This window comes from Anthonomus grandis, chromosome 22 (genome assembly GCF_022605725.1).
Source record: "Anthonomus grandis grandis chromosome 22, icAntGran1.3, whole genome shotgun sequence".
Classification (NCBI taxonomy): domain Eukaryota; kingdom Metazoa; phylum Arthropoda; class Insecta; order Coleoptera; family Curculionidae; genus Anthonomus; species Anthonomus grandis.
The window spans coordinates 9,416,162-9,470,498 of NC_065567.1; the positions used below are offsets into that span (position 1 = coordinate 9,416,162).

Here is a 54,337-nt window from a genome sequence, read left to right on the forward strand (position 1 = left end):
ACCTTATTTGGACACTGTACATTAGAGGGATAAAAATTTGTACACGGGGATTTTTGGTAATGCTGATTAAGATTCCGTTGTCATTTTTTTTCTAAAGAAAGACCTAATATGTTTTTCTAAACTTTGACCACCTTTGAAGCCTCATAATTACCCATAAATAAGACATTAGAACTATTTTGATATATGCCCTAAAAAGTGTTTGTCAAGCCCTATCAAACAAACATTTGTTTGAAAATCGGTTAAAAATAAAAAAAATTTCGATGCGTGGTGACACTTTAGAGTGATATAAAAAAATTGTTAAATATTTTTGTTGACCAGATACCATTGCATCCATAGAACCTATTTTTTTTTCTAATAAATAATATTTGGTGGCCAGAGATAGGTAAGCTGTGTCTACTAAAAAATCGTTCATTAAAATTAAATAAATAGGGATTTGGATAGCCTAGCATCATATTTCAATGACATTAAATGTAAAAAAAACCCAATTTAAACAAAAATTGGCGACAGAAATATATGATTAACACAATCGAGTAGAAATGTCTACTGTATTCCCCAGATAATTAGTTTCTTTGATATACCTACATAGATATATATTTGTTTTATTTTACCATTTAAGAATTATATTTCATTTACTATCTAATTTTTTTAAACTTTTACAAAGATATCAATTTTGTTTATTTTTTGTTTTAAATAATAAAGTTACACACATATAAAATTGGCATTTGCATTTTCGGGCGTTTTTGTCCCGAGTCGCAAACATAGCTGCCGAATTTGGTATTCAGTAAAAATTTGGGGACAAAGAAGGGGTGGCTTCAAAAGCTCTAAATGTGAGGGTGATTTTTTCTCTCAAGTATTGGTTATATATTTTAAACTTAATTTATAATTTTTCTACGTGTCTTAAAAAATTCAAGGTTTATACTCAGGGTAGCAACTCAAATCCAGGGATTTTTGTGATTCTCAAGAGAAAATTCATTCTCAAGCGCAACACCAGAATACTACCCAAATTTTAATAAATGTCCAACCCTCTGAAGCACTATAGTATACACATACAAGAGTTCTCTAAATATTATCGTTTTCGGTAAAGTACTGTAACTCGTAAAAGTTTTATAACTCGAAAATATATTTGATAGGTATGATATGAAATCCTATGCTATATCAGAATAAAATATCAAAAAATATATAAAAAATCTGTATTTTATTGGAAAAAATATTATGTACTTCTTAAATTAATGTTTCCCGTCGTTTAAAATATATTTTTTTTAACCTGGGGTGGATAGTAATAGTGATTTCAATTTTGATTTTTGAAGCTTTACTTTACGCATTTAAAATCCATTGAATTGATTATTACTTGAAAAACCTTTCACAAATATGGAAATAATCGGCATCGTCGATTTTGGCGCTCGTATGAAATGAGGAGTCCGAGTTACTGTTTTACATCTTCCAATACTAGCTACCGCAATATAATAAGACTGATAATTAGAGTGACCGTAAACCTATTTACATAACTTTTCAGAGAAATTTTCCAAACGATTTTGTCTCATAAATAAATAAATGTCTAATGCTAAGCAAACACACAGATACTATAAACGGATTGAAAAAAATCCTTTATTGATTTCAACAAAGTATTATACATATTGATTAAAATTCCAGACTTTTTACTAACACTGTAGTAACAGAACCTAACTACAGAAACACAAAGCAGTAGGTTTATGTACAGACAGGGCCAAGTACTGGGATGAAAACAACTTTTAACAATAATTTCGTTCACACATTACATTATTTATTTTTCAAAAACAAATATAAAAGTGCAGGCTATTTTTATAGAAGCACAGCATAATCTATAATGAACAAAGGGAAACGAAACGGGTATTTTGATTATAATTTGAAATGAAAAAACTAACAAATTCAAGCAAGGTTCTCACAGCGTGAAAATATGACTATCACAAGAAATTTGAAGCCTAGGATAAAAGATCTTCATCAGGATCGGAGTTTTGGTCTTTCTTTTTACGATTGGCTTCTGCTCGCCTTTTAGCATTTTGGATATCTTGCCTAGCTCTTCCTCTCAGAGTTGTGCTACTAGGACGTTGTAGAGATTTCATATCTTCCTCGGCTTCTTCTTCTTCACCAGTTGGATCTACTTTGGCAGTCCGGCTAAATTCAGTCAGCTTATTAAACTTTGTTTCACAGGTCTCCTCGTCAGACATGAGTGACATGGTTGACAACAGCAGCTCTTGAACAAATGCACAACGCTCTTGACGCTCTTCGCCACTTATAGAGCTAAGTGACATTTCTTCTAGGAGCCCTTAAAATATAAAAAAATATTACAATGAGAAAATTTTCAAAGTAGAATGGGTTGCCCAAATTTAAGTTGCAAGTATTTTAAATTAAGCAAATGTATTACTTTTGAGAAAATCTTTTTGAATATTATATTTTTTTAGAAATATCCACGTTAAGCCTAATCAAAGTCAACAAGGTGTCGAAACCCTATTTTAACTGTTTTTCTCAGAGAATCAGAGATTACCAAGAAGTAGTAACCTCAAAAATTTATATTATTAATAAATATTTATTAGTAGTTTTATACAAGTGTTACTGAAAATACTATTAAGTAACAGTTCCTGGTTAAGATATTTGCCTTGAAAAAATTACTACAACCTACTGAAGCAGAACTGTCCTACACAGCAAGTATTATTAAAGAGTACTTGCAGTCGACTTGCACCTATTTGAATGGATTTTGATATATTGAAAAAAAATTTTACTATTAAGAACCATATTTTTAGCATTTTTTGCAATTATTATCTATTATCTAAAATATAGAAGGTTGGGAAGGGCAGGAAGACTTTTCTCCACAAATCATTTGTGACTGAACTTGAAAAAATGAACTTCTACTTACAAATAATAATATCTGAGACCCAAACAAAACCCAAAATGTGATAAAAACAATATATTATTAGTATACATTAAAATAACTATTTACATTGTGTTTTTCCCTGTTAGGCGAGCGGCAACTGGCTGAGAATTATAGTATAAATATATTTAATCAGAGGTAATTGAACAATGTGTGTAAACAAGATATACAAGGCGACCATCTGGATTCCTATAACGTTAAAATAGTCTTATTTAAATTATTGGGAGGGAAAGTTAAAACAATGCTTTAGCTAAACTTCTTCCACAAAGCTATATTTAAGACACTAGCTTTACTTTACAAATCGCTTTAAGTCATTTCTATAATACAAAATTAAAATGATTCTTTGATATACTCTTTTCTGAAGTTACCTAATTGACAGGTTTCGCTTAAAAAATAATATGAAGCAACCAAATGATATAAATGGCATAAATGCCTTTTTTATAGACTAATATTTGAAGCAAGAAATGGCAATAAATAACGGATTCTTAAAATGTTTAGAATTGTTAAAGGTGCATATCCAACCACAATAGAATGAAATTTAAAAAACGGTGAAAAAAGAATCATCTTAATATTTTTTTAATAGGGCAACAACTACTACATTTTTATTGTATAGTTGGAAAATATTGTTCAAATTCTTAAAAAGCTTTAAAACGAACTACACTTTAGAAATAATAACATAATTTACTAATAAATTAAAATAGTTTTAGAAATACTGACTCGTCCAAGTTAACAATATATTGATAGATCCATTAATAAACATCCAATATATAAAATCCGCTATATGTATAAACTTGAATGCGATTAATTGACGTTATATATAAATATATAGGGTGGGTGTGCAGAATTTAATAGTGTATTTATTAAATTAAATTACTAGTAGCGAGAAAGCTGCTTTTATTTTTAATATATGTCAAACAAAACATTCTAAAAGAAGTGTGTTTTAATACGGTCGCTCTGAATAACACAAATCATCTACCGATAATTTCTCTGGTACTTATTACCATCCTAAGGGCATTGCATCGAATACACTTACCGGATAGCAAAAATTGCGAGTTATAACCCTGATGTGGTACGGGAGGTGAGTTAGTTGAGGGCTGCACTAACACAGGGGATGCATTGAGCAAAATTGTGGAGGTACCAAAATTGGACGTGTGCTCTCTCAACGTTTGGTTTTGGGCTGGGCGTCTCGGAAATCGCTCCATATTCTGTCTAGCAGCATTCACCTGCTGGCGCTCGAGCTGCAGCTGCATTTGAAGTTGCTGCAGCTGAGTTGCCGCTGGCGTGTTGCTGGAAGTGCTTGTCGAACGGCGAACTCCTGAAAATATTTAATGTTCAATAATATATTATTTTAAGGCAGACATCCATAGAATTATTACATTTTGTCGTTTTTACTATGTTGCGAAATCCTATTATAATTTACCATCTAGTAATATATTTTAAGACTTGTTCAGCTTTCAGTTAATCCTAAATTACATTTTTCGTTTTTTTTTTTGTGTAAGTGAATTTTTACAACAACAACTGTATTAGAGGTTATGCAAATGCTGGGTCTTATTAAGAGGTGCAACAGAGATTTCCAGGACATTGCTTCTATTAAGCTTCTTTACTGTGCACTAGTTAGTCCTTACCTAGAGTATGGTTCATGTATTTGGCCACCTCATTATAAGAATCACATTCAGATGATTTTGAACAGGTTCAGCACAAATTTTTAAGATACATTGCCTTCAAAAGGAAAGTTCCACTTCCTATTATCTCCCACGAGTTTAAGTCTGAACTTAATATCCATACTCTCCAAACCTGTCGTAAACATCGTGACCTGTCAGTCTTCTATGACATTCATTATTCTTGCTGCCCAGACAAACTCGTAAAATTGGTCTATATGTTTTTTATAGGCAGACCCGTCAGACACCCGCATTCCATATGCCATCCCACCGAACCAATTATGGAAATAATTCCTTCGTTACCAGGGCAGGAAAACTTGCTAACCAGTACTCGGATCAGTAGGATTGTTTTACTAATAGAACAGAATTTTAAAGACTGTTGAAAGCCAATGTTCGGTAAATTTATTTTGTGATGTGAAAATATTTGAGTTAAATTGTACGCTATCTATTTTTAAGGTTTTTATCAGGTATCATTATGATTTTTGTGCAATGTGTAGTGTAGGTTAGGTTTTTCTTCTCTTGTAAAATTGTTGTAAATTGGGCAATTGCTCGTTGTAAGAGAAATAAATAAATAAATAAACTTCAGAAGGGGACCAACTAAAGTAATAAATTATAACTATAATTCTTGTGCCAAATCTATAGCGTGAAGCTAATTATTTATAACATTCTTGGAATTTATTACATATTCTTTTTTAGTTCATACTTTCATGACTTTGCCTGCCTCGACCATGCTGTCATCTTTCTCCCTTCGTGTGTGTGTGTGTGTGTGTAACCACTTTCAACAACGTTTGTGATGCCAATTTATTTTCATTTCCTTAATTCTTTTATTATCATTATTATTTATTTTTCTGTTAATATTAACTAGATGTTATTTTATAGGATAACTGCCTCTCTTTCTTTGAGATCCTTTTTCCCTCGTTCTACATGTAATTGGAATTGAATTTTTTTTAGGAAAATATTTTGAATTTGAATATTTTTTGCAAGTCAAAAAAAAAGATTTTCCAACGGACTGGATATATAATGTCCAAATTATATGCCAACTTATATGAGAACATGCTTGAGACCATATGCATTTTTAATAACTATTAATAAAACATATGTTGTAAATCTCTAACCTCTCTCTTTATTTCGCCGCTTCAATGTAAAATTAATTTCTTTCTTTTTTTTATGATGCCTCAAAAAGGCAAGTTTAGAGTCGTATTGCGTATCTTAAGGAAAAATATTGCCAACTGCAAAATATTGACTCAAATCTGTCTGTTCCATTTTTTTTTACTTAAAAACAATGAGAAAGTCATTTAATATTGGCAAGGAATAGTACAAGTGCATACAAAACAGTAACGATGGTTTTAACGAAAAAGTGGCGCCCGATAGCTATAACAAAATACATAAAAAAATACAAAAATTTGCCGCCAACCCATATTATTTTTATTTTGAAAGTAATATGAAAATCAAAATTTTCTTAGCATTTGGAAACGATAGTCCTGTCAATCACACGACACTATGTGGTTATTTATATACGTACATTTATACATTTAATGATTCGTGAATAAATTTTTAACCATTTCGGATTTCTATCATGTATAGCTCCAACCAGAGAAAAATCATGCCTTGATCACATTTTTCATAGAAATAAAACATAAACGAAACACTTTTATATTAAACATGGACTTAACTGATCACGATCCAGTTATGTTAAATATTGGTAAAATACAACCTATTAGTAAAGATAAAAAAAATATTAAGCAAAATACCCTTAGAAATAATAAATGAAAAATTGTTTCACAATTCAATACAAGAGCAAAATTGGAATATAGTTCTAGAATCGTCAAATATTACGGAAGCAACAGATGCTTTTTATCAATTAATAAACAAAATGCTTTGACAAGCTACAGTTATTAGGACAATTAAGAAGCGTTTTGATAAACGTCAGCCTTGGATCACAAATGGTATTATTCAAAGCATTATAACTAGGGATAAAATGAAAAAAGATCTAAATCTAAATTTTAATAAAACAGCTAACCAAAACTTTAAAAATTATAGAAATAACCTGAAAAAAATTATTGCAAAACGAAAAAATTACTATTATAAAATTAAAGTTCATGAAGCAGGTTATGACCTAAAAAAGGTTTATAAATTAGTCTCAGAAGCTACCAACAATGATGTAGAAAAAACTAACACTGTCCCACCAATACTAAACAATGACTCAAATGAATTTAAAAATATGAAAGACTTGTCAAATCATTGTAATGAGTTTTTTAATAATATAGGGGTACCAGTGTTGAAGAAAATCCCGAAACCTGATAATGAGTTTATAACAAGCAGTAATCAATTAAATTTACTATACCTACGGCCAGTAAATAAAAGTGAAATTATAGAAAAGATTCATTCTTTGAAAACCAATGGTAGTCCTGGTATTGATAAAATTAGCGTAAAACTAATAATAAATAATCACATGTTTTTACTTGACCCTCTGAAACACATAATCAATTTAATTTTTAGAAATGGTATTGTACCCGATCAATTTAAAATATCTGTTATTACCCCGATATATACAGTAGTGGCCAAAAGTATATAGACAAAATATTATTTTCATATAATTGTTTAAAGATTTACCCACAGGTCCCCTAGATTTTAAATTATTGTTATTTGTAAGGCGGTCTATAAAAAGATACCAATAAATTTCAGTTAAATATTTTGCTTGCTATCAGATAAAGCAATAATATAAATATAGCTGGTCAAAAGTAGTTAGACAAAAACAATTTTGGAATTATTTTTTTGTCTAGATATTTATAAAATAAAATTCGTATAGTATTGCTTCTCTTTAACTCAAGGTGCAACATGCTACGCGGAATTAGATTCTCTCTTGATTTAAGACAACGCATTATTAATGCATATTGATATTGCTCGTAGATTTGATGTTAAAAGAAAAGCTGTTTGGGCAATTATCAAAAGATATGAAAGGACAGGATCATTAGAGCCAAAAAATAAATCTGGTCGACCAAAAAAAATGGACGTTAGAGCTGTACGCAAATTAAAACAAATTAGTCAGAATAACCCTTTCATGACTTCTCGTCTAATTCAGATAGAATTACAGGCTCTAGGGATTTGTAATGTGTCCTCAAGGACTGTAAGACGAAGGTTGGTAGAAGAAAATCTATTTGCACGTAGGCCAGCAAAAAAACCATTACTTTCAAAAAAGAATCGCTTAGCCCGATTGGAATTTGCCCGTCAGCATATATACTGGACAAAGCATGAATAAAAGCATGTTTGCTGGAGCGACGAATCGAAGTTAAATTTGTTTAATTCCGATGAAATTCAATATGTTAGACGTCCTTCTGGCCAGCGTTTGAATCCCAAGTACACAAAACCCACAGTTAAGCATGGAGGTGGATCAGTGATGGTTTGGGGTTGCTTCTCAGGTTATGGAATGGGCCCGTTACATCGCATAGAGGGCATAATGGACAGGTTTATGTACAGGGATATTCTCACAGATGTTATGTTGCCCTATGTTGAAGACAATTTACCATCGAGATTCCAATTCCAGCAAGATAACCCGAAGCATTCCTCCAAAATTATGAAGCAATTTTTCGAAGAAAAAATACCAGTTTTAAAATGGCCATCCCAGTCACCCGACCTTATAATCCCATCGAAAATGTATGGGAAATTGTAGATCGTGATATTAAGGATACAAACTATTCAAATAAAGGTGAATTATTCGAACGGTTGCAGCAGAAATGTAAAAATATTGGTTTTAAACTCATAGACAATCTTATTGAATCAATGCCACGTAGATGTCAGGCTGTAACAGACAATAATGGGTATTTTACAAAATACTAATATTGTAGATGGTTTAGTTTATAATTAAGAAAAAATACTTCGAAAAAAAAAAGAGTATTGGTTATTTTTTAAATTTGTCTATCTACTTTTGGCCATTACTGTAAATCAGATATTAAGACAAAAATTAACAATTATAGACCCATTAATTTAATTAATAATTTTACCAAAATTTTTGAAAAATGCTGTAAGGACAGATTACTTGATTTTTTACAATCAAACTCAATTTTGTCTAATAAACAGTTTGGCTTTTTAAAAAACTTGAGTACGTCAAATGCTCTTTACCATCTCACAAAGCAGATTACTGGCCGTATGGATAACAATGAAAAATGTATAGTTGTGTTTTTAGATTTAGCAAAGACATTTGACAGTTCCACATGACCTGCTTTTAAAAACTCTCGAGAAGAATGGGATCAGAGGTGTCGTGTTGGATGTCTTTAAAAGCTATTTATATGAAAAAATCCAATATGTTAAAATAGGAGAAAGGTTAAGTGATCCATTACAAATGAGAATAGGTGTACCACAAGGCAGTGTTGGGTCCAATATTGTTTTTAACAAATATAAATGCCCTAACTAACTTAAAACTCAAAAATGGCTCAATAATATCTTACGCAGATGACACGGCTTTAATCTTTTCGGCAAAATCTTGGAATGAAGCCAAACGAAATGTGATAGATGGACTAACAGTGGTACAAAATTGGTTAAATACTTTTAAATTGACTTTAAATCTAAACAAAACAAATTACATGGCATTCTCTATAACATTGGCAAACCGTCCGGCTTTTAACAGCATAAAAGTGGAAAACTCAAATCAAGAAATTAAAGAGGTTTCAAAAATAAAATACTTGAGCATCATTATGGATAGACATCTGAAATAGGAAACTCAGGTAGAAAAACTAACATCATATATTAGAAAAATAATTTATAAGTTTTATGTCTTAAAAAACATTTTAAATAAAAACCTTTTGTTATCTGTATATAAATCTTTTGTAGAATGCTTATAAGATATGGTATTGTTGTATGGGGTGGTATGTATAAGAGTACATTGAGTTCGTAATGTTGTACAAAATTACTTACTTAAAGTAATTTATAGAAAAAATAGGCTTTACCCTACGAGGTTGTTAAACTCTAAGACTATTTTTGATGTATGGTCTTTATACATCTTCGAGATAAGTATTTTTTGTATATAAAAATTGTGAATTGAAAAAATATGTAAATCATAAATATAAAACAAGAAATAAAACCAATAATTTTATAGAATTACCTAAAAGTAATACTAATGCAAATTTGAGATTTGTTAATAATTTTGCACCCAAAATAAATAATCTTATTCCCCTTGAAATTAAAAATTGCCAAAAAATTGATGTTTTTAAGAAAAAATTTCGATCTTCAAAGTTTTAAAAAACTCTTTTAGATGTGAGTTTAAGTGTTAATTAAGTATAGGTATGCAAATTTAAAGCCTGGTGGTTTTAGAAATTATTTTTATATAACTTGTGTATATTATTAGGTATTTAATTTAAATTTGATTAAATTTTTATTGGAAATCGTGATATTTCTTATAATTTTATTTTATTTATTGTTTATTAGATAACAGTACTACATATACAGGTGCTAAGTCATCTAGGTGAGTCGCTGTTATTTATTAGTTTAAAATATTGTAAATTTGTCTGGGTATTAAATGTCGCATAGTAAATTTTTTGATTGGGATAAACACTTTGGATATATTAGTTTAGTTAAGCTTTAATTTTTTTTCTTTTGTGTCTATATTATATACTTAGATAATAAATGGGGTAGATACAGGGTTACTGTACCTACAAAAATTATTATTATTATTATTATTATTATTATTATTATTATTATTATTATTATTATTATTATTATTATTATAAAAATGTCTGTAATTTTTAAGGTATGTCAATTATGCATATAAATGTTGATACTACAAAAAGGCACAGACACAGAGAATGGAGGGGAGGCTACAGCCCTGAGCAAACGTTAGTCGAAAAACATCGCATTTTTAATCAAAAATTAAAACTACTTATATCACAAAAGAACCCTAATTACACAAAGACATTTCAATTTACGGATATCTTATTTACATGCAGGATATTTAGAATATCTCATTAATATTCTGTAAACTTCTACAAAGTTTCTGAGATATTCCAGGTAAAACCCGAGTCATCAAAATTCCTGGAATGTTGTACCAATAAATTCCCAGAATATATCCAGATACCTACCTATAAAATGTAAAAACACCTGTACAACCCATAAAAAAACTAATTAAGTTTTTGAGTCATAAGACCAGAACTTATTATTTTCATAAAATTGAAATTCATATCCAAATATCACAAAACAATAAACAAACGTAACAATGAAATCCAGAATTCTCTTTAATATAAAAAAGAAATGAATAAATAGGTAAATGTGCCACCTGTATATAGTAATTATCCAATAAACAGTTTTTTTATTTAAAGAACGCGGTAGTACTTATATAAAATAAATCACCAATATACTTACTGACCATGGAAACCTTTATGGGATATTGGTGGGAAATAAATGGGGAGTTCTTATCCATAGATATTCTTGGTATTTCCCACCAATATCCCATAAAGGTTTCCATGGTCAGTTTATATAATTATACATATATAATTGTATACCCAACAAGGCTGTTCTCGAAAACCGTTCCGCGTATGACTTGGCGGTTAAAAAAATTATAGGGGTAAATCGGTCATAAAGAATCGCTTGAAAATATTTTCAAGTTCTAAAAATGACCACCAAAGGGCGTAACTGCCATCTTAAATTTTAAAATTGCATTTTCTTCAAATTTAGCATAAAAAGAATAAAAAATTCACATTTTTAAAGAGGATCAATCTATCATTTTCGTGAAAAAAAATCAGGTATTTAAAAAATAAAGATGGTGCTGGGCATTCAATTATTTTTGCAATAACCTGCTTCAACTTCTTATGCGTTTGATTGTTGAAAAGAGCAAAATATAGTTAATTTAGTTGAATCCTTCTCCGCCAGGGGGCTAATTTTGACGCCATGGCCCAAAAGCCTAAAAAATTCTAAAAAGCCAAATGGAATGATATGACTTTTTCTTTATGAAAAAGTAGCTAAATAAGATCCAAAAAAGCCAGGGACAACCGTTTTTCAAAATCTAGTTCCTAACCTCAAACATTGGCAATATGATCAAGGCCAAGGATCGCGCGGATATCGCAAAATTTCTTAAAACTATTAAAAAATTTAGCTACAAAATTAATAAGATGCGATAAAAGAGGGAATTGTGAGTCTAACAAATATAAATCATTAAAAAATTTATATCATCAGAACATTCATGTTGCTCCAAAGGGATTAAACGCATCCTGAATTACTTAATAATTAAGTCACTTTAATATTATAGATATAATCGAGGGTATATTATAGTTAGTTTACTAAATTCTTTTTTACACTTTATATAAGTTAATTTTAGAGTTATAAACAATACTATATCACCGATAGAAAAGAAATTAAAGGTAAATTATAGATTCAAAAAACTACTTACTTCCACGTTCACGGCTTTGGCGTCCACGACCGAAAAACATCTTGGATAGCAAAAGCAAAAATCAAACTTTAAGTTAACAAGAATAAAATTAAATCCAAAAATTGAATCAAATAATTTAAACGCCACAAACAAGAAAGAAGGGGGAAGGAACTGACGTTTTCGAACAGTTAACAAAAGTTAGTAATAGAGTGGTGCCAATCAGCTAAGCGCTAATTAGGGTTGAACCATTAGATCGATATCGATTTTAAGGATCGATAAAGGATATTCCTATGGACAAGACTTTAGAGAGCCGCATCTATTTTTTCATTTTGGCTTCCGCATGCGTATACGACATTTCATAGATTAGTGAAGTCAGACATAACCTTACGACTTACGAGTCATGTTTATTGTTTGTTTTGTTTATTTGGGAGTTGTTGAAGTTATTTTGTTTGTTTATTTATAGGTAATTTCATAAAAATGTCAAATACCTTATGTGGCGTGTGCAATAAAAATTTTTCAAAAAGTTTCAACTAACGAATTCATGAGAACAGATTTCATCCAGATGAGTAAACTCAACATTACTAAACAGGTTTGAAAATTTCTACATTCCTATGCCTAGGTCTTGCTTTAATATTATATTTATAATTGCTTTGCATTTGATTAACATGCGGCGCCATGTACATATTAAATTTTCAGAGAGAATAAATGAAATTTCCCCGAAAAAAAGCCTTTAATGTTTCTGAGATTTGTCCGATATGTTCAAAAATCTTCTCGAGATATTCTAGCTACAAAACTCATGTCCTAAAATATCATAATGGTAAATATAAGATATAAGAAGTATGAAATATTATATATTTAACAACCTGATTTTAGAGGAAAGCGAGTCCCTGGAAAGGCTTCATTGGTTAACAAGACAAAATCTATTTAATATTGAACAAAATTACAATTTAAATTGGACTTCGGTTTGACATAAAAATGATGCAGTAAGTGTAGCGTCATGTATGAATTATTGAAATGGAAAAAAGTGGATATATTTTATATTATAAATCACAATATACAATGTGTATTAAACATGAATTCCTAAAAAAAGAAGACTTTGTTTTGATAATTATGACTAATGGACAGTTAGAAATGTTGAAAGTTTGAAAGACATTTTCAATAAAGGAAAAGTGTCAGGAAAAGTTAAAAACCTCCAAGCAAGGCATCAAACTAGTCAGAAATTAAATGCTGACATGGTGATGATAACAGAAAATGGATGGCAAATTCCATCATCCTCTAAAAATTAAATATATGAAAAACAAATCTCTTTCGCTTTTTCTGTCCTCTTTAACACATTTGATAAACAATATTTAACCTGTTTCCATTGCTTTTCGATTTTCAGCAAAAATGGCGGAAGAGTTCTTTCAAAGAATAAACCAATTAATATATTGCATTGGTAAGATGATCCGATGATCATTTAGTCCTTCCATTCCCAGTATGCATGTATATGAAGAAACGTTGAAAATGTAATTGAATGTAAATGTTGTTCAGTTCATATAAACTAATTAAGAGTAAAACTGAACATATATCTATTGGTTGCATAAAATGTTATGTGATAAACAATTTGGTTTTAGATCTTGGCGTAAAAATCCACCAAAGATTCTATAGCTGCCCTTACCGATCAATTATATGACATTTTGGATAAATAAGTTTCTTCTCTTGGCATGTTTCTTGACTTGCTAAAAAAAAGCTATTGGAAGGATAGGGTACAGTCCATCAAATGAGAAGAAGTGAAATGTGGTCAGGGCATTCACAGGACAGTTCACTCGGGGAAAACTTGGTCTTATGAAAAAAATTGGCTGAATTGGATATTAACAACATACAGTATTGTGCATCAATATAGCAACAAGCGATGTTTTCAAAAATATTATTTGTTCCTTTATTTATTCCATATTATTTCTTTACTTTTAAGTACACGCCTCTGTATTATTTATAAATATACCGAGATATCATAAGAATGCCAATGCAGAGCAAGGAACTTCATGTTTGTTTATTTAGACAATGTGCATAAATATAGCAACATTCATGTTTCGCATTTATTTTATCAGTTAAATATCAATTTACCTGCTGTAAAGTTGTTATTTTTGAATCTCAGAATTAACTTAAAATGGGTCGCTCAAAAACCGTCTCTGGTGATGTAAGAAAAATTATTGTGGAGCATTACGAAAATTGTGTTAGGCAGAGTGACATTGCAAGAAGCTTACGGCTTCACAGGCCAATCGTATCCAGAGTTTGCAAAAAATTTCGCCTTACTGGAACAGCTGCACCGGCGCCCATTCCTGGTAGACCCAGAAAAACAAATTTGAGGATGGATAGACAGCTGCTACGAATTTCCAAAGAAAATCCTTTTTTTTTCTCCTTCCCAAATTTTGGCAAAATTAAAAGAGGGTGGAGGAGTAAACCTCAGTTCCAGTACCGTAAGGAGAAGATTACTTGATGCCAACTTACCTGCTCGTCGCCCCGCCAAAAAACCGTTACTCTCAAAGAAGAACGTCAAGGCTCGTTTTCACTTTGCCCAATCATGAGATGGGGTCTGTACTAGTGTGTAGATGAGGTGTGTCCACTGGTCTGTAGCTGATTGGAAGAAAGTCGTATTTAGTGATGAATCTAAATATAATTTATTCAGGACTGATGGAGTAAACAAAGATTAAACGAAAAGTACATTTGCCCCACAGTTAAACATGGAGGAGGAAATATTTTTGTATGGGGATGTTTCTCGGCTCGTGGCATGGGACCCATAGTAAGAATAGTGGGCAAAATGGATCGTTTCATGTATAAAGACATTCTGCAAACACATTTAGTGCCATATATGGATGAAGTCATGCCAGTAACAGCCATATTTCAGCATGTCAACGATCCAAAACATGCTTCTCAATTTGTTAAGAGGTGGCTATCCGATGAAAAAATAAATGTAATGGTCTGGCCATCTCAATCGCCAGAAGTTGGAAAGAAATGAACAATGACTATATTATGAAATTAAATGAGTCCATGCCAAGACGATGTGCAGATGTTATAAAGGAGAACTAGTTATAAAGGGATACTACACAAAATATTGAATTGATTTTAATTTACTTGGGTTATATTTTTTTTAGAATCAAAACTATTTTTTGTTGCTATATTTTTGAATAATAAATTTGCATAAAACAATTTGGTGTTTCATTTATTATGATACAAAAAATATGATAATATGAAAATATAAACAGGCTCTAACTATTCTTGTAAATAATATATAAACCTTACTTATAAAATAGATACTAAAAGATATATAACAGGAAAGTTCAATGTTGCTATCTTTTTGCACAATACTGTATTTGATTTGTGTCGAATGAATAAGCTAACATGAAACCAGGGCAAAACAAAATATGTTCCCTTTGCATTGAACTCAGGTGGTCTGCCTGAATTTCAATTTTTGAACACTTCTAAAAACGTAGTCGCACAAGCGATAGCATTTACGTTGGGACATCCAAAATCAAATATTTGATATCATGTTTTCCATTTTTAAAATCTTTATTGACTTGTGCACAACTTAAAGGCAAGTATTATGCGTTGGTTGATTCCCAGATAAGGTATGGTATCGTGAGTTGGGGAGCTGTAAGGTAAAATTACTTAATAAAGCTCCAAGTAATTAAAAAATGGGGTTTAAACATTATTTTGGATAGGCCAAATATATATATATATATATATATATATATATATATATATATATATATATTTAATTCTTATGCATATACACAAACGAAAAACAGGTTTACAGCTAATATTACATCAGCAAAACACTAGGTGTAAGAAAACCTATCTGGTAGTTCCCTTAACAAAAAAAAAGGGCCACAAATATAGGATTTGTCTACTAAAACACTAATGAGCGGCATTTTATGTTGCTTCAGTGTCGTAACGGTGTCGTTTCATTGTACTTGAATGGTAATCTTGAAATAAACCGTATTTATATATTTTATTTCAGCAAAGTCAAATCAACGTTAACTAGAGAATTTTCGATTATAAATCAATTGTCAAGATTACTTGAGACGAGCTTTAATAAGTAAGGGACGTCCTCATATACAAACATTTTAAAAACAATATCACTTGGGTATTCAAATGTGCAATTTTCATCATAACCCACATTCAATTTGGAGCACAAACTCCAATTTCCAGCTCCCATGTCCCTGCAAATCGTTACTACTATGCAATTTGCCTCATATAATCTTAATAAGAATTCTTTTAAATTTCCTTCTGTCATTGCTGACTGATTGATCAAAATTGTAGTAAATTGGCTGTTTCCAATATTAAATAGCCCTTGTGCAATACTGGTTTGAATCGCTTTATGAAAAATTTGACAACGCAGAAAAATAAATAAGTCTCAATACTAATACAAAGTTATATAAGATTTGCGTTTAACAGACTGACAAAGTGCGTTCCGATGACTGTGTGACGTAGCTGCGCAGCCGATTCTAATTTAGGAAAGATATTCAGCATACCATTTGCCTGTGTATAGTGATAAATGTAATATGTGAATAACCCGGTTTGATTTTGCCATTAACGGCACCGAACATTATTTTATTATTGAAATACAATATAAAACAAAATTTAAAAAAGAAAATAGATATTTTATTGTAAAATTATTTGTAATTAAGTTGATCTAATTTTAAGAAATCTAATTGAAATTAAAAAAATTCGATGTTTAGTCCTATCATCGATGTTCTTAGATGTTGACTATCGAAGGCAGAACGTCGAACATCGATCTTTCTGTAGCATCGATAAACATCGCACATCCCTAGCTGCAATAGAAATGTTCTGCACCGAAAATGTCCCGCCTAGTAAGTTAACCGCACTAAAAAGCTATTAACAGTTCTCACAAAAAGCGAAATAAAAACTAAATTTGGTTAATTATTCTTATGTGAGTTTCTCTATTTATGCCCAACGTAAAATATTTAGATTAATACTATAAATAACCAACTAATAAAATAAATGTGGAATGCGATAGAAAAAAAGGCCGTTGTTAAGAGCAACAATATTTTTAAGAAATAGTAATTTAAATCCTACTAAAGGTTTCTACAAAATAAGGAATTTTAAAAAGTTTGTCTACTTTTGTCCGACACTGTATGTGCTTGTGTGATATAAATTTTCTGAAATGAGTGACCTACAGTATTATACGTAAAGTATTTTACAAAAATTTATTTTTTACAAGCTAAAAATTATTGAAAAGATGACCGCCTTAGTATAGGCTTTGTTATTTTATATGGCGTGCCTATATATTTAATATTATTAAATTTATTCTAAATTAATTCTTCAGAAAATTTAAAGTAAAAAATTTCCTTTTTTTTTACCTACATGCCACAAAATCTAAACTCTACCAACTGATGTGAACCTTTTTGGCATTAAATATGTGACCGATTCAAATTTAAGAAAACAAATCCTATACCTTTCCCTAGTGCGTTTTAGTTTTGCTGAAAACTCTTTTTCCATTGAGATATCTATGGAAATATAATGTGCTTTTTTAATTTTAGCGATTTTTTATGATCCAAAATACAGACATGCTTAAAACCTAGGGATGTCTAAAACTTGAACTACTAATTTTTTGAGAACATTTCTTGCTTACCTTAAACTATGTTGAGCAGTGTAACACAGTTCTGGCAATATTTATTGATGTAAATAAACGACTTAAATTAATCTGCAAACATTGCAGTCGCAGAAAACTGTTTTTTAAATGCCTAAAATACACAATATCTATAATGTACAATATTATTAGTTTTGTCAAGTCTAGTACTGCAAAGGTGTTTTTTAAAGTGTTTTTAAATATGCCTAGACATTGGCATCATTTGGCAGACAGTGAGATGTTTAGAGGTGTGGGGATGTTTTAGGCTGAAATCCGTCAAATTCATGTAGTCAATGCATCACTCAGAGCGTTATCGCGAGACTGAAAACACACGCGAAAGATAGGTTTAAAATTAAGCTCGAAAAAATGACACAGCAACAGCACACATATTAATTGTGTGCTGACACATATTACTTGTGTACTCATTTGCACGGACCTCAATGTGACTGTTTCAAGACATACTACAGGTTGCAAGAAGGTAATCTAGTAGGCCTTGGAGATGCCAACCCTTAAATCGAGAGAATCGCGCCAGTCGACTAGTTTGGGCTCAGAAACATATCACTTGAGATCAAAATGAATAACAAAATGTTTTATTTACTGACGAATCTCGCTTTGGCTTGTATCCAGATTCTCAGATATCTCTCAGATATGGAGGGCACTTGGCATAAGAAATCGAATCCATCATACGCACGAGGTTAACAATTTTAGAAGACGCACAATTATGGCATAATGGATCGTTTCTTATCAGCAGATCGCTACGTTAGAAATGTTCTAGAACATATTGTTGCTCCATACGTCTAAAATATTGGTGCAAATGTTATTTTAATGCATGATAATGCCACTCCACACTTTCATTTCACCTGATCTTAGTTCTATAGAGCATGCCTGGGATATGCTTGAGTGAAGAGTTCTTCGGGGCCAGAATCAGTTTCAAGACCGAAATGAGCTGTTTAAGGCTTTTCAACAGTGTTGGATAGCAATTCCCCAACAAGATCTGGATAACTTATCCCTTAGCATGGAAAGAATTGTACAGCCACAATCAATGCACGAGGATGGATTTTTTTTTCTATTTTTTTGTAAAATTTTAATTACAAATTTTTTGTTTTGCACATAATGTAAATAAATTTTAATTTTTCTCACGAAAATCAGTATTTTGGTTTTACGTGATTATTAATTTGTAATAAAAATTCTGTGGTAGTTTAATCCCAAAACCTTTCTTTCTTCAAATAAACATTTTCTAATGTCTCTCGTTACACTTCTGAAGATTTCGCAGAAAAACCGACATCGCACTTCTTCTTTTGTCACCGTTTCTGTATCTTATTAATGATGGTTTTCACCCAGTTAGAAAACTGCAAAGACATTTAATAGTTTCCAATAAAAAAAGTAGAGATCTGATGCAAGTAGGGCAGAATAAACTAGTTTTCTTTATGCTAAAGCCTCTTTCTACAAATTTTCTCTCAGTCTTTCCGATTTTCTCTTAAATAAATTTAATCTAGGTCTACCTTTCTCAGTGCAAAAAAGCTTAATATAAGAAAAAGAAGCCTGAAAAATTTGGCTTTATCCCCTTTCATAATAATGCGGCTCTACTGTTAAAAACGAGTTTTAGAACCCCTATAAAATATACTTTCAGCCAAAATTTACCCCATAAAAACTATAATATCAACAATGTGTAGCGTAGAATAACTAATAGTAAAATAACATCTTAAGAACATCAAAAATTTATTGACTTGATATTCATCTAAACGAGTTACTATTGTTATACGGTGGACCAAATCTTCCGAGTTAAAAATTTAGCACACAATTTTACGTCAAGAATATAATATATGACTAAAAAACATAAATAAATAGATAAATAAATGTATTTTAATTGCATTACATTAATAAATAACATAAGTTATGTGAATGAATAAACTAAATTAGTACTTCTGAAAAAGTACAATTTTATTCTCCATGTTCTGGACAAATCTTCCACGTTTGCGGATCCAATTTACGTTTCGTCAATCCAATCTACAAAATTTCATCACGGTTAAGTTAAAAAATTGGGAAATTACATCCTAGAAACCATAAAAACCTAAATTGTCCAAGTTATATTAAAATATATTATATATGATAATATAAAAAAATAACATAATAATCATTAAAATAATAACAATCGTATTATAATCGCGTTTTGCGACTTGCCGAATAGAGCGTTCATTTCTAGCTTTTTTGAATTGCAAAAATGTCGTATTGTCTAACAATCTTATGCCTCAAATAACACTAATAGAAAAACAGCAATAAAAATACATAAATATCGGGATATTACAATGGACAAGCGGAAAAAGTACGCAAAGGAAAACAAACTAATATTCCGCTTTGTAAATAGGTATTTATAAACAGAAAATGCGTCAGAGTTTACAAGAGTAAAACTCGTTCGAAATAATGGTTATAGTTTTTGCCTTTAACGATTCTTTAAAAATTCAGTTTATACCTTGTTTAATTTTATTAAGTTGGATGTTGTCTTATGTAACACTAGACTGGTAAGGTTAAGGTTTTTTTGATGTAAAAAGGTTCGTTTTCATAAATAAATAATTATATTTGCCTTTTCTTCTGCTAAATTATCATAACTATCTTAGTCTTCTTTCAATGGTCTTACGGTGATTCTTAATAGCAATTAGTTCACTAAATTTTATGTGTGGATTTATCGGAAATAATTTGTTATCTTTTCTTGGGTCTTTTTTATACATTAGACCTGGTTAGCTTATGTCCGTTTATATAGATAAACTTTTCTCGTGGCGTACTTAACAAAAATATAACTCGACATTTTTATGCAATTTTTTTTGCATAACAAAAACTTCCAAAGGAAAATACAGATTTTCACATTGTTGCGAGTATTACATTGTTGAGAAGTTGACTTTTTTTAAGTTTCTATCTTTTAATATCCATCTAAACCATCCATGCCAACCATAAGCTAATTAAGTCTTGTATTTTAAGAGAATCCGGATAAAAATTAGGTATTTAATTCAGATTCAATATTTTTTGAATCTCTTGATAGTTGATAACATTTTTTGGCAACAAAACTAAGTCAGGATACTTAGAAAAATCAAAAATAAATAAAAAGAATAATCTGGGGAATGAAGTAAAAACCGAAAATAGATAAATAGCAAGATAAAAAAGCAGTGAAAAATGACTATAAGATATATTATATGACCACAGGTCTTATATCAAAGAGTGTAGTGATTAATATCACATTATATTAAGGATGATATTATCATATACAGTTATTGAGCTATTTTATAAAACAATGTTTTAGTGTAAATTTTATTACACTGTTAGAATTGCAAAGCTTTCTTTGGGCAGTGCCTTAAGGGTTAAAGAAAAAATTAAATCATTAGCGAATTTAGTCATTAGCGAAATATCATGAAATTATTCAAAAAAAATGTAACTGACAATTTACTCAAAATTTCTAGACCGCTCGTACTAGTCTTCTCCGTTGTACTATTCATAACAAATGACTGTCCTGAGCAAGTGTCTGATAAAATATTTTAAATGTATTATATCCTTTGCTGATGCACAATTTAAAACAAAAAAAAATATATCATAGTTTAATCTCACAACACTGTATGACTCAATCCAATAATTTAATATTCATAATATTGTGGAGGCGAGTACAGTTTTATTATAGTGGAGTATTCAAAATTTAGCAATTAATAAATAAGAATACCACCCATAAAGTATACCACATAAAAGTTAAGTTTAACAATGATTTAAAGATTCTTGTTTTAATCAATATGATTAATTGATTCATTCTAATCTTAACAACCAGTCATTAGAAGCCTATGAGTGTTTAGATAAATTTATGCTGTTTATGAGTCATATTTTTCCTGTGGCAGTTTTGTTAAATTGTAGATAAGATTATTATAAAATCTGATGTTTTACACCAAATTATAAAACACTTTAGAGTATAGTAATTGCTAAAACATAAATTTAAAAAGTATGCGTTTTTTTTCTGTTAATACGCTAATTGCACTGGGCCGAAAATACTAAATTATTGTTTAAAATTTACATCCTAAGTTAGCCAATTCGGAAGAATAACTTAACTTTAATTTGAAAATAAAAATAGCTTTAAAGATGTGATGCAACATGCAAGATGGAACTTTCAAGTGAATCTAAAATAGTTACAGTATCATGTATATGAGATATTAAAACTAAGATTCTATTTCCAACGTCTTGTAAATTCCCAAGAACTTACCCGAGAGTTGAGACAAAAGTTCAGCTATTGGATCTACAGCTTCTAGTCTAGCCGCTTCCAATCTTGCTGAGGGGCTGGATGTTGACAATCCACTTGAACTAGAGACAATATGATTAAATAAGATAGAATAATTATATAAGAAAATATGATATCATTTTCATTAAAATTTATGCAAATAGAGTTTTGAGGAAAGGCAACTGTGCTTGCAGGAAAAGTCGTTTCTTGTGTAAAGTCAAACTCATAATCATACAGATGGTTAGTTGAAAAAGCTGATAAAATGATTGACAAAGCCTTAACGACTGTTGCGTTTTGTAGTTGCTATTCTATATAAAATTTTAAAAAAATTAAAAAAAAAATTTTAATCATATCCCAAGTAGAATAAAGAGAGCTAAGACTTTTCCAACTTTTAAGAGGGCTCTTAGGACCATGTTAGCTGACTGTCCTTTTTACTCATTGACAGAGTTCTTTAACTATAGATTTATTGACTAAATTTAGTTAAATTTGTTTCCTTTCATATCTTATAATTTTATACTATTTTTATAAGCATTGTAGTTTTTTATTGACAATTCCTATACATTGTTATGATGTCGATAGAAATAAACGATTTGATTTGATTTATATAGAAAACATCCAGAAACAACTTTTCTAAAATATGTATCTATTTCTATTATGGCAGGAATTCTACACTACCTAAAATGCATATTTGATCTACGCGGTCTTATAGATGAACCTCCTCTACTGGTTCCTGAGTGTGAGGAAAGTGTATGTTGCATGCGTCTTACATTGTGACGAGTGGCAACAGGTTCATCTAGAAAAGAAATTAAGTCTCTTGGGCCAGAACGATGTTCCAGAGTTAAGTGGCCAGCAAAATCATCTGTCATAAGATTAGGGTCACCACCTGGCATTGCAGCACATAAAGGACATACCTAAAATAAACAGATGCTAAAATGCATAAAGCTAATAAATTACTTTTTCGTCTTATGTCATAGTATAACGAAAGTTATAAACATTCAGAGATATATAGAACAAAACCTGTGAAAAAAAATCAATGAAATTGGTCAACGTATTAAGATAGGTTTTTAGGTAATAGTTTTAAAAATTAAAATGATACATAGGCTCATAAGAAAAAAACTAGAAAACTTTATCAAAGCAATTGTTATTATAACAGATAGATAGGTACATATGATAGTTTACACAAATGTACTTATTTATATGAAGGAGTAAAAGACCACTAACATTATGAAATTGAGATTCTCTACAATCATTCTTATCCTGTGTTATTTGATTTAGAATGTTTTATTTTTAATATTTTTTTTAGATATGACACCTTAATACTATTCATTTAAACAAACATATTTTCTTTGCACCAAAACACTTTATTTATTTACCACTCCACATGTTTAGCCTCACAATGTTTTAATTTTTTTAAACTGAATTTTTTAATTTATAAAGGCCCATGTAAGTCTTGTAATAATTGTAATTGATAGAGATCTATCATGGGATCCTCAGGTAGAATCTGTGTGCAATAGATTATCCCACAGCAATTATGCCATCTCGCAACTTCAAGACTATGTGGATGCATATACACTGCCTTATTAGCTCGGGATAATTCCTTTGGTATTGGGAGACTTCTAATAAATCAAAAGGGCTTTGTACGTACGATGTTTAGTGTTTCCTTCAGATAAGCTTGCCATGGTAGTTTTAAAAAACAAAAATCCTAACTATAATTAACATCTATATCTTAGAGTGTGCATGTCAAGTACATAAAAAATTTTCCAACCACATCTGGAGGTCTTAATTTTTATAAAACTCGAAATGCAGATAAATTATACAGCCCTTTTACCTGGTTGTCGCAGGTACAGGATGGTCCGGAAATGACATCTATTTATTTATTTATTTATTTATAGATGGGCAAGGCCCAATTACAATTCTGTTAAAGTTCTAAATTTACAATACTAATACATAATATAGGTAATATACAGAAATACCGAAAATCATTAAGTAATAATAATTAATAATATCTAACCTAAGCTTACTAAAACTTGACGCAGGAATTTGTTATAAATTTCAAAAAGGTCAATATCATGTTGGTTTGCTAATCTCATTATTCTAGAGAGGAAGTTATTAAGACCATAGTTAGTAAAGTGGATTGGGTAATGAAAGCTATCAGTGGCTCTAGTTGTTCTTAGTGAAGAATGAATACTGATTTTTTGAAGTAGCTCTGAAGCTCCAGATTTCCCATGTAGGATATTGTAAAAAGTAATAAGATCCCTCCTCTTATGGCGGATAGTGATGGGAGCCATATTTAGCATATCAAGTATATCTGCATCATTGTAATTATCCAAGATATTCAATTTATATGCAATTTGTTTTAGAAATTTGTGTTCAACTAGTTGAAGAGCACCAATATGTACCCCATAGAAAGGAGACCATACACAGGAGGCATACTCCAGATTAGGATGGACCAGGGCACAGTAGAGTGTTTTCAAAGTGGCAATACTTGTGAAGTCTTGAGTACATCTCCTAACAAAACCAAGTATCCCAAAAGCTTTATTGATAACACTATCTAAGTGATGAGAAAATTGTAAACTTGTATCGAAAGTGACACCCAAATCCTTAAAAAGAAGAGCTCTTTTAAGGATATAGTGACCAATCTTGTAGTCGAAGTTAAAAGTATTTCTACAATGACAAAAGGTCATTATTTTACATTTAGCTGGATTAAGTTTCATACCATTTTCTTCACACCAAACTACCAAATTATTTAGATCATATTGTAATTTGACACAATCATTAGAGGACTCGATTATATAACTCAATTTCAGATCATCGGCAAACAACAAAAATAGGCAGCTAGTGAAGCATTCATCTATCTCATTGATAAAAATATTAAAAAGAGGTGGCCTGAAATGAACATCTCTCAAAATTCTTAATCATCTTTTAATCATTTTTTAATCTCTCAGATGACATCTCTCAAAATTTTTAATTGTCTCTTATATAGAATAAAGAGAGCTAAGACTTTTCCAACTTTTAAGAAAGCTCTTAGTACCAAGTTAGCTGACTGTTCTTTTTACTTGTTGACAGAGTTGTTTAACTGTAGATTTATTGAATAAATTTAGTTAAATTTGTATCCTGTCATATTTTTCTAATTTTATACTGTTTATATTAGCATTGTAGTTTTTTATTGACAGTTCCTATACATTGTTATGATGTTGATGGAAATAAACGATTTGATTTGGTTTACTTATTTACCACTACCAAGAAAAGTTAATTTTTTATCAAAAAAATTATTTTTAATGCAACTGTAAAGGCAAAAATAAAAATAATTAAATTGAATACTACAGATAAAAACAAAAATAAAATTAATCTAAAAATACTTGAACTTACAAAACTGAAAAAATCTTATAAATACCTCTTTCCTTACCCACCCTTCCCAATCCACTATATTATAGCCACTCCACTTCAAGAATGGACTTACTTTTTTTATCTAAACATCAAATCATAAATATTATGTTCCCCATTTACAGTCAATAGAACTGTTACAATAAATAGGAAAAGACAAAGAAGTGGCATATCAAAGACATCATAAAATATGCAACATTTTAAGACCAATAAATAACTGATCCAAAATTTCATGAAGAAAAATAAGACAAAGAACTCCAAATTATGTAATATTTTAAAATATTGCTTACAACTTCAAAGTTGGCATCCTGATGTTCAGCAGTGACATGTTCCTGTAACGTAATATCAGTAAATCCCATACGAGAACAATAGGGACATGTATAGGATTGTGGCATTTCGAGACTGCTTACAGCTTCACCTCCATAATAAACATCTAGAAAAATATGAAAATCCCAGGCATGCAGTATCTTAATGGCAGAATAACCTATTTATATAAAGAGAATACATACCAAAATCAGACCTTGTTAAAATACATTGCATAGGATGGTCAGTTGTATGATGGGTATTAGTGGCCCCAGATTCGTAACAGGCCGCACATAAATCATAATCATAGCAAACTAAACATTTATACCTGCGACCCCTAAAGTTTCCTTTTAAACATGAATCACAGCTAACTCCTAAAAGTGAAAAAAATACATGAATTTATTCTGGTGAAATTGCAAGCAGTAGTACCTTCGTGACGACTCATCTTTATGTCGCCAAAGTCTTAGATTAATAACGCTAAGAGTTCATTGAGTAAAAATTAATTACAAAAATGCTTTGGTATTTATTTAATTACAATTGCAAAAATCTGCATCCAAAAATCCAAGAATTTTATTTAATAATTTCACTACCTGACATTTATAATAAACGACTGATGATGTATGCCATTCGCGAGTTGTCATATCCAAATAAAGGCGCGCTTTCACATTAAACGATTTTGCGACGGCCATTGCGATATTCCCAGGCGCAAGTTCACGCACGAAAAGCGGGAAGGCTGCTAACAACATCAATGATAAACTTAAGCGGATGGAATTCGTTAATCCGATTGTCACATTTATCACCTTTAATATAAGCTTTATTTTCCAGCATAATCATGATGGTTGGTCGGATGAACTCAATAAAAGAAGCACAGAAGTTTTCAGTTCCGTACTCAGTACCCTCAAAAGTTGAATGTTTGGAATGGTATATTGGGCGACCATATCATTGAGCTATTTTTCATTGATAGTACTTTAAACGCCAAAAAATACCTTAAGTTGCTACAAAACCAAGTTTTCTTGCCATTCAACTTCTCCCTGATATAGACCTGGGATCAGTCTATTTTCAACAAGATGGCTGTCCTGCCCATCATGCGGTTAGAGTAAAAGAATTTTTAACAAATACTTTCCCTAACGGCCTTATTAGTGGAACTGGCAATATTAAATGGTTTTCAAAATCTCTAGATTTGTCACCAAATAACTTTTATTTGTGGGGATATCTTAAGGAGAGTATTTATAAACGTCATAATAGTGGGCCAACGTATTCAGAGGAGTTAAGAAACCAAATTGTTGAGTTCGCCAATTCCATTTTACCTCAAACTCTTTTGGAAGTAGGAAACAACTTTTACGATAGGCTAACTTTTTGTTTAGCTAAAGAGGGAGGTCTTTTTGAGACTTTTATATACCAACCTATGACTGGAGGGCACCAAGTCCTAATCACAGCCAAGACTATTGGATTAAGAAACTAGGGTCAACACACCATCAACTATGCGTTCTATTAAATTATGTTTTGAGTCTAATAAGTCTTGAAAATATGCTGGAGTTTTTTACGGTAAGACTAACCATTTATCAAAAGACAGCATTAACGCTCAGGATTTATTAAAATATAGGCCAGTCACTTTCCTGTCTACGTTATGCAAACTAATTACAACTCGCATTACAGAATGCATATATAGTCATTGTAACCCGAACAAAATTTTAGTCGTGCAGCAGACAGGATGCACTATGTACTGCAATGGTTGCGAAGAGCAACCTACCACCGATGAGGTTGTCCGAAATTAGCCTAAAATGAGGAAACATCTCGCTGCCTACATCGATGACTAAGCTTTAAGGCGATGCCACATTAATGGCTTAAACTATACAGGGAGATGACTGGCAGATTATCGAAGAAATAAATGCCCATCAACCTTTAACTAATAGCAGGAACCTGCTATTAAGTAGTACGTATTTACACGTACGTACGTACAGCCATAAATACGTACAGAATTAGTACATTAACCTATTCCTTTGATATTGTAGAATAGACTTAGACCAACATCAATAACTTACAAAGGTAAACCAGAATAGTATCAGATGAACAGAGACTAAAAAAATGCATTCCCTATTAAATAAGTGCACTTCAGCGAACCACATTGCCGAGAAATTTGAGGTAAAGGGGAATGATCATTTTTAAGAAGACTAAAATATCCCAAGAACATTGAGTACATTTGAAGCAGATGTCTCCAGACCCCTTAAACTTTAGGAGCTCCAGGTTCAAAACGATTACAGTATCGAGCACGATAAAATAAAAAGTTGGACTGTGAAATCACTACATGAAAGGCACGCACAGGGTCCAAAACAAATAGGTGCGTCGGTAGTTAATAAACCTTTTACGTGTTTGTGAGACTTGCATTTTTATTGCTCTTTCGATTTTATTAATCTTTTGTATGCAAAATGGCAGCCTTTCAAAATCTTATTTTTTACATTTTTATTTTCATTTACAATAATAAAACATATAGAAATGTAACTGTTTTGTAAATGTAATTTTACTACAAAAGATGTTGAACATGTGCAACATTAACTTCAAGACAATAAAGTAGTCTAGTGGAGAACTCTTCACGAACATTTTGGAAAGTGGCAATATCAATATGAACATTACGATTCAAAAAAAAAAGTACATTCATCACTGAAACAACATTTGTTCTTCACATAAGCAGGGTGGCGTCCTACTCTCTCGGTTATTAGTTCGCAGAATTCCATACGTCGATCAGGATCATCTTTTGTCAATTGATGAACCATTTAAATTTTATACGGATAAAAATTCATGTGTTTTAAGTACCCTTTTCACAGTAGCAGAAGATACATCATATGTATCACCAACTGTGGAAGTAGACTATTGTGGATCTCTTACCATAGCTGCTATAATATTCGCCCGTTTTTCTTCTGGATAGCTGGGACGCCCTGGATTCTTCCTACTGGCAACACTACCCGTCTCCGTAAATTTCTGAATAAGCTCGCGAATATACTTTTGACATACTGGACGATTAATTAAATCAAGGTATAAATAAAATTGCACTGAACGAAATAGCAAAAATATTCTTTCTTTTTGGTATTACTCGCTTTTAAAGGTATTGGTAAACCAAATAAGTTTTTCTGTAGAATAGTAAGTTTTATGATAATAATGTGGCATTGACAAAATACAAACTCTACAAACAACAACACACCTACAAACAAATTACACCTGAATAGAAAAGTAAAGAAAATAAACTCTCACGAGATGTGTAAAAATAAGATTTTGAAAGGCTGCCATTTTGCTTCGCGTAAAAGTAATGACTTAATATTCTACGACCATAAACCATTCAGTGGGAGCTTTCAAACGATGTATTGCATGACTCCCCATTCTATTTAATTTTATTTTTGGCAAGATGGTCTAGAGACCAAAAAGTAGCATTTAGGTTGCTAATGATGTGATGATGTGTGCCAAATTTCATGTTTTTATATAAATGCATTCAAAAGATAAGAGGGGGGAGGACAATTAAGAGCCGCACCGTACATAAAATATAACATTGGTGATATGGAATTATTTTACGTGTGACAATAATACGGAAGTTTTAACAACAACAAAAAAACAGGTAAATCCTAGTCATAAGTACCACCAATGATAAAAATATCTCGAACCTTATTAGCGATAGAGATTATAGCAACTCACTATTTATTTCCACTGCTAAAAATGCTTATGTTAATAAAAATGTTCCCATTTTTCATTAGTACCTAGTTGAAATTACAGTTAAATTAGTAGTTAGAAGTTACATTACCCGAATTATTACTCTAGATCTGAAAAAAAATAGTAAAATGTTTAAAATGTTTTTCCTCTAGATGAAGTTTCAAGGAAAGCCATTCTTATTGTTATTGCTAGCCAGATCGACGACAACAACAACAACTTAATAGTGAAATAGAATGAAAATATTTTTAAATATAAGAGCTTGGAGGTTCAAAGGAAATAGGAAATGAGAGAAGTGCAGACTGTGATCATTGTATCAACAACAGGAGTAATTCCGAGAAATCTGATCGAAAAGGTAAAGCGACTGCAAAGAAATGAAAAATCTACAAATTAAGGCAAAAATCACTACTGCTGTCTTTTGATGTTAGACATTTTAAAATTAAACCCATTATTTTTTACAATGTCCAGTTAACTTTCAATAGTTACTGTACTATTATATGGAGGTGAATGGCGGATATTTTTAACAATTAATAAGATAACACGTAGGTACTAATCAATAAATTTAAACTCAATTTCTTGACAATCCGTAGCTCAAATATAAAAAATTAAGCACCGTTTTAAAGAAAATTTTTATCTCGCAATTTCTCAAGTTTGCTGTTATTTACACCTAATTTGGCTGATATTTTGGGGGACCATATTTTAGGGCCATTCTTTATTGATGGTATTTTAAACGACCAAAAATACCTTAAGTTGGTTCAAAACCAAGTTCTTCCTGCCATTCAAATTCTTTCTCATTTAGATTTGGGATTAGTCTATTTTCAACAAGACGACTACCCTGCTCATAATGCGGTTATGGTAAAAGAATTTTTTACAGATATTTTTCTTAACGAGCGATATTAAATGGCCTCCTAGATCTCTAGGCTTGTCCCCAAATGGCTTTTATTTTTGGGGATATCTTAAGAAGAAATACGAACATAGTAGCCAACAAACTTAGAGGAGTTGCGACGGAAAATTGTTAAATGTGTTAATTCCGGTTCACCAGAAATTCTTTTGGAAGTACAAAATGGCTTTTATGATAGTTTAACTTACGTTGATCTAAAGAAAGAGGTCTGTTTGAGTCTTTAATTTAAAGAAATACTTTTTGTTAAGTTTATTTTTAAGAGTTTAAATGTTATTTTTATATTATGCTTTTCTTTTTTTTTTAATACTTTTATAAGAGCATATGCATATTTTATTTTTATTAGAATAACCCTTTAATTGTCATTATTTAATACACAGTATAATAAACATTTTAAAATTTTCATATGGGTTCTACACTGATACATGTAAAGCATCAAAAAAAATATTCTAGAAATGCCTAAAAATTCGCTTAATATTTTGCGAAATTCAGTGAAGTCAGACGCTTACTCACGTCTTACAGTCGTACTGAAGAAGCAGAGTGTAGCAAAGCACACGAATACATGCGTGCGCGTTGCCATATTTCGCATTTAAGCACCTCTCTATGCCTAATCGATTCTTTAACTTGTATAGGCTTATTCTTGCTAAAGCAGTCATAAATAGATTTGGTTTAATTGTTTCTATCGTTTTAAACCCATTCCTCTTTTGCCTTGAGAGGAACCTGAGAAACAATGGGCGACATGTTTACATCTTAGCCAGGTTTGAGGTCTGTGATCTAGTTATGTAGCTATTCCTAAAGCCCAGATTTACATATGTAAAGATATAAGCAATGCCACGAAACACAAGTGGGCACACCACACGACATCTCTGGAGACGCGTGAAAGGTTAGCTAATCCGAGAGTGTATATAACATAGAAATAGAGAAAGGGTAGAATGAAGACTTGCGCCGATTGTCTAATGACCATGGCCGCCATTTGTATGGCCATATGTATCAAGAAGATCGATGTTTGAAAAACCATCGCCCAGCACTAGTATGATCTTCTTTCGCGAGAATGTAGTTGTATTGCATGTGTTTTTTCTGTCACATAAATTTTTTTTAAAATATTAAAAAAAAAACTAACATGCACCCAATACAAAAAAAATATATTGAAATTTAGATTTGTAAACAGAAAGAACAAAATAAACAACCTCAACTGCTCTAAATCAAAACAAACAACATAGAAAATTAATTGCCAAAAACAGCTGATCAGCTGTACCAGAAGGGGAAGACCATACAAATGGCGGCCCCCTATGTATCCGCCTAAAATTGGATGCGCGGTGTTCTATGCACATTTAACTTTATTATAATCTTAGAACATTGAAAGGCCTTTCAATGTTCTAAGATTATAATTCTATGATATATACACGTTTGGCGAGTTGAATCTTACGGATTGAGTTTTAATGTATTAGACCTAATAGATAGAGAGTAGACAGAAAGCGACTGCATCGGTAACCTCCCACCGATAGCGACGCCGATTCTTCGTACCGCTCGCAATGTGAATTTAATTTCGGCTTGCTCGCAGTGATGTTTAGCAAGCACTTGGAGATGGGTAGGTTAGCCTCGAATCAAGTATTGGAATTTTACGCGCACACGAAAGATAAAAATTTATGTTGTTTTTCAACGTGCTTATAATCGCAAGTCAAAAAAACAACTTTAATATGCTCAAATCTTAAAAACCTTTGGTGAAAACTAAATACAATATTCTAAAATAAAATAAAAAATAACTCAAATTAAACAAAATAATAATTCTAATTAAATGGATTATTTAATAAGGTATTCAAATACACCTCCTTGTTGGGTTTCACAGTATCCCAACCTGTCGTAAAATTCTCTACGTACATTGGCTAACATTTCAGGTGTAATGGGCCTAGAAATATTAATAATTCTAAGTCGCAATTCGTCCAAATTAACGGCTCTTTCATGTCGGTGTTGGTAAAGAATTTCCGTCAAATAGCCCCATAAGAAGTAGTCGCAAGGCGTCAGATCTCGAGATTGCGGAGGCCATGGTATGGTACCTTTTGTGGAAATAAGCCGTTCAGGAAAAGTGTTTCTTAAATAGTCCTGCACTTATCTAGCGTTGTGAGCGGGACATCCGTCTTGTTGAAACCAAATTTCCTCAAAATTAACATCCAAGTTTCGTACAGCGGGTATAATATTTTGTTGCAATAAAAGTAAATATCTCTCAGAGTTTAAGGTACCATCAATAAAAAAAGGCCCTCCAATGTGATTGGCTAAAATACCAGCCCAAACATTTACCTTTTGCGGGTATTGAGTTCGTAATGGTACACTCAAATGTAGATTTTCCCAATATCACAATGAGACCAATATCTCACGACTGAAGAATTATGTCGACCTAGAAGAGAAAAAGATGACTCGTCTGTAAATTAAATATTACTTGTGAAGTCGTTATTTTGATCAATTTTTTCTCTTAAGGTTTCACAAAACTCCAAGCGTTTTATTTGATCTCCTGGAAAAATTTCTTGAGTGTTTTTAATTTTATAGACTTTGTACTTATTTCTTTTCAAAATATCACGCACTGTACGATTTGGAATATCAAGTTCTTCAGAAATTTGGGAGCTAGAACAAGGTTCACTTACTTCCACAAAAGCACACACCTTGACCTCCTTTTCAATCCTAGCGTCAGGTGACGAGGTTCCTGATCGCCCCTAGAACATTTTGCACACCGATTTACACATCCCGACTGCTCAAACTTATGCTAGATATTATAAATTGTTTTAGCAGTAGGGACTTGCTGATCAGGATATGCAAATATAAAACGGCCGACAACTTCTTCTGCACTATCCGCATGACAATTCCATTTAATGATATTAATCTTTTGATCAACAGTGAAAACTATTTTTATTTTATTACTATATCCGTCTTCATACCAAAGGTTAAAATAAATTGTAAACATGATCGCCTAACACGTACATATGCGAGGAATTGCAACCGAACTTTAACCGGACTGATAAGCGCAACGACGACGCGATAGCCGCCCAGGGTGCAGCCAAGTTTGTTCTCGCTTTACTCCGTCTCCTTCTTACACATTACGCAAAAATCATATTCGAAATTTTTCAACCGCCGAACTTATATAATAATAGAGAGATAATAGAGCCGCGTCGCCGCTGTGAAGCCAGTTGGAGGCAAGTTCAGTTCAGAATATTGGAGCGATATTTAAATCAGACATAAATAGTAAATACAGTGTAAATAAAAATTAATATAAACAAAATAAGTATAAACAAAGTAAAAATAAGTATATAAACAAAGTAAGTGATCGTGTTTAGCAGTCTAAAACCTCCGCCTGCACCGTTATTTAAACCTTCGTTAAATGGCCTAACTAATACTTAAATTTAATCTCCCGATATTAATAGTTTAGTCTCAGTTAATCGCTAAATTTGTTGTTCCTTTCAAATGGATATGTATTAATTGTGTTGTAAGAAGTTCACCATCAATATTATTATGGATCTTGAAATTAAGAAGGAAGTATTTCTAGAGTATGACTTAGATGTACTCGAAATAATTTATTGAAACTCAAAAAATAATTAAAATTAAATTCCTAAACAAATTTACTAAATGTCAAATTATTTCTAGGATTTGGACGAACTCACTTTTTCCAGATAATTTAGGCTTTTAAAGGAGGCGGCATTAACTATTTTGGAAAAAAATAGAGGAATACCTAGAATTTGCTCACGATTTGTAAGTTTGTTAATAGGTAATGAACGCGAGCCTCTTTTTGCATTAAAAATAAAAAAAAATATGATCTATGGGTCTTAAAAATATGATGAGGGAGTATTTCCAGGCACAATATTATATTTTGATATCCGTGATTCCCAGGGTACAAAAGGTAAAAATAAGACACAGAGGCCTAACATACTTTTTTTTAATCAGTTGTTCAATATTATTATATACAATTGTTTAAAGCTCATTCCCATATTTAAATATTTAGTAGGCGTAAGTGATTGTATTTCGTAGTGTATGTGTATAAATAAATCAGACATGACTATTTAAGTTCATCGAGTATTTTAATTACCACCTTAATAATCGGCAAAAACGCCACAGAGACTGTCTCGAAGAAAGGTCTCCCCTCCCGACAGAACTGTCAGTCCGAGAGATATCCATATGATCTTGTTCTGCAACCAGTAGCCGGCTTGTGTAATATGTTGAAGCATGGCTTCTTTCTCCGAGTATGATTGGAATTCTGATCTGATCTGATTCTTTTTTAATTCTTCTTACTCGATGTGAAAAACATGTAAAAACTTTGCTGTCAAACTTTGATATGAATGCAAATAAACAAAACTCAGAACTTTAATTTTTTAATTTTTGTTGATGCTACAACAGGCGTTCTAATTAATTATGGGCGAAATTCTCAATGTATCCGCTATTTATGATTCAGTTTTCAGCGACGATGATGTACTAGTAGATGATGCTCTCCTTTGAGATTTATTTCAGAACGAAAGGTTTATTTAGGCATACAGATGAAAACTAAGCAAAAAAATGGCAATCAAACAGCTGATTCAAAAATCGCTGCTGTTCGCTAGTAATCGCAGCTAAGTTATCGTCCGTGAAGATTCGTATGCCTTCGTATCACGTAGAGCGTTAACCTAAATGAGGTGAAACTGGGCATGCGCAGCAGTCGATTTACAACGTGCCATCGCCCCTACTAGGTAACGGATGACAGCTAATAGTGGAGGTTTTTTTCTGCTTTTAAATCGTGTGATGTAGTATTCAGACGCACTATTACATAGTTTTATGCTGCGCCTGCGATCTCTAAATGAAGCGTTGACATAATTATGATCTATATTTTCGTGTTATATGTTATTTTATAGGTCTTTAGCCTTGTTGAGGAGCAGATCTATTTTAACCAATAGAAACATGGGATGACTGAAAACCCACCTTTTTTGTTTTTTTTTTGACGTTTGTTGGTAGTTTATGTGTCAAAACTGTCAAATGTCAAGCAATAAATTATTTATTGTTTATTTTCTGTGATTATATTTTTGGTATGAGGATGACGGCAATGTAGGAACAATCTTCGAAGGTTTTGCCTATTTCTATCGACTAAATGTGTCATACAAATATGATATATGATATGATTTGAGATAATTTGGTAACAGGTAGATTTTGTTGACGAATCATATACAACCAAATTTTTCATTTTTAAAACTAAGAATTTTAAAGATAAATTTATCAAGATGAGATGGTAAAACATATTTTATTTAAACAAATTATATTACATGTATCAGTTGGATGGTTTATATGTCAGGGTATGGCAAACACAAATAAATAATCGAAATTTCATCATGTTGTCAACATATTGCCCTTTTTAGGACAATGGAAGGAAACAGTAGAGGAGATACTAAAAATAGGGATATAGACTGGTCCAAATATGGACTTGGTAATGAAACTGCACAAAGAGTGAGAGCAAATACTAGTGGATTTGTAGATTTATCGACAGATGGGCATTATGCCGCAGGTGGACATCAGGCATCAGGTGCAAATGAATTATTTGCAGAAGAGCAAGTAAGAATATTTATTTGTAAAAATTTGTTTTATCTCTATAAAACATTTTATAACAATAAAGTAGTTTAATGTTTTACATAATAAGATGATACACTTAAATAGATATTTTTGAAGAAAAAGTAGATGAGATTGAAATTGTAAATGTAATTAATTGGAATGAAGAATATTTTAGTATTTTTTGTGGAGTTATTACTTACAAGACATTGTATGATTAAATGTACAGATCCTAACAAAAACACCCACACACCAAACATAAAAAAAAAAAACAGAGCAGTACCACATGTTTATTATTGGACTATAAAATCTTTATTAAAACTAGTAAGACTGCAATAAACAAGTCACAATTACCAAAGTTCATATTATAGAATTAAACTAGTTGGTCTGTTATTCCTCTAAACCCATATTTGGTCTGGTGACTCTATTCGTGAAAGAGAATTCATGAATGAAACTCTACTTAAAAAGACAGAGCTGTAGATTTCACCATTAAACAATTTAAAGAGAACATAAATTGATGTATTTTTTCCTTGTCTTTCCAATCTTTGCAGACCAATTAGCTGATCCTTATAAGTGACTGTTTCATGTAGGAACCTATTTTTATAAAGTAAAAATTTGCAGAACTTGTTCTGAACTTTTTCTATACAGTCAAAGTGAAATTGTAATTGGAGACCATATGATATAATTATATTCTAAAACCGTACAAACTTATATCATTACAATGTTATTGTAAGGTTGTCAATATGGGCTTTACAAGTCAATTGCTGGTGAAAAATTACACCTAAATCAACATATTTCAAGGCACACTCATTTAATAGGTACATAGTTATATTTATATTTATAGGGAACTTTTTTATGATGAAATGAGATAACCTTACATTTTTTAATATTTATCAATCAAAAATGTTTGCCCTAAAAATTACAGATATACCCAGTTGTCATAATAATAATAGATCATGCAACTAAATATATATAAAAAAACTCAAAAATAGGTTGTAGGACATTAGCTTGAAACTTGTAATTGTAGTAAATATAGTAAGTATTTACCTAACATAAAAGAATTAAAAATACATTATATAAGATATGCTGCTCAACCACAGTGGAGCACATGAGGACCTGGTGTCTGGTCAGTAAGTTGTCTTTGAACTCTAGTAAAATGGGGTTGATTAATTTTTCAAAGGCCATTGTTGTCTCAGAATTTCTTCTTGTGTGGTCTGATGGGCAGTCAATCCCTGTAGCCAATAGTATTAAATTCTTAGTAAAACACATTGACCCCAATTTAAATTGGGAGAAACATATTTTATAACCTTAACCTTTAAGATTAGCTAGCTTGTGCAGATTGATTAGAAGATTAAGGGATGTAGTGTCTGAGGTCTCTTCGCCTATTTTATTTTGGACAGGTACAGTCAATCTTACAATATGGTATCTATTTCTAGGGATCAGCAAGAGGAGCTCTAGATATATTTAGAATGCAAAAGCGTATCATTCATTGTTTATTGGGCCTGACCTACAGAACTTCCTGTAGACCTTACTTCAGCAAACTAAAAATACTCACCCTTCCCTCCTTATACTTCTCTTCCTTGGTGTTTTTCATGAAAAAACAATCATTTGTTTGTTAAGTATAGGGCAATGTACACTGAGGATGTGACTATGATTACACGACATAAAAGAGATCTCCGTATTCCATTGCATAATTCAGCTTACTATGGACAGAGTTCTTATTATATGGCCATCAGGGCTTGTAGAATGCTACCTGCTGATATTAGAACATTGAATCTACAGTCCAATTAAAGCTTCTCTAAATCTGCTAAATCTGCAACCAGTTTACCACTGGTTGCAGATTAAATGTTTTTTATAATTTTACTTTTAGATAATAATTGTAACTTATGTTAGATATTTAGAATATTTATTTTAAATTTTGTTATTTTGTTTATATAAGGCTATTGCCTTTGTGAACTCTATTGACAGCTAATTTTTTTTGTAATTAAATTTTATCAATTAAGATTTATCAATATTGAGTAATAAATTATTGTTGATAAACCAATTTTCAAGCAATGGTGAAAGTTTTCAAGCAGAGGGTGCTGAAAATTTTAAGGGTTATAACTTCATCATTGTCTGCTGAAAAAGTCAGATTTACGTCATCGGCAAATTAAACAGCATCATTCACAATGTCTGGGAGTTTATTTATATAATTCAAATTTAAAAATAGCTTTATTGTCCCAAACAGAATTATTGGCAAATCATTATTTGATCTAAGTCAGTAAAACTTAGGACTAATAGATATCAGGAAGCAAATAGAGTTACAATAATTTTTTTTTCAAATCACATACATATTTGGTAATCAGGACAAAACATCATTAAAAAACTCGTCTAATGTATAATATGGCCTAGTAACTAACAATCTTTTTAAATGGTTTTTCTAATATAAGAGTTTTTTATTAAGTTTTCCTATACGAAGAGGAAGCTGATTTTTTACCCATGTAAGTAAAACAACGTCTCGCTTGCTCTGAATGTGGAATGGGCAATTGAAGGGTGTATGTAAAACGAGTTCCAAACGAATTGCCTCCTATAATTTCCTGCTGGTGCTTTTTGAATACCTTAGTTATTGTTTCAAGCATATATAAGCAACAAAGGGTCAAGATTCTATTCTGCACAAAAAGATACCGACACCTCACGATCGAAGATACACAACACCTCACTCCACATGCCTCACCCTAATTGCACTTTTTTGCAGAAAAAAATACTTTACTAAAGAGATAGTGGGCATATGATCCCCAGAAACAAATCCCATAGCGAACATGTGACTCCACAAGGGCATGATAAGCATTTTTTGCAATGTAAACGTTTAAGTTCTTAGAAATTATTCTAAGGGCATAGCAACCTGATGACACCCTTCTGCACACTTTAATTATGTGTTCCTGGAATTTGAGTCTGCAATCAATTGTCAATCCCAAAAACCTGCAACACTGTGGAGTTAAAATCGGCTCCTCATTAATAGTGACAGAATCCATTGAACATTTGAAACTTAACAGATTTGTTTCCGACGTATTAAAACAAAGTCGATTTGCATTGCACCATACCCTAATGATAAGCAAGTCAGCATCCAGAAACATTTTCAGTTGGTCAATGTGTTTTCCATGCCATCTGCAAACATAGTAACCACTACCTTTAATGGGAATAGATAATGGAAAGTAGAGTGTACCCCTGTGGTACCCCACGGCAAACTATTCTCATACGCGGTTCCTGGCCGGCATCAACTACATACTGTTTGTGCCCAGTCACATATGATTGAAGAAGCCGTAGAGACACCCCTCGCACTCCATACCTTTTCAATTTCTTCAGCAGCAAAATATGGTGGACACTGTCAAATGCTTAGGACAGGTCAAGATACAAAGCCACTGTTTTCCGACCCTTATTCAGTGAAAAGGGCTGGGTGTTTAAAATTGTATGCAAATCTTGATATATACTGCCCTAACAGTTGATCCTATTTTTTCTAAATCCGTCTTGAAAATCAGAAAGTAAGTTTTCTTTTTTGATGTAATTTATTAATCTTTCATATATATCTTTTCAAAATAACTTGTAATCATCAATGCTTATAAGGTGATCAGGAGTGTCTGAAGGCAGCCATGTCTCAGTTACTGCAAAGATCTGCCATTTTTCCTTCATGACCAAGTCCTTAATTCTTTGAGCATTTGTAAAACTGCCCTCTAAAATTGTAGATGAGTAGTCATACTTTCTATCCCTTCTAAATACCAAGTACTTCTGCGTATCAAATAGCTCACCGCCCGAAATACTGCTATTAGGTCAAGTCTAATGACACTCTCTAGAATTTAGGTACGAAGACCTTGAACATTTTGATAGTAAAATACCAATGTATTTTTTGCGACGGTATTACTTGATTCATTAATATTATCCTTGTATTTGATCTGAAGACCAGTGAAAAAAGCCCGTTGCCAGATTTGGCAGATTGCATGCTTAACACACTAGCGGATAAGAGTGTCTCATTAATTGTTTCACACATATTAAAAATAATCTTTTGTATATCCGTGGTATCCAAAAATTCTGTTCTTTTTTGTTATGTTAGGAAAAATTTAAGGTCTAGGATTCCTGTTATAAATGAGTTTAAAACTTAATTTTGCTGCCTTATGAAACTAGTACAAGTTTATCTTAGTGGTAGATCGAGCTAATTACTACTTCCAAGGTTTGTATCTTGACGAAAATCCAGAAGAGCTTGTATATTTTGCGCATCACCGATTTACCCTTTATGACAGTTGCTGATCCACAGTAGATAATAACAAAGTTGCTCTTTGTAAAATTCTTTGAATGCTAAGCGACAATCGATACAATGTTTTCAAATAAATGTTTATGAAGTCGTTGGCAGTTCAAATCTATTTTAAATCCACGCATACTTTTTAGCAGGTATGCAAAATCTTTCAAATTAGTATCTCGAACCATTAGTGTTCTCCTTATAACAGATGCAGAGCTATACCTCTCGAAGTCTTAAATCGCCAATTCTATGCTATTGGATTGAATTGCCTATTATCTATTTCCCTAAGCTGCATCAATTTCACGTTAGTCTCTTTCAAATCTTTTACACAGGATTCGTTTTCCGCGGTAAGTCATTTAACACTTATAAGTAAACTGGTTTTTAGTCTATTTAAATCATTAAGTTACTGGTCATAGTATCTTCGTTAACTTTAACTTCCTAATTTCGGTTAAAGCCTTTTAATATTTAGAGGTAAGATTTATAAGTTCACAATTTAGATCAAAAAATTTAAATCAGCACTTATTAATAAATTAATTATAAAAATTTCGCACGTAAATAATTTCATTAGCCTTAGAGATAATTTAAGAAAATAAAATTAAAAGCCCATGAAAATAATTGAGATAATTAAAATTTAGGAGTTTGCATACCATTTTTAGTGCAATGCTTCGCTTAGATAGTTAATTTTAATCCACTGTATTGTTCTCTTAAAGGGCAGCAGGGAATAATGTGTTGTAAAAGAAAAATGCAACCACCACCTCTTATCTCCCCGTCTCGATGCCTTAAACTTAATTCATTAATTTGCAAAAGCTTGTAGATATTGTGTTGCTAAGCCCAGCTTCAGTAACTCCCATTATATTAATTTTCATTTAAAAAATTAAATCCCCTGATACACCAAAATGGGCAATTACCTGAGACCTGACATTTATCTAATCCAACTTAGAAAGTTTATTAGGAGAGTTGAGTGAAGCAAAATACATTACAGTGTATCCACAGATTTTCAGGGAATTTAGAATTTAGATAGAAATATAAAAATGCTAATAATGAAAAACCTTTATGTGGGATGATTCCATAAGAATTAATTGATACAATCTTTTGATTTCAAGAATTTAAAAAATGGTGATTAATAAAAATAATTCATATTATAGTTTAAGCTAACCATTGGGAAAAATCTACATATACACATGAATCATTAATTAAATGAATTACCCCAGATTACAATAAATACAAACACTGTAATTTGCTTCATAGGTACTAAACTAAAATAAATATGCTACTTTTGATTGACAGGTTTACACAAAAGAAACCTAAGTCAAACAATTAAGTTTTTTAATAAGCACATGCATATAATATTTATTCATTTTGTATTGTTTTTGCAACTTAATTAGACATGATTTTGGAATAGACAAAAAACGAACTACATATATTTAACTTATTAAAATAGTTGACTGACTATAGGAGATACTTTCACGTGATCATTTAATATTGAAGAATATTTTTACTAGGTACTTGTTTATGTTTATCTCTTTCTGTTGCTCTTCTATTTTTTAAGTGTAATTTTTTTTTATCTGTGACCATACATTTAAAGTCAACTAAATGGAGTTTTAAGCTAGTAATATGATCATTCTGCTCTTGAAAGTTCTTCCAGACAGATTTTCATTAGTAGTTAGATTTGAATTTATTGACTTTTTTAATTTAAATTTTTAATTTTTTTCATATTTGTTTATAATAATTATATACTAATGAAGAAAAAAGAAAAAAATATCATTTCTCAGAATCATAAGAGTCAATAAACTAACAGAATAACAGCCAAAATCATAAATATGATTTAATATTTTGTAAAATAATAAATCAGATACTAGTCTTCTTTCTCGAAGACACAATATTAAATCTTGCTTTAATTATACTGTAGTTAATATGAAAGTTGTTATATATATTAATATTTGCCTTGAAAGCTAAGCCATACAGAAATGCTTTTTGCACAACTTTAATAGTTTTCATATGGAAATCATAGAAGGGTGTCCACGCTACTGAGGTATTGAAGTTTAGATCGAATCAAGATTATGCATACCATTAATAGCAATTTCATTATAATGTGGTACAAATGACAATATATTATGTGAGTCCATCACGTCAATGAGAGACTCTAGGACAATAATATCGTTAATGCAGGGAAGTGATTCCTAGATAAATTTGAGGAACGATCTAATAAAATGCTTAAATACTTTTTAACGTTAACTTCCAAATCATTATCCACTGACCACAATCTAATACCATCCAGATTCTTCTTCAAGAATTGGACATCAAATGAGGATTTTACAACTTTATAGATTTTAATATTGTGGGCAAACAATAAAAAACTAGAGTAGTATATGACGGTGCATATATCATTTATAAAAAGGTGGAATAAAATGGGACCAGTGTATGAACATGATACATTACATTACCCCTAGTATATTATAAATTTTTTTTTAATATTATTTTTTCAGTAAATAACCAAAATTTAAGAAATGCTATATACTTTATTGAATATGTACATTCAAATTAAGCCACTCATTCTTTAATTAAGGTGTAGTTTTTTTCCATGAATATCAAATTTTGTTAGTAACTGCGACTATAATTTAATGAAATAGATGGCAGCAAGCATGGAGAGGAAATGAGGACTCTAATAAATTTTATAACAAAATTATAACTCAAAACCAAATATAATAAAAAATGAAAAATAATAAGTATTTTTCCCCCAACTTTTTATCAGTAATCAACTATAGTTTCAAATTAATTAATTTTTTTATTTTAAATTTCAGGTTTGTAGATTATTGCATTCTAGTTTGTATGTTATTGTTTCTTTTTATAAATCGGTTTGCTTTGTAAATTCAAGCCAATTCCATCCTTTGCCCTAATAAAGCATTTTTACTTTGGTGTGATTTGACAGCCTGCAGTTTGTAACTATAAAATTCCAAAAATCCAAATAAAAACCCAGTAGCAAATCTGTGCATTCATAATCCAAATAAAAACATTCTTAATAGAATTTAATACTAATTTTTTAAAATATCTGGCTTTAGGGGGATATTCCATGGTGGAAGTCAAACTTCTTTATATCGCAGCCTGTTCTGTTTGGTACTTGGGATGGCGTTTTTACTTCCTGCCTAATTAATATATTTGGAGTTATTGTATTTCTACGTCAGGATGGATAGTAAGCCAGGCTGGAGTAGTGAGTGGTGTATTGATAGTGTTAGCAACAGGTTATATTTTGGTATTTTTGGTTATAATTCTATGCTAACCATAGATTTCTTATTAGTTGGTACTGCTTTAATCACAGTATTATCAGCAGTAGGAATATGTGAGAGATGCCGGATAGAAAGTGGGGGGAGTTTATTTTGTATTAGGACATGTACTTGGATCTAGATTTGGAGGTTCTTTAGGATTATTATATTGCTTTGGCCAGGTAAGAAATCATTATATTTATTTTCTATTATACTTTTTTTTATTATTTTTTTAGGCTGTGGGTTGTGCACTTAATGTATTAGGTTTTGGCGAATCACTCGCAGAGCTAATAGGATTTGGAGATTCTACATGGGCAGTTAGAATTATAGCTATAACTGCAGTTATTTTGTTAAGTAGCATTAATATAGCAGGAGTGAAATGGGTGATAAAGCTTCAGTTTATTTTATTACTAATTTTGTTATTAGCTGGGCTTGATTTTATGGTTGGCAGCTTTATATACAAAGATAATAGTGAGTTTTATTCTGTTATTTAATAAAAATAGTTATAATGTATTTTAGGTGAAGGTTTTGATGGTTGGTGGAGCAGCAATAATATACAACTAAATTTATGGTCAAACTACACAGATGGTTATAGTATGTTCGCAGTGTTTGGCGTTTTTTTTCCAACTATAACTGGTGTATTAGCCGGTATTAACATGAGTGGCGATTTAAGGGCTCCTTCGACCAATATACCCAATGGAACTTTGGCAGCTATTAGTTTTGGGACATTTTTGTACTTGGTTTTTATTGTTTTCTTGGGTGCTACATGCCAAAGAAAGTTCTTGCAGCAGGATTATATGATTGCTGCTAAAGTTTCTGCCATAGGATTTCTGTTTTTAGCCGGATTGTATGTATCTTCTATGTCAAGTTGTTTAGGTGCAATGTATGGTACCCCACGGGTATTGCAATCTATTGCATTGGAGAATGTAATTCCTGGTATTGGAATATTAGGAATGGGGGTAAGGATTTAGATATTTCCTATCAACAGCTTTGTATTTTATGTTCCCTTTTTTTATATATACTGTGGCTTATAATGGTTTTAGATGCTTTAGCTAAATATTCAGTACTATATGTCAGTCAATACATGTTGCTAAAGGTCTTACTTTATTTTTATTCAACTACTAAACCAGATAAGGCAGCCATAAAAGTCTCTAAAGATTAATTTTTTGACAATATTGAAACTTTACAGCAAATGTGGAATCTGATTTTTGTTTTTCTTTGATGATTCACTTCACGTGAACAGCAAGAATTTTAATTTAACCACAAATTGTTTCATATGAGTTGATACCTCAAAAGTTAACATTTTTGCTTTTTAGTATAGCGGTAACAATGTAAAACCTATTGCTTTTAAGCAAAGAGCCATGTGCAAGGTTCCAAAGTGCAAAATTAAATACGACATTAACTTACTTGCAGATTTAATTGGCCGCTTGGATGCTTAAGATCAAAGATTTGTCACTTCATCAAACAGCTAAAAAAGTTACACAAGTTAAAAGTCACATACTCTCACGAGATGTGTAAAAACCGGATTTCACTATTGTTAACCAAAAATTAAATAATTAAACCCAAAATAGACAGCACGCCACTGGAAGTTATATAAAAATCTATTATTCTCACTTACTTCCTTTTATTCTTACTTGAAGGAGCCAAATATTAAGCGACCGCAAAAAAATATATTGAACTCTGCCGCCGTCATCTTTGTTAAAATAAAGTGGCTGGATAATATAATAAAATAATCTTAATATTTTCAATTAAATTTTTTTATAATAGTTTTACTAACAAAATTAACTTTGACTGCTTTGATCTCATTGAATTTTTATCAATTCTAAATCTCTTTTTTGGTTTAAGGAGTTTACATGGGTTATGGTTATAACGTTATACAATATTTTAGGTTAGGAAACCAAATAATCAGTATTTTTAAGATAGAGATCATTCTCCGGACATTAAGTTCAATTTAAAATACAATGTGGTTTTTAAAAATTCACCTATTATATTATTATAAAACACTTACATATATTCTTACCAATATTTAATATTCTAAAAGACTCTCTTCACAACTAGAATTGTCATTGATAGACCGAATTATTATTTGGGGCATGGGTGGTATTAAACCGTATATTCGTTTTCTGTTTTAATTACGTGTTCTACACAATTTTTCTATACATACTTTTAAATTGTGCCATAGCTTTCAATAACTACCGCACTTAATGTTGCTGAAGTGTTGCACTTGCAAATGTTTTTTAATGTACTACAAATGAATTCAATCTGATTAAATAGACAATAATATGGAGGCATCTTAAAACAGTATTTCCATTTCTTTTGGCAATATTGCTAATAACATACACATTTTTTAGGTTATATAACATTTAATTATATTTACCTACTCGTTTTTTAATAGGATTTTATCAGGAACATTAATGTTCTTAATTTTCATAAATATCATTTTTAGCAGACTTAAGTAAGGCATGTTTAACAAATTCTTGTGTATTGGCGGCAGGAAGTATAATGACTCATTTGCCTCTTGAGCATGGCGTATTCAAAACACAATTCGTGGAATTATCAACCCAACCTTATTTAATTACATCATGGGTATCAAACCACGTTTCACCTAAATATATTATATCTATTTAAGTCACAATATAACTTAATACTACGCCACTATTTTAAAATAACCTAAATATTGAAATAGGCAACTTTTTTGCGGCGACATTGATCTGTTATGAGGATCGATGCCGACGCACACCTGCGTCGGACGGTCTCTCTTTGCAACTCCGCCGTGGCGTGCTGCCGATGTACCGCGATCTCGAGATAATTCTGAGAAAAAAGTGTGTTTAAAACTGGCCCCGGTCTATCGGTCTTTTCGTCGTATTTGTTCTCATTCAAGTGAGAATAAATCTTTTGTCTTTTAAAATAACCTATTAAAAATATAAGACTTTTCTGAGGCCTAGACTTGGGTTTCACAGTAATTGAAGAAAAGATATATAAGACCGCAGGGAAATGAATAACTTTTACGTTAAGCTTTAAAATATTTATATCTAAGAAGTTTAACAAAATTTTAAACGTGAATATACGATAAATTTTTATTTTTTAGCGTGGCCCAAATAAAGTGCCTCTATACTCTATGGCTATGGTAGCAACAGTAACGTTTGCCTTTATTCTAGTAGGTAATATTAACACCCTTGCACCTATTGTAACGATGCCGTATCTACTAACGTATGCTTGCATTGACTACTCGTACTTTGCGTTAGCTCAAACCTTTGATTTACAACATCAAAGGGAACAACGTTTTCATCGTCCAAGAGTTCAAGCCACTGTTAGCGTGGATTATGAAACTGACGATTTAGATAGGTTGTTTCCAGAACGTACGAGACATAAAAATTTGAGGGTAAGAATTAGGTTTTTATTTTAAACTTGCCAATTTTAATGGTTTTAAAAATTTTTAAGGGTGAATCTAGTTCAAATTCACCGTCTACCCCAGTAGATTCTGAGACTACTCCTATTGCACCAAAGAACCATATACATTCAAAGCAGAAAAATTGGTATTCTCATTTGTGTAACAGATGGCTTTCACTTGCCGGTGTAGGTATTAGAATTGGATTTATTTCATTTTATGTAGTTAAAAATCTTATTTAAATTCAAAAGAAATTTATTTGCCATAAAGAGTCAATACATCGCTGGAAAAAAGAGATATAAATTACGTTAACCCTTGACAGCAAGGTCGGTTCCATGATTTTTAACAACCGATCCTCTTCAGCTGTTAACAATAGCCTAGAGTGAGCAAATATGTTAACCTAAAGTTAATTTATAAGGGAATTTAAAAAAAATCTAATTAAAATTATTACATTATCTACCATATAGTGCAACCAAAATATTTGCGCTAAAAGGCAAATTAAAATATTAATAATTCTTCCATAATTATGAAACTTGACTATTTAATTATTTTAGGTCCTAATAAAAATTCTAATTATGTTCTTAGTAAGTTGGGTGTATGCAGTGGCTTGTATAGGCGTGGTGTTTTTGGTATGGCTGTATATTGGAACCGCCAATCCTGCTGTGAAACCTGGTTTAGCTAGTGAATTTCATTTCTTGAGATGGTTTAAGAATGTTGTTTTAAGATGCTGTGGGTAAGTCAAATATATCAGTGTATTCCGAATATTTTATAAATCCGTTCTATCACGAAGAAGCAACTATACATGGCACTAACAGTTTACGTTTGCATAAAGTATTAATAGTTCATATCCTTTCCTCAAAATCCAGATTGCCGTCGTGCGTCTCTATCGAGTTAAATTGCTTTTGCTGAACCACGGCAAAAAAAAAGCGTTATAAGACTCAAAAAGCTTGAGTTACAGTACGCTGATATTACAGTATGTTAAATAAAGAGATTGTATTTTCCTTTCAGGAACACAGATACAGGAATATTGTTAACCTGCCATGTTTTTTGACAGTGTCACTTTAAGACTAAAGTAATACTGTCTTTAGGCACTATCTCTTCGTGAATATGTCTGTCTCACCACATGTTTTACGCTTCGCGTTTTTTTGCTAATTTTGCCTTTATAAAGTTTTTAATTGATTTTTATATGTGTCTCCATTAAAAATTGGATTTGCCTTATTTTTTAGAAAAAGGGTAGCGGATTATGAACAGATAATAGTGACCCCAGTACACCCTAGGCTTGATCTATCAACCGCACAATTAAATGAAGACAATGAGGACTTCTCAAATAGAAGAAGATACCATCAGTCCGCAACAGTTTCTGGTCACATGGTTGAGATGGATGACTAATGCAATTTCTACATAAAAAAACATTTATTTTTTTAATCATTAATTTTGTTACTCTTTTACATATTTAAAATATATATTGACTAATTTTTCATATACAGAGTTTCAATATATAGAAGAGTTTTCTGTGGTTGGCTTGGGTATGGATTAAAACACGACTCCACAAATTTGCTACTAAGTCTAGAACCATTGAAAAAGTTAAGATTCCCACAGGAGTATCGTTTTTTATTTAACGTTGTCACAGCACATAAGCAAAATATGTTTTCATACATAGCCGGTACTAACCATTTTACAGTGAATGTTGGATTTAAACGTAGAGCAAAAATATCGTTTTAAAACAGTTCTATGAATAATTAGGGTATATATTTGGAAGCATGTTGTTTCTAATAATAGAATTTAATCACAGAAGATTTTAAATTTATTATGAGTAATTTATATTGTTGCGTTTGTTTCTAAATGTCTTATTTACGTGTTACAAAGAGCAGGCTTCTTGATTTTATCAACTGAGAAATTACCCATATGGTAACTATGGTAAAATCATGTGAATGTGTGATGCAATATTTTTTAAACAAAAAAACACATTCTGTATTCATGAGAAGCCTTTATACAGAATGTATTAACTCGAAACAAATTTTCTTTGATCTGGTACCCTTTTAAGTTTATTTTTAGACAAAATTTTAAAGACATTCTTCTTGACTACTGATCATAAAAAGGAAAACTATACATGCTTTTATTCTGCTGTTTTTAATTACTAACCAGTTGTACAATTAAAGTAATGTCAAGTGTATAGTGTAAAATATAATAAAATCTCTCTGTCTATAACCAAACATTAAAATACTTAAATTTAAGGATTTTCTTACGTCATTTCTTCGCAGGTACCATATTACATAATTAAATTAATAAGGTAATAACCAAATAAAGGTGATAAATTCAATAAAAATTAAATGGACCGTTTCTGAAAAAATGCCTGTACCCGTCGATTTTAATATTTGGTTTAGGGTTTTTCTACGTGGAAAAATATATGGTATAAATAATATACAGCGTGGCTCATAAAAAAAGATATGACTTCATCAATGTTTTTTAAATGGAAACCACCATTTTTTAATGCAGAATCAGCAGGAACCCATTTTTTCACAAAGGATATGGTACAAATGAATAGTGGTTACATAAGCAATTTTGAACGAAAAATGGTGATAAAATGCAAAATTCAAAAATACCTATCTAAATGAAATGTTCGAATTGAGCACCGTTAACAACTTGACATCTATAATAATAATAAATTTATTACCAATAAATAGCATTACAATCATAGTATATACCCATAAATATATATTTTTTGTAAAGCACCTAGCTGAATGAACAGCTGTATGTACCGATATAAATTTAGATAAATCTATTATAACTTATTAGAGTGTATTCAAATAATACCAATTTTAATAAATTTCTAATTGTATCATTATGAACTAAAATGAAACCTACACCTATTCTATACATATACATCAAATTTCTTATTTTTTTTTCTTCAAAACAAATTTTCAAAAACTGTGTAGTTTGTGACTATATAAGATTTACATTTTTTCAAATGTTAATTTTTTTTATTTTTCTAATATTTACTGGTAACAAGTTATATATTTTAGGTCCAAGATATGTTAAAAATCGTTTATTGACATTTTTGTGATTTTGATCTGGTATTTTGCTAATGGTCAATATAGTTTTTATTATTTTGTTTATAGGTATAGCAGCATGATGTTGGAATATATATTGATTTCACATTTAGAACATCCGCTGTAAATAATAAATGGTTTGTTATCCAATGGTTTGTTCTTTTTATAAATTATTTTTAAGATATATTTCTGTATGACGTTCAGTTGGTTCTAGTGGAGTTCTATCTGGAGTAATATTTCTAATTTCCTGGCGTATTTGTTACTTGTACTGGGTGGCCAATGAACCCTCGTCTACATACCCAACGATTTGGAAATACTTCATCTAGATAATTGATGAAGTGTGGCGGGGCTCCATCTTGCTGAAAAAAAAGATCACGTTGGCGCATGTCGAGTTCTTCCAAATCCAGATACAAAGTTATCAGAGCGGGGATAAGATCATTTGAAAGAAAGTCCGAATACCTCTCACCAGTGAGAGTGTCATCAAAAAAGTAAGGTCCTAAAACTCTTCCTTTCACTATACCGCATTGACGACACATTGACTTTTTGAGGGTGTTGTATGACATTTGCTGCATTTCCTCACAAAATTCATTTCGGCGATCAAAATCATCTTCCGATAACTCTTTAAGTAACACTATTTTATAAGGATGGAACTTGCTTTTTTTCAATACTTTATGCACAGTAGATCGCGCTAAATTAACATTAGAAGCAGTGCCTGTGATTGTGACTTTGGGATTATCTTGGACCGTTAACAGAACATTAAGCTCATCTCCTTCAGCTATTGAACCCCGACCAACCTTTTGAGTATCCCGAACATGCCCCAATTCACGAAACTTTGCTCAATTCTGCTTTGGCTAATAGGCGACCGATGAAGTGGATTTATTATTTTTTTTTTTTTATTAATAAGGATGATTAAAGGAATCAACAACTGAACCACCTCCTTTTGAGTACGCGACATATGTGTGTATGATAGTTTTGATAGGTCAATGATATTGTGAAACTTTTTTTTTAAATCTTATTTGTAATTTTATAATTGTATCTTTTTCTAAACGCTCGGTTAAAACAACAGCTTAGCTAAATTTCGCCTTTTCGAGTTGAAAATAAAGGCTCTTTCATTTATTTATTTATCTCCAAAACATGTTGTCAATAAAACAAAAAATTGCTTTTAGTGTATATGTCTTTCTGTTTAAAGCAAAAAATAAACAATAAGCAATAAATAATCAATTCTGTACTTTATAAAGGTTTATCCGATTTTAATATGTTTGGATCTTATTAAGGAATGTACATCTCTGAATGCTTTTAAAAAACTAGTGAGAGAACACTTGTTGTCCTAGTAAAATTTGATTTCATTGACAAAATTTGAGTAACATTTTTAATTTTTATTTTTTTCTTGTTTTATGTTTTTTTTATATAATAACTTGTTTTTGCTAAATTCTCTTTTGTTATCTGACTTGCACCACATCTGGGTTGTAGATTGAGAAGGGAGTCGTTACGGCTGATCCGCCGCTCAGCACTGCTACCTGTGAGATATTTTATGCATAACTCTACTTGTCTTAGTTTGTCTCAAAAAGTCTTAGACTTCTGCCATACAAAGCTATATTTTTGGGAGGTAGTTGTCCCACTTCTTGAGGTGTTGGTTGTACCCCTTCCAGGTACTTGAGCCTCTTGCAGAGTTGGGTCGGGCATTCACAGAGCAGTGTTCTGCTGTTTCTGTGGCATTGCTGCAGAATCTACATTGGTCGTCCTCTGTTATACCTATTGCCTTTAGGTGATATTTCACTGGGCAATGACCGGTTAGGAGTCCGACTGCTGTTCTGATGTCTGATCTGTTCATGTCTAGGAGCTGTTCAGCTCTTTTTCTAGAAGTGGTTATAAACTTTTTTGCCTGTCTTAGTCCTGGTGCTCTTCTCCAGTGCGACAGCAATTGTTCTTTTTCCCACCTGTTTAGGTCTTCGGTGATGTGGGTCTTCATTAAACCACAGTATGGCTCTGGACCATAGTATGGAGTTTGAGCCCCTTTTTTTGCAAGGCGATCGACATCTGGGTTGACTCCTTAACGGAGTATTTCTGGAAAAACCGGGAGGCTGAGATTGTTCATGGAATTCCGGGGCAATAGCTAATAGTCTCCCAGGACCAAGATGCCCTATTTACCTAAGACCGACACAGAAAAAAAACGTGTGTCGTAACATGCACGAAAGATCTACACAAGCCGACCACGAGTTGCTACCTCAGCAGTATCATCGATTGCCGGTTCGCAAATAAGGTGGAATGCAACGTTTAGCAATTGAAGTGCAATGTATGTTACGTATATTTTTAATAGTTATGTTCTGCTAATGTATGTAGCACATATAGCTAAATAAATATATATTATTATTCTCTCATATTTCATACAATAACAGTAGGTAATAAAGTGTAGTTACTAATAAGACGCAGGATGACACTGCTTTCACCTCTCCAAAATACCTTTTGACACTGACAACAACTAAAATACTAACATTTAATTTAGACAGGTATTTCTTTAATTTTACATTTTATCATCATTTTTCGTTCAAAATTTGAAAAAAAATGCGTTCTTTCTGATTCTGCATTAAAAAATGGTGCTTTCCGTTTTAAAAACATATTGATGACGTCATTTTTTTTGTCACCCTATACAAAAAAGGGTGTCCGGAAGCTAGATGCAATCCTTTAAGGGGGTGATAGCTGACTTAATTTCAAACATTTTAAGCTAAGTACATGTAGGTCGAAATTTGTTTATAAATTTTTTATGGCAATTTTTGCATTTTACTCAAGAAATACCAAAATTTCACACTTAAACGGTAATAGAGCGCAAGTTACAATTAGTATCGGAGTTTCAAAGTTTATTTTGTTTTGTCTAATGTGTATTAATAAAAATACGATCAATTCCAAGCTTCTGTGTAAACTTATAGAAAAAATAGAGACATTGAAACGCCCTTTATTTTCAGATATCACTCATGCCGATGTCGGGCCAAGTCTCAGAATTATAGCCTCTTTTGTGCGGCAGGTCATCTAAACAAAAATTATTAGACTGAGACCTCTCATAAGCCTACTAAGCATTAGAGCCCCGATTGTGGGGTTATTTTAGGTTTTAATGTTAAATAAAACACAATTTTGTTTAAACTATTTATTATTCATGTTCAAAATGCAATCCATTATTTCTAATACAGGCACGAGCCCTTTTTGTTACTTCGGTGGTGGTTACTCTTATGGTCATATCTTCTTTCATCCTGTCAAATGCTTCATTTATTTTACGAATCAACTCTTCTCTTGTTCTTATTTCGGTGGTGTATTTAATTTCCACGTAGGAAATGATAAATATGGATATTTGTCGAGCTTTAAATTAAACATATTTACTGGTTTAATTATTATATAATCAAGAAAATAAAAATAGCACAAAAGAGATTTTTCTATTATGCAAAAACGTGATTCTTAATTACTAAAGTATATTCATGGAGCAGAGGCCACTGAGAGATAAACAAATGCACGCACGATGCACGATGCCAACGCGTGATCAACGGGACATGGTCAGGTGGCCAGGGCCGTACTCCGCAGGGAGGCATATTTAAATTTAAATTAAAATATTAATTTAATTGAAAATTAAAACCATAAATTTAATTTAATTATTTTAGTACTTGGTAATTAGGTAAACTTTTTATATGATTTTGAAATTAATGTATGTTTTTTTTTTGAATTCAGAATTAAGGAATACATTTTTTTTAATTAAGAATTTTTTTTCGAGTATTTGCTGGCCTTAAAGCCGTGAAAAACGATTGCAAGGCCAGCAATCAGCCACATCTCAAGAATTAAGTTAAGAGAATATTTTTATGATATGAAAAATATGTTATAATTTTTTTAATTTTCTTAATTACCTAGGCAGTTTTTAATGACTAAAAACAAATTTCAGTGGACTGGTTGACTAAGAGTAATGAAGTTATAGCATATACTAAAAAAGGTGCCACTTACGAAGTATTCAGGTATTATCATAAAATAATAGTTTCAATCATAAATAAAGGTGAATTTTACATATGAATTTTTGCATAATTACATATTTTTTTTACAATAGGTATTTATGCAATAAATATGTAAAGAAAGACTTTTTTTACAATCGTAAATGTTGACGCATAAACTCTCGAATGCGACAAACACATGAGTAAGCTAACAATCGCATAAGCAAGGTAAAGCACTTTCCTTGAGCTCCAAAAGCGTACCCAAAGTGGCAACTTTATGCACCGTAAAGTTTTACTGTAATATAACTTGAGTACTATTTTATGTTGCCCATTTTCACATGAAAAACTAGTCCATGTCACTTTCCCTAGATAAGGAACTGCTATCTCCCAATGGTATTACCAGTCTCTCAACTCCTTCATCCATAATGTGATCTAATTGCCACATATTTTGTTCGACTTTTTTAATGTGTTTGATACATTTTTTCCAATTTTCGGAAGTGATTCATGCTACGGCCTCATGAAATAGCATCTGAACATCTGCAAACTTATTCTATTGGGTTTAATTCATGGTATGGCGAAAGTCGAAGAACTGTCTTGTAATGCGTCTTGGCCATTTCATCAACAATATAACAATTGAATTTACTCTTATTACTGTTGACGAGTTTTAAAAGTTGGGCTTTTATCACATTGTCATTATATTCAATGCTTTTTTGTTGAAGCCAATCCTGAATATCAGCTTTTTTTGAAGCTGTCGTTGGTACTTTTTCCATCTTTCGTGAATGATAAGAGG

General features: G+C 31.4%; 2 protein-coding genes and 1 long non-coding RNA gene across 3 annotated transcripts; 2 read left to right on the top strand and 1 right to left on the bottom strand.

Annotated features, from left to right (window-relative positions):
• Nucleotides 1-1,591: 1,591 nt before the first annotated feature.
• On the bottom strand, nt 1,592-26,075 carry LOC126749004 (E3 ubiquitin-protein ligase KCMF1-like). Its single transcript, XM_050458600.1, has 7 exons — nt 25,909-26,075; nt 25,686-25,853; nt 25,467-25,609; nt 22,468-22,703; nt 21,778-21,875; nt 3,939-4,220; nt 1,592-2,302 (listed from the first exon to the last, which is right to left on the bottom strand). The coding sequence occupies exons 1-7, from the start codon at nt 25,922-25,924 to the stop codon at nt 1,959-1,961; spliced, it is 1,287 nt and encodes a 428-aa protein (XP_050314557.1). The 5' UTR covers nt 25,925-26,075; the 3' UTR covers nt 1,592-1,958.
• Nucleotides 12,273-12,939, top strand: LOC126749012 (uncharacterized). The gene is made up of 3 exons (XR_007664855.1): nt 12,273-12,506; nt 12,614-12,734; nt 12,791-12,939. It is a non-coding gene; the product is annotated as an uncharacterized LOC126749012 (long non-coding RNA).
• Nucleotides 26,076-34,848: 8,773 nt separating the features above from the next.
• Nucleotides 34,849-48,015, top strand: LOC126748999 (solute carrier family 12 member 8). Its single transcript, XM_050458591.1, is given in 12 exon segments — nt 34,849-35,370; nt 35,434-35,626; nt 42,947-43,064; nt 43,067-43,126; nt 43,183-43,247; nt 43,249-43,329; nt 43,384-43,618; nt 43,667-44,106; nt 46,236-46,529; nt 46,589-46,723; nt 47,090-47,268; nt 47,762-48,015. Coding segments are annotated over 12 exon segments (1,980 nt in total). The 5' UTR covers nt 34,849-35,353; the 3' UTR covers nt 47,925-48,015.
• The last annotated feature ends 6,322 nt before the right edge of the window (nt 48,016-54,337 follow it).

What these genes read in the sequence shown, in the direction of transcription:
- LOC126749004 (XM_050458600.1), bottom strand. An exon ending in TTTAACAAGGTCTGATTTTG is followed by an intron (nt 25,610 to 25,685) that starts GTATGTATTCTC and finishes ATATTTTTCTAG; the next exon opens with ATGTTTATTATGGAGGTGAA. An exon ending in CTCGCAATTTTTGCTATCCG is followed by an intron (nt 2,303 to 3,938) that starts GTAAGTGTATTC and finishes TTATATTTTAAG; the next exon opens with GGCTCCTAGAAGAAATGTCA.